Raw genomic sequence first — 72089 nt, 5'->3', positions numbered from 1 at the left:
CAATTATTTTGCAGGGGGGGTATGTTGAACCTCAGAATTACCCTCTCCTTGACAACTTTTCTCACTTCTTTCCCTTGCTTTTCCATAAAAATACAGATCCCCGTCAATGATAAATGCTAGATTTTGTCTTAAGGAGGACATTAAATGATTGACATGTTAAGCTTTTATGTTTTTGCAATTTGAATAATTTTTTTGCAAATGAGAACGCAGCCTATTCTGCAGCTAACTATGTGTTTCGTAGCTACTTCCATGGTTTGGCAGGTTCCAGGTGTCAAACAAATAAATCGGCCACATGGGCATCTCTAGAATCATCTCAACAAGGATTCTATCCTAGTCACTCAGCCCAAATCGATAAAAAAATCCAGCTCAAGACCATAGTCAAAGGTGGAGTCAGACATATGAAACTCGAAAGCAATAGGACTCTTTGTCTACCCTTTCGTGGTTAATTAATAAATCCAACGGTTCTGTTGCAACATTAACTCGGATCAGCCACCTGTGTTAACGGTTCTGTTGCAACATTAACTCGGATCAGCCACCTGTGTTAACGGTTCTGTGCAACCATCTTGCTAAAATTCAAGTCACTTGTAGCTGATCAAATATTTACGCAGTGCTATTGTGATACGTGTAGACCACCTATATCTAATTTTCCTCAAATGACAGTTATGAATATTTTCTTTTAAATACTAGTTGTACAAAACCGAGGGGGTGCGAAGTTTTTGATGTTTTATGTTTAGACTTTCAGCTCTGTAATTTTGGACTTTTGTTCCTGTTTATAATATAAAGCCATGTGTTGACCGATGATCATTTGAAGGAGCATTTTGAACTAGTTAGCAACTCAACCCAGTCAGTTGCAGAGGGCCCCTACACTGAAGGAGGTTTTCTTTTCATTTGTTTTTCTGTTCAGTTTTAATTTCATCATTTGCTTTTAGCAGTGTTTGTAACTTAGGTTGATTTCTTGTAGTTTGATTTCTTTTAGTTCTGATCAGTAGCATAATGTTAGAATTCAATTGTGCAGTCTTGTTTCTCCAATCCATTTCATAAAGGAAACGACTTTGTTTCTAAACAGAGTAAGGTTGAAAGTAATGAGGATGCATTGTTGATTAGTTTACTCATTGTTTTTGTTATTTATTTCCTAGTTCAGGTTGTCAATGCACTGTATTAATGAATGTTTTTTATCACCATTTCAAGCTGATACCCATCCTAAAATAAATGGTTAAACATTCACTTTACACAATGGTTGAAACCAATCAGTTACTTTCTGCATGTTTTTATTTAATTCTCTAGATCATGAAGTATAGAAAGTTGCTTGTATTCCATCTCAAGAAGGTTATCTTTCAAAATTGAAGGTTAGAGTAACTAGAAGTACTTCAGTTAATTTCATTCTCTGTATTTATTTCAACTTTCCTTACAACTTTGCCTTCTAATTTTAAGAATTAGATTCATGACTTAGAATTAATGACAAGATTGGATAGATGCTCTGTTTTTCCTTCTTTTAACTTAGATTTTGACTAGTTTTAAGCTCTTGGTTCACCTTTAGGAAGTTTAGATTCAGCTTCTCATAGTTCATATTGTACATCATTAGGAATCAAAGAGCAGAAACCCCCCAAAAACACTATAAAATACAAAACAATGAAGTAAAACGGGTTAACTAAGCACATACAGTGCACTACACTTCATCAGCTTACGAACCTCGGTTGATAATTTATGAAAGCAATTTAGGACACTAAATTGACTAAACACCAACCAACCAACAACCAACCCTTAGTGGATGGGGGGTATTTCATTTATAGGGAAGTAGAGGGAGGTGAGGAGCCATGAAAAAAGGGAGGAGTTCCACATCTCATGGGAGAGATCCATGGAAATAGGATCAAGGGACATGAATGTGAGGTCCCATGCCAATCTTCATTTACCTAAAACCACATCTTCATTCTCAATCTTTCTAGTAAGGGAAGCTTCTCCTTCATTTTGGGAAAAATTGCGTGAAGAGGATCATCGCGGTTTTGGTGCAAGACATTAGTTATAGGAAATGTGTTGGACTTGCAAACAAGTGATTTTTGAAAAGTTCTCAGAATTCTTCCAAGGAAAATTTTCTTCCTTTTCTTCAGGGATATTCTTTTGATTACCACAAAGATGTTTCATGGTGAATACATTGTTTGTGAAATCTTTTATCATTTTATGACACTGATGACACAAAATGCGACACTTCAGGATACGAGATTGGGAGTGTGAAAAAATATTATATAGCACTCAACATTAGTGGATTCTACATCCACTAGTCATCTGTCTCCTCTTCATGGTATGTGAACCTTGTCTCCCATGGTGATGCTCCAGGAAGTTAATCTTTATCAAATTCTCCCTCTTCCTCCTATACTCCAATATTTAATTCTAATGAAAACATCATGGAATCCATAACAACACCAAATTACCCATTGTATGATACTCATCATCGTTCATATTTCCTCCCATAGAAATCCCATGACCAATATGTTGTGGAGTCAAAAAACTTTATCCATGGTCAAGTATACTAGTTTAAAAAACTTATTCCTATGTCAGATGCTTTTGAAGAAGGTAACATTGCCAACATTTCACCTACCATTAAGATTAACTTATAAAACATCCTAGGAGTTGAAGAGAACATCACATTGGGGACACAATGCATCCTAGAAGAAATTGAATCTTACACTAAGTTGTTCAAGGAATTTCATGATATTTTCGCCTGGACTTACTTTGAGATGCCTAGACTTGATCCATCCGTTGCTGAACATCATATCAACACATGGCCAGATTCCATTCCCATCCTTTAGAAACAAATTCCAATCCATATATTGATGATGTCAGATGTCTCGCCAACACCTAGGGGATCTCCTCGATGTGAAGTCCCAGTTAGACCTCACACCGTTTGGGATAGGAGCCCCATCCAGTATGTGGGCCCAGGTACCACCATGAATGTTTCACTCTTGGCTGTTAATAGTGATAATGCTAGAGTGAGGACAAGAATGAAATGCCCAGAAAATGAGACAAAATCAACCCAAGGTTGATAAACTGCAAAAATAGGTACAAGAAATTCACAGCAACAATAAGAAGAAGTATGCCATGAGAAGGATCAACGAGACAAAACCATCTCAGACATACATGAAAAAGAACATGCAAGAGGTTAATTGAAAATTAGTCCACAATAGGTCACTGGCATGGGATGGAATAAGTAAGCATAGATTTCAAAGCAAACACACATGCAACAACTACAAACTAGTCCATAGCATATTTCCTATATGAAAGCAAACATACAAATACAGTGAAAATAATGGACAACCAATACAAACAATATGAGTAAGCATGGGAATTAATGTTGGAAATGAAGAACTTATTATTAATGTTGTTGCAAATACAAGTACATATCCTTCAATTCATTAAATCTCAATAGTGGAACATGGGTTGCTCATACCATTATTCAATGCAAAACCCTTGCCTCACCAAAGCTCACCCTACTAGCCGCTACGAGTTGAGTGCCTCTAGCTCTTCAAGCGTATAAAAAGTACAACTTCAAATGAGGCATGAGGATACTTATATAGGTGAGGTGATTTTTCACATACCATGACTTTCTGCCTACCCTCATGACTCTTGAGCTTCCTCACTGCTCTCTCTGATCTAGTGATTGTTACATGCTAAAATCAATCTCAACATAGTTGTTGGTATTATGATGAAAAAAATTTACATGTTAATAGAAGAGAAATTGTGAAGATAATAAAGAAGGTTGATGGAAACCCTAATTTTGTTGTGTAGTCATTATGATCTATTGAACATGGTTGCGATCCATTTGTTGTGTTGAATGTTTATTTTCCTACTACTACACCTACCGTTAAGGTTGGCACAATGCCTTGGGCCATTATATAGAGAATTTTTTCTTGTTTGTTGAAACCCTATTTGCACAATCCTTATTCCCTCATTTCACCTGCAAGAAAATCATAATGGTTACATTGTGTTTAAAGAATAAAATTAGAAATGTGAGAAATTCATGAAAGAAAACATCAATGTTGGACCCCTGTGTAGTCCTTTCTTGTGGAACAGTATCATCAAAGTATTGGTAGCCTGCAACATTATTAATGTTTTTGTAAACATCAATAGTGCCCCAAGGCTACTGCAAGGTCTTGCTACAAAAGATTATGTTTATTGTCCACATGAAGTACTAGGTTTTTTCCATTGGCCCTTCCACAAAAAAATGGGCTCTTACCATGATGCTTGACTTGTGACTTCCAATGTTTGCAGGTACATTTTGATTAGCCATAGTTTATTCAGTGTAACAAAACCAATGAAGTACATGATGCTTCAAATCCCTACAATTTAAACTATTGGAGGGATATATTAGTATTGAAATACAAAATCTTCAGGTTTTGTCTTAGAGTGAATAGATTTGCACGACCTCAGATAATATGCCATTGCCATGTCATAAACTCAACTAGGTCAATCAAACTTTTGTGGCTTCATTAATATCATGCACTAGAAAATTTATGATTGTTGTAACTTCCATATGTCACAAACGATCCATACACATTTCCCAAGTTACCATGTGAACCTTCATAACGGTCACCACTGTCGTTGCCCCCAATGCTCAATTTTATGAAGAGGGAGGTTTAAATTTTGGCCACAGTTGACACACAAGTGGAGGCCACTTGGGCCTATAATACAACCTAGAAGACAACTGACTTCACCCCTTATGACTTGGTCTATGGGAAGAAGGCTCTGCTCTCCATTGAGTTTGAGTACAACACTTTGAGAATGGAAGCACAGTTAGATTTGGATGTTACAAAGGCACAACAAGAGAGGTTGCTCCAACTTAATGGGTTAGATGAATTCAGAATGCAAGCCCTCTTATGCAAAGAAGTTACTCAAGTACAAAGAAAGTTTTGGCATGACAAAAACATCAAAGACAAAGATTTTCAAGAAGGTGATTGGTCTCTACTATATGACTCCAGGTTGAAGGACTTCAAAGGAAAATTGATGACCAAGTGGCTAGGCCCATATCTGATAGAAAAGTGTCATGACAATGGGGCTGTGGAAATAAGGACCATTGATGAAGAAGGTATCCCCTTGATTGTCAATGGATACGGATTGAAAGCCTATAAAAGACCTTTGTTAAGGGAAGATTTCAGTAGTACCATCAATAAGCAAGTGAATGTGCTTGGAAGTGTCTTAGCTTCCAGCTCACCAAATTCTTGAAGACTATTTTTGTTTTTCAAAAAAAGAAAAAAAAACAATAAGGGACCTAGTTGAAAACCTCTATGAGTCACCCGAGGCCAACTTTTAGGTTGAAAAGCTCCTTGAGGCAACCCAAGAGTGATAAAAAGAAAATCAAAATATCCCTGGGTGAAAACCTCCCTTGAGGCGCCTAAGGCAGCTAGAGAGGTTGAAAACATCCTTTGAGGCGACTTGTGTGTCTTTCAAAAAAAAAAACAAACAAACAAAATGACATGGAATGGACCTCAAACCTACCCACTAATAAAATTCTATGATTTTTGCAGGTTTTTAAAGGAAACAAAGGACTCAGATTTCAGAGGATAGAAATCTAAGCAACACCCCATTCTTCCTCCATTCACTTATGTATCCCATGCCTACTAGGTCACCATCATCCATCCTCACTTCCACCAATCAAAAACCAGTTTTTATGCAGTTTTTTGACTTCTACAAGGCTTCCTGTAGTTACTAGAGGAGTTTCCTACAGTACTATAGGTTGTCCTTAAACACTACAGGAATGAAATTACAATTGGAAAATGATGATGCAAGCCTCTTCTAGGTTAAAATAAGAGACCATACACCTCACCACCTCTCACCCAAAACCATCTCATGACCATACCAACCTCTGTGTCTGTCAAAAACCGCTCGGAAAAATAAAAATACAAATACAAAAAAGGAGAAAAAGAGAGCCCAGGGGCCATGCAATCATTGGCCTCACTCACCTACCACTCCATCTCCTCCATTTCCATCCTTCCACTCCTACATCACCAACCATTCCTCCTCCAAGTGAAAAAAAAAAAAGCAAAAAAATGATGAAAAAGGCAGCTACAGTATTTCCTGTAGTAACTACAAGAAACCCTGTAGTAGCCTGTGCTCCCATAGCAACAGTTTCTCCATGCATTCTCCTTCAACATATGTGCAAGAAAAAAACTCCATCACCCCTAAAGACACTATGACTCCCATCCAGTTCTCATCAACAATAGAAGAGACCAAGCATGTGCACAAAACAACAAAGAGGACAACCACATCAACAGGAAGAAATATATAGAAAAGTGACCAAGGAAATGCATGTACTTGAACAAAAAGAAGCACAACAGAGTCACCCTCGAGCATGCATCAACCAAACAAAGGAATGAATAGGTATGGCACCACATCCGAATTCTTCCCTAAGTACGATATCATAAAAGTGTAGAAATATAAAAAAGTTTGAATTTATAAGTTGGAAGTGGTCAGTTAACTTGGCTACCCTCAGCTCAAAAACAAAAAGTGAACTCCTAGCCAGCCTAGCACATGGAAACATCACATCAAAAATAATGAGTTGAAAAGGTGGTTTATTTAAGTTGTGTGAGAGTGGGTGATGATTATGAGGGCAAGCTGCATGATAACTAACAGTGGGCCAATGGTCCCAAAGACGAAATCTCATACATTGCCAACCAAAACAGCGCTCCAAGGAATCGAACATAAAAAGAAAACATTCCAAACACTCATGCACCATTTTTTGATTTCGATATTAGAGGGGACTGGGACCACCTTGGAGATCCATTGAGGAGGAAAACCTAATTCAGTCACCCTATAGGAAACATAACTACACAAACAACTACATGAAACACAGGGAGCTACAGGAAATAGTGGAAATTCGCGGAGAACACTAAAAGGGGGTGCATAGGGTCCATTTGCTCAGAAATTATCCTCACCCAAAGCATCATAGTGAAAGGTAGGTGGCACATATCTCTTATGCTTTGAATTGATAGCTAGGAACAGAAAAATCTGAGTTTTTAAGTGATTACAATGGGTCTGGGAGTTTTAAATGAATTGTGAATAGTTTAAAAATTGTGTGGAGATAGGGAGAAATTGCATCCATCCACCACTATTATCAAATCTCAGTCACCCTAAAAAAGGCTATCCTACCAAACTCCATAAAGTTAGCCAAAAAGAAAAGAGACATGAAAGGAGGGTTTAACAGAAGGGAACCCACAGAGACATACAGGATACACCTCCATCCCCTTGTGGTAGAAATATTTAGAAGGCAGAACTGGTTGGGATTCTTTGAGCTGCTCAGAGGGTATGATGATGATGTAGCTCAATAATTTGCCATGGCACTTAACCCTCAAGCTAGAATCAGGGCTACTATTGTGGTAAGAGGTCTGTCAATTACAATTACTCTTGATGCTATTAGCAGGATCATTACACTTCCTCAAGGGATGCCATGGGGAAAGGAGAATACGGCTGCAAGCACTTTTGCGAATAAAAACTTCTTCTTAAGGGATGAAGAGCCAATTGAGGACAAAAATGGGATAAGAAGGGAAAGCCTTCCCTACCCTTGGGATGAGGTAAGCTATCATATTCTCAAATATATCTCTTGTGAAGGGAGGCTCAGTATAGTCTATGGCTATCAATTTAGACTCCTCCATGAGTTGATATTTGGAGAGGAGATACCCATTAACAAAAGACTCAGTGTACCCTACTTCTTGCTACAATCAATAATAGACATGAGCCTAAAATTCCAAGAGGGAAAACATTAGCAATTGGCACACCATGGACTTATTAAGCTAATACTAGAGGATGCCTTGAGCCAGCTAAGAATCCCTATTCAATGGTCCACATTTAGAGACATGGACCAAGAGGCTGTGATTGAAATACAAACCCTTGAATATGATACAGACAATACCTCTAGTGGTGAAGAGGAGGCAGAAGAAGATGAAGAAGAACCTAAAGAGGAGGCAAAAGAAGATGAAGAAGAACCTGAAGAGGAAGAAGAAGAACTAGAGGAGGAAGAGGAGGCAGAAACAGAGAAAACAAAGGAAGAAGAAGCAAAAGAAGAAGGAGAAGAGGAGAAAAGTGAAGAGAAAGAATAGAAGGAAGAAGCAAGGCCTAATTAACACACCAAGGAAAGGGATGAATCTCCAAGGTTGTCTCCTGAACCCACTGAGAGGGAGGCAGCTGCTGCCTTGATTACCCTAACCACACCTATCAAGTCAAAAGGGAAAAGATAGAGGCAAACTCCCATCTATTTCAAAACAAGGAGGAGCACTAGGATCAAACAAGGGAAACCACAAACACCCACCAGGAATCCAATCATAATTGAGGACTCACCAAAAGAGAAAGAAAATCTAGTTTCCCTGCAAATAAAAGGTGAAAAGGGAACATCAAAAAAAATTCCCCAAAGTCTCCCATCACCTATGTTAGGAGGTCTGTCACCAAGTCATAATCAAAAAAGAAAAGAAAGACAAGGCACCTTTAACCCCATTTCATAATGGAAAAATCCTTCTACAGGATCCTCAAATAGTCCTACAGGAAACTATGTCAACACTACAGGAAACACAGAAAAAGCGGTAGGAAGGACAACAAAGACATAGGGAAGGCAAGTAAGAAGCAACACAAGTGCAGAGGGAGGAAACTTCTCCAAAGACATCTAAGGGAGAGTCCCAAGAGCTGTATGAACCTAGCCCAAAGCCCAATATGAGCTATTATTACAGATTCATTGAGGGAGGCAGAGTAATACCACAAAAATTTTCCATCCCTCTATTCTTTGAGCTTGAGAAAGAGAGAGGAAGGACACATCGCTGGATGAAAATTGCCAAATCAAAGAAGGTAGAGGATGTGGGCCATATGGAAGAGAAGCTACTAGATATGGGCAGAGATTTGAGTAGGAGAAGGGACAGGGAATGAATTATGAGATCTCAACAAGAGGCAGAAAACACATGGCTAGGGAGGCAGTTACAGGAAAAAGAGAGCCAATTGGCCACCATGGAAAGTCTCTCCATGGAGGCACTCTAGTGCAGGATGCCTCCAAAATCATATGCCTTGTACCTCAAAGATAAATTGCTGCATTTTCAAATAAAGACTCTAACATGTCTTTCCAATACTATAGGCAGATCATTGAACTATTTGACAAAAGCACACTAGAGAATAAGGCCAAGATATCTCAATTCTACTTACACAACTTGGCCTTAATAGAATTAACTATGTGGGACCCCAATGCAAAGTTGGGGGACTTACAACTAATGGCCCTTGCATCATGGATGAGTCATGAAGAGGCTAGGGCTGAGGAGGTGAAGACGGTGTTGGAAAGAGAAGAAGAAAAGCTCCTTTACATCACAGCAGAACAGATAAATTCAATGGTTGTCATTAGCACCCACAACATCATCGCCAATGATCCCTAGCTTGCACCAAGATACCTAGATACACAACAACAAGCAATCACACATTTTGAGTACACCTTGAGATTTCTAGGGAATGAAGGCCAGCAAGCATGCCAAAGGGAATGGGGCACCCTACCATACAGCCTAAGGATCAGGGAGTATCATTCTCCTGAAAGGATAAGAGAAGCATTAGAAATGAATCCACTGTATAAGAACACACTACAAAGACTCGAAATAAATTGGAATGGTTTAAAACTCAGTCCACCCTTGCTATTGGGTATGCTAGAAGATAGAAAGGAGAAAGATGAAAGAAATCAGTTGAAGGAAATAGAAAAACATGCAGGTTTTATCCACAAGAGGAACCTCCATCAACAGATACCTGGGATGTCAGAGAGTCCACAAGAGCTATGAAAGATATGGACATAGACTAAGTTTCTTAGAGGATGAGCAACACTTTCAGTAGGGGGTGATGATGAGGATCATCAATAGGTAAATTATATGGGCCTTAATGCCACTTTCCAGCTTACTAAAATACTCTTTTCTCACATTTCTTTACATATTTTATTATATTTTGCTTAGTGAGAAGGGTAAAGGTGAGATGTTATGTCATGCGGACTAATGTGCATTAATTGCAGAATTTGGACTAGTTTTGGGATAATTTAAGTGCACGAAATCGATGTAAACAAGCAAGAGGTATTTTAGGAGATTGGGTCTCCCTCCCTAACTCCTCAATCACTCAAAGATTCTTCCACCACATCTCATCAGCTCGGAGTTACAAGCAGCCAAGCCCACCGAGTTCATTGGTAGCCTGCAAGTCAATGATAGTTGAAGACAAGTCAATCTCGAGTTTGGGAGCCAAGCCTCCCTCATTTTAAGGAATTTGTTGGTAGCTTTAGTTGTATAAATAAGAAGGCCTACGACCTCATTAATATATGACTTTTTACTGTAGCCAAGAAGCAATTTCGAGATTAAGATATTATGACTATTATTCTCATGTTATTTTTGACGTTTTGGTGATAATGAAAAGGGTTTCTTTGATCCAGCACTAATTTGATTCAAAGGGCTAAAGCTCTTGGGTTAGGGCCCAACCCTAGCATCAGAGCTTCCTCTTCTTTTATACATGTATCCTTACATTATAATCATAGATTAGCTGTTGAAGGTATTTCTGTTTTGTTTAATTTACAAGTCTTTGAATGATTGGTTAGTTTTGCTTCCATTAGTTGGAGAAGTAGATCAATGTTATAGTAGTGAAATAAAATACTTCAAAAACACTTGTGACAGTGGCCTCATCCTCATCTCCCTCATGGGATCATGATTTGAGGGCCCCACTATCACAACCCCAAAAACAGAGTTATCATTTGGTTATTACATTACTTAGGATTTCTTGTTGAGTAGATCATTGTTGATGATTTCTTAGTGATCTGGAATTTATCCAGGACGAAGAATGAAAGGTATTACAGACTCATGTGCATGGATGTGCCTATGTTACTTATGCAATGGATCGATAAGATTGCTAGAATACATAGACACTGAGGCAATCAGAGAAAACATAACAATCAAACATGTAAACAAAACAAGTTTAATAAGGAGTTCACCCAATGCTCCTGGGCTATGTCTCCTGGTCCAGCCTTTCAGTGGTGGCCTCTCTATTATGTTTCCAAGTAGAGTTTTTACAACAGTGAGCTCGATTCGAGACTCACTAAACAAAATGAAGTCAGTAGGAATGGAGTGCACAGACTCTTCTTACTGAAACTCGACCTCTAAGGGTCACAATAGTATGACAAGCCTCTACCGAGGAGTTTGATTGAACCTCTCAAACCTTCAATGGAGTACACAGACTCTCTGACTCTCTCTGGCTCTTTCTGGCTTGATGCTGCCTTTAGGTGAGCTCGACTTCTACTCTCTGTTCTCTGCTATTAGCTTCTTGCGTCTCTGTGTGTTGCCCATTCTCTGCTTCTGTCAGTTCATGGCTTTAAAGCCAATATATTCTTTGACTGCTCATTTCCGCTTCCCGGCCTTCTGGTTTCCTTTCCTCTGTCTGTTCGAATTCCTCTGCTCTGCATCATCATCACTGGGTAACGCCTCACAGGGAGGTGGCCACCTATTTGCTAATGAACTGGGTGTCAGATTCCCTGAATCATACTCGAATGGTTGTTAAATCTGTTTGCTTCAATATCGCCCGCGAACATGAATCGTTTGCCAACTCATCATCCACGTTGGACTTCAAATCTCCTGTCATCTTGCTTTTTGACCTGTCAAATCTAGTTAGTCATCGGGACATATCTCCGCCGTCGATCTAGACCCCCCAGATCCTACGGTCATCCTTCATATCAGGCAGACAAGTCGCACGACGTTTACCCATCCGATGCGGGCAGTTTTCTCTCTCTTCCGTTGGACGCATGTCACTTGATTTGTGGCATCAGGTAGGGCTCAGTCAAAACTTCTTACTGCCTCAAAGCCTTCCGATATTCTATCGATTTTGGGGAATCCCGCGCTATGGAATCGAAACAGTTACTTTTCCAAATTTTATAGTGATTTCGGGTCCAGGCGCTTCGGGGCTTTCCTTCACTGAGGGGGATGCCCTTAGCACTAATCGCATATCAGAATCCACCTCTGTTCCTTGATCTGGCCTCCAGTTTTTCCAGTTTTGTGCCATTGCACTTTACCATGGGCCAATGGTCTGCATGCTCAACCGAGGGTCCTCGTTGCTCTGCTCTAGCCATAATTGCAATTGTTATGAGGATTCCTTTTGATAGCTTCGATCTTTTCTAAGACTTGAATCTTTTAGCATAGTTTGAAATAGTCATGAAAACTTAGAGAGTTTTAGGATCCAATTCGGATCATGGCCTTCCCACTAAAAAAGCTTTTGGACCACCAAAAGTTGGTTTTCTTTTAAGCATCAATCAAGTGAGGGTACTGCTTCCTCGCTTGCTCAATTTCTATCCATTTCACACTGCCTGGCTTTGAAACTTTGAGTCCGATCCTGAGGTACTCAACATCCCCTCTGCGTGTAGTTCTTACCTTCTTGTCCAGAACTATATCTTCCTGCAACTCATTAAGTATTCAAGTAACAGATCATCAATAGAAGGTAATTGACTCTGCTCTTCAGGATCTTCAATTAATGAAGGTTCAAATAGTCTCAAGCTATCTGTGTTAACAACTGAGTAGATGTGCATGTAAGCTGGTAGATCAAGGCGAAAAGCATTCTCACCAATTTTCTCAAATATCTTGAAAGGTCCATACCTTATTGGCTTTAGCTTCTTTCCTTCACCTTGCATTCTGTCTTTATTGATATACAGCCAGACTTGGTCACCAACTTGGAAACTATGCTCCATCCAATGCTTGTCATGCCTTGCCTTGTACTTGGCTTGGCTCTTTTCCAGCTGTTCCTGTACTGCCTAGTGAATCTCTTGGATTTGTTCAATGAACTTGGTTTCCTTGTCCACATCACTGTGTCCATCAACCACTATTTCTTTACCAAAGACAAAATCCAAGGGAGACCTTGGTGTGAAACGAAAACAGGTCTCGAAAGGAGATCTCTGTGTAGAATAATGTTTAGCTCGGTTGTAAGCATGCTGCACATAACATAAATGTTCATCCCAAAGTTTGGGATGCTTGCTGCAATAGCTTTTGAGCAACTGGATCACTGTCATGTTGACCACTTCTGTTTGGCCATCTGTTTGTAGATGAAAAGTTGTGCTCTTCTTTAGCCTGGTGTCCATCAATTCCCACAAACTTAACCAAAATTTCCCAACAAATCGGGTATCTCAATCAGATATTATGGAAGTGGGTAATCCAAAATGAACCCATACATGCTGAAAGAACAACTTTTCAGTTTGTTCAGTTGTAATCTATTTGTTACAAGGTATTAAAATACACATTTTGCTGAACCTATCCACAAAAACATATAAATAATCATGACCTTTCCTAGATTTAGGCAGTATTCTAACAAAGTCCATGGAAACACTTTCCCAAGGATGAGAAGGAACTGGTAGTGGAGTATACAAGCCTAGTTTTCTATTGCTGGGCTTACTTTTAGCACACATGGTACACCCTCTTACATATCTAGAAACTGTCTCATTCATTTTTTTCCAATAACAAAATCTTTTCAGCTGTGTAACCATTTTACTTACACCAAAGTGACCTGATATTAGAGTAGTGTGTGCTTCTCGAATTATATTTACTCTTTCAGTTTGTGGAATGCATAGCTTCCCACAATGATACAAGAGTTGGTCCTTAACATGATAATCCAATTCTTCTACTCGTTTGCCTTGACTTAACGTTGCATGTACATATTTAAAATCTATATCTTGAGCATATTGTTCAATGTAGCTCTCATGAAATACTGAATTATGCTTAAGTATATTAGATGCATTGATAATAGGTCTAGATAACATATCTGCAACTTTATTGTGTATGCCCTTTTTATATCTGATGACTAAATGAAACTGTTGTAGAAAACCCATCCATCTATAGTGTCTTGATTGCTACAACGTAGTTTGGGAGTGTAGATATTGAAGTGGTTGATGATCAGTATGTATAACTGTCTCTTTGCCCATTGAGTAATGTTTCCACTTTTTCAAACTTTGTACTAATGCATACAATTCTTTATCATATGTGGGATATTTAACTACTGCAGAATTAAATTTCTCGGAATGATAACATATGGGTTTATCGTGTTGCTTCAACATTGCTCCCACTGCATAGTCACTGGCATCTGTTTCAATCTCAAATGGTCTTTGAAGATCGGGCAGTGCTAGTACTGGTGCTTGTTATAGCTCCAAACCTCACTCTTGATGTTTATGACGCTGCACTCATGGCCTAGGGCAACCCCTCCTTCCAGACCTGGTCCAAATATTCAAAAAACAGTGTTTTACTCCCTATACGCGACATTGCCCTGAGATAAACACGTGTGTACGCGGGTATGTGTATACCAAACGCGTATATGTCTTAAAACACTTAAAAAAATTAAAACTCCTTAATTTTAGGCGAAGATCGCGGGTTTTGCCTGCCGATTACCTATTAGTGCCCGTGGCCCAACTATTCCCAATGAATTCCCAACTAAAAAACTACTTTGGGAGAAGTATAAAAAGGCTTCAATGGGAAGGCCTAAAGGAGGAGAGAATAGAGAGAAAGATCACTCTGCTGAGATTTTCCCTGACCAGGTCTGAAGATCCTTGTGCTTCCAGCACTTCCCCCATTTACAGGAAACCCTTGTTTCCTTGTGTGATGATGTCTTTCTACTTGAGAGATCATGGAGTAAGTCATGGAAGGAGTTTGTTGAAGGCTTGAGACTAGACGAATCCAGAGGATGGTTCCGCTTGGAGCCTGCGAAAGGACGAATCAGGTGAAATCATTCCTTTATGTACTTTAGTTATTTATAATAAAAGAAACACTTGTCTTGTTCCTGATATAAATCTTCTTCATGTTCATGATGTCAATGTTATAATTCATATGTGAATGGTTGTTTTTAATTATATAACTAACTACCTTTCCTTATGTTATGAAGATGATTTCTTTATGATGCTTGGTCAATATACTGCTGTACTTTCTGGAATTGTTTGTTTTGCAAGTTTAAGGACTAAAAGGAACTCAAAGAGGGTTTGGACCCTAACTGGATCTTCTCAAGCGAAGGACCCTCAGGTGCACCCCTTTTTTGTATAGTTTGTTTATATTAGCATCATGGTTGTATGGAATGTGTGTTTCTCTCTGTAAATAACATCTGATTTGCTAGGGTATCAACCCAAGACCCTACGGGAATTTATCCCTTAACAGTGCTCTACTAATCTTTTCTTTCAAGGTGTTGAAGGCTTTCTGCTGTTTGCCTCCCCACTAAAACACCTTGTTCAATCCTGTTAAAGCATGTAAGGGAGCTCCAATTAAGGAAAAGTTAGAAATACACTTTTTCCAATATTGTGCTACTCCTAAGAAGCTTCTAACCTCTATAGCAGATTTGGGTTTAGGCCAGTTTACAATGACTGCAACCTTAGAGGGATCTATCTTCAATTCACCACCCCCTACTATATGTCCCAAATAGTTCAAAGATGTTTTTCCAAATTCACATTTTGAGAGTTTAACATAAAGTTTTTCTCTTTTCAAAACATCTAGTGTCTGCTTAACATGCTTTAAATGTTCTTCCCACGTTTTGATAAATATAAGAATGTCATCCAGATATACAATACAAAAATCATCAATAAAATGTCTGAGTACATCATCCATTACTCTCATGAAAGTAGTAGGAGCATTAGTTAAGCCAAAAGGCATAACCAACCACTCATACAATCCTTGCTTTGTTTTGAAAGCAGTCTTCCATGCATCTTACTCTGCAACTCTGACCTGATGATAGCCACTATGCAAGTCTAACTTGGAAAAATAAACAGCTTCTTTCAACTGATCTAATAGATCATCTATGCGAAGAAGGGGATAACGATTTTTTATCATCATCTTATTCAGTGCTCGGTAATCAATGTACATTCTCCATGAGCCATCTTTCTTTTTCACCAAAAAAATTGGAGACCCACGTGGCGATGTGCTAGGTCTTATGAACCCCTTCTCGAGCAGCTCCTGTACCTGCTTCTTGATTTTTGCATTCTCTAAAGCGGACAACCTATACATTCCAATGTTAGGCAATGGAGCATCTTGCTGCAAATTAATATCATGCACTATTTCCTTTTTGAGTGGTAGACCCTTAGGTTCTTGAAACAATACATCATATTCTGAAACAACTTTTTCTAAATCAGCTTGCTGTTTAGCATCACAGCCCTCAAATACATTGGTTTTATCAGGTTTCTTTTCCTTTACAACCATCAGTAAAAATTGTTTGCATGAATTTACAATTCGTTTCATCTGCCCTGAGTTTATGAGAGTATAATTATTCTTGAGCTTATGAGCTCTTACAATATATTCGATTACATCTTTAACAAGTAGATACTTGTTCTCAGCTCTATAGAAAATATCTTTTCTATCATACAAGTAAGGACTTCCTAAAACAATTCCGCATATATCCAAAGGAACTATATCTAACTCAACCTCATCTACAAATGCTGACCCAAAAGAAAACTTAAGTTTACATTGTCTAGTAACTTGTAGCTTTGCTTTATCACAAAGCCAACCTAATGGATATGGCTTCTTGTGAGCTGTGGTTAGTAATCCCAACTTCTTTACAATTGCTTCAGAAATTAAATTTACTTGTGAGCCACTATCAAACAAAGTATCAATCTTTTAATGATTGGAAATAACTCGAATATGAAAAAGCTCATGTCTTTTTCTCTCATTTTCTCCATTATTAGTAGATCATGCAAAATTACTAGTAGATGCTTTAGAATTTTTACCTTTTATACCTATGGCTACGATTGTTGCTTCATCTCTTGAGTCTGACCCCAAATCCTTTTGAATAGTTGTAGCAGTCTTCTTCTTCTTTCCCTCGAACTTTTTAGGTTTCAACTCCAAATGCAGAATCCAGCAGTGTTCATCGTCATGCCCATCCTTCTTATAGTGAGTGCATGAGGACTTACTCTTCTATATAGTGTTTTTCTTCCTCTCTTTCCATTTCTATTTTCTTTTCTCCTTATTTTTGCTTGCAGTGGGTTGGGATGATCCACCAACTTCTGGGTTTCCATTCTTACCTCTAGCTTCTAGATGTGTAGCCTGAACGGATACCTCATATATGCTAGTGGGATAAAACATGAGAATAGTGTGCCTCATGTACCTGTGTAGACCACCTATATACTTCAACAGAGTCTCAGGTGAGTCTAAAGAAATTCCTAGAATCAAAGCTCTTTTCCTAAATTCTTGGGTGTAACCTTGTGCACTTTGCCCTTTTAGTTGTCGAAGAGTTTTTCCAGCTCATCATGGCTTGCTGCATGTAGGCTAGTGGATAGAATTTCTTTTTAATTGCAGAAAAAATTCACTCCAGACAGAAAGAATCTTACCATGTTTCTTCATGTCAGCTTGTGTCCTGCCTTCCCACCATACCAAGGCAGTGCCTCCAAGGCGTAGGCTGGCCAGCTGAATCTTACTCTTGTCTGAGTTAATGCTCTGCACTCTGTAATAAACATCAATCTGTTTGATCCAATTATCCAACTTCTCTACATTCAACTCTCCATCATATATTGGTAAATCAAATTTAACATCTAATTTAATCAAGGATGTCTTCTTTTTATTTACAGGGCTATTAGGAGGCGTGAGAAATTTTTCTTCCTTCCCTTTGCCTTTAGAGTGGTCATGGAGGAGAGATTCTTCTAATCCTTTATCTTGTTTGGAGCTTGATGAATCTTCATCTCTATGTTTCTTATAGTCCCTATACATTTCCTCCACCATGGATTTCAGGGTCATAAAACTATCCATGAATTGGGGGTCTGATTCCAAGGGATTTTCTTCTGACATTTTCCTCTTAGAATAGACTCTTCCAATTTCGGGGTTGGTTTCAGCCAATTCTCCTTCTCCTAATTTAAGCTTTGATCTAGTTAGCATTCAACAACAAAATCCAGCACAAGCTTGTCTAACCTTAACAACTCTAAGCTCTGATACCACTTGATCTGGAATTTATCTAGGACGAAGAATGAAATGTATTACAGACTCATGTGCATGGATGTGCCTATGTTACTTATGCAACGGATCAATAAGATTGCTAGAATACATAAACACTGAGGCAATCATAGAAAACATAACAGTCAAACATGTAAACAAAACAAGTTTAATAAGGAGTTCACCCAATGCTCCTGGGCTATGTCTCTTGGTCCAGCCTTTCAGTGGTGGCCTCTCTATTATGTTTCCAAGAAAAGTTTCTACAACAGTGAGCTCGATTCAAGACTACCTAAACAGAATGAAGTCAGTAGGAATGGAATGCACAGACTCTCCTTACTGAAACTCGACCTCTGAGGGTCACAGTAGTATGACAGGCCTCTGCCAAGGAGTTTGCTTGAACCTCTCAAGCCTTCAATGGAGTACACAGACTCTCTGTCTCTCTCTGGCTCGATGTTGCCTTCAGGTCAGCTCAGATTTTACTCTCTGTTCTCTGCTATTAGCTTCTTGTGTCTCTGTGTGTTGCCCGTTCTTTACTTATATCAGTTGATGGCTTTAAAGCCAGCCTGTTCTTTGACTGCTCTTTTCCACTTCCCGGCCATCTGGTTTCCTTTCCTCTGTCCGTTTGAATTCCTCTACTCTGCATCATCATCACTGGGTAATGCCTCGTAGGGAGGTAGCCACCTATTTGCTAACGAACTAGGTGTCAGATTCCCTGAATCATACTTGAATGGTAGCTAAATCTGTTTGCTTCAAGATCGCCCACGAATGTGAATCGTTTGCCAACTCATCATCTGCGTCGGACTTGAAATCTCCTGTCATCTTTCTTTTTGACCTGTCAAAACCAATCAGTCATCAGGACGTATCTCCGCTGTCGATCTGGACCCCCCAGATTCTACGGTCGTCCTTCATATCGGGCAGACAAGTTGCACGACATTTATCTGTCCCATGCGGGCGGTTTTTTCTCTCTTCCGCCTGACGCGTGTCACTCGATGTGTGGCATCAGGCAGGATTCAGTCAAAACTACTTACCACCTCAAAGCCTTCTAATATTCTGCCAGTTTTGGGGAATCTCGCACTATGGAACCGAACAGTGACTTTTCCGAATTCTATAGCGATTTCGGGTCCCGGCGCTTCGGGGCTTTCCTTCACTGAGGGGGATGCCCTTAGCGCTAATCGCGTATCAGAATCCACCTCTGTTCCTTGATCTGGCCTCCAGTTTTGCCAGTTTTGTGCCATTGCGCTTTACCATGGGCCAACGGTCTGCGTGCTCAACTGAGGGTCCTCGTTGCTTCGTTCTGGCCATAACTGCAATTGTTATGATGATTTCTTTTGATAGCTTCGATCTTTTCTAACACTTGAATATTTTAGCATAGTTTGAAACAGTCATGAAAACTTAGAGAGTTTTAGGATCCAATTCGGATAACTTAGAAGAACCTTCAATTATCATTTTGGTTCCTTAAGTTTATTGTAGATTATAAATCACTCCATTCCATAGATTTGATCCACTAGCCATCAATAAATCAGTTTCTCAAATTCTACTCACCTTTTCCAAATTTACATAAAGTTGTGCATAAATGAAGAAATGAATATGTGTTGTTGTAGGAGTTGTTTATTTGTAGGGAGGAACTCATTCCACTAGTCTCATCTAAGTCTTCTCCACCTCTTGCCAAACCCTATCAACCACCAATTCGGATTTCTGTTTTGTAGCCACCATGGACAACCACCTTGAGAAAATTTAACCATCCTGAAGAGTTGAGTTGATCCTTGGGTAGTGTGCACCTTCCCCATACCTTATTCCACCATCATTCACCTTCCCATCACTTCCTTTCACCTTCCATTCCTTACTACAGCCTTCAGCTAAGTTTCCTGTAGTAAACCAAGACATCTTGTAGTAACTACTAGAAATCCTGTAGCAACTGCAAGAAACCCTGTAGCAGCTTGTTTTAGACTGTTTTGGCTAGAAATAATGATCAGAACCTAGGGTAAGCCTTCAACTTGAGCTCCATACCCCTCAATTCTATTTTTGACCAGTTTTCCCATACCTTCCTCCCCTGCAAAAGATCAACTTGTTTAGCTTAACATTTACATTTCTAAATTGAAAACCAAAATACCATTTTCTGCAAAAATTAGCTAGTGAATGCATACATTAGTCTTAGAAATGTCAGGATAATTTCTATTCTTTCTTAGTCCAGATAACTAGATGATAGAATGCAAGGTTAAATTAGGTTTCTTCTGCAAGTAATGTGTGTTAATTCCTAGCTAGGTGATTTCATGTCATTTCATAGCACTTTCTATTAAGCACTTTCATTTCCCTAACATAGGAAAGCATTTTCTTTCTACATTAAAGATAGATTTACATTCACTATCAGTAGTGAGCCTCCTTCTAGTCAATAGAAGATTGGTTTGCAAAACCCTAGTGGTTTATCGCCCCAATTGAGAAGTGACAAGAGTAGATTGTTGCATCTACCATGCATATAGCATTGTCACCTCCAAGTTTGTATGAACCCTGGGTTGATAAAGTAAATTTGGTCGACCTAGGAGTTGCAGCATCCTTGCTGCAATACTGTGGCTCATCACCATGTACGAAACAAATTAAATGTGAATATTTTCTAATAATGACGGCTAGCTTATAGGTTGTCAACAATCACATCCACTACAATATCGATGTCGTTTTAGAGATAAAATAATTTATGCCCTTGATTATGTGTTGATTCATCCATTCGCCAAAAGGATATTGAAACAGTGATGTCATTATTTCTTCTACAAAAATGAGGAAACTGCACTCTACACAATGAAAGTGTTTTTTTTCTTCTTCTTTCTTTCGATTCTACATAACGTGATTTTGTAATTTTGCACCTTTTCCATTTGCAACGTGTACCTCCCGCATTGATTACAATTATGAGTAAAACTTCAGGCACAAACTTGAAACAAAGATAACCTTTCTCTGTATAATGAAACTTTGCATACAATTATAGTTCTCACCTTACTAGGTTAAAGCTTTCCTACATAATAACATTATTAATTGTTTTTTGCAATTGATAAAATTTATTATTAAATAATGTTGATTTCACCATCAATTTAAATTAATTTAATTTACTTTTATGATTCTTATCTTTATTGCTGTTTAATAAAATCCCTCATTGTGCAGAAGTAGCTTCCTACACAAAAAGTAAGCTTTAATATGAGCTTTGGGCAAGAAAAGCTCCACACAATGAAACACATTACTATATATAGCACGAGTTATTTAAATACTTTCTTTCACATATGCATTTATTCTCTGCATAACCTCGGAAAATGCACAGTCACCTCCGCACAACTTCGTCTGCACAACTACTTTTGTACTCAATAACGCTCTACAAATACTCATTTACAATTGACTATTGCAACTTTTATGACTTTTAGGTTTATAGTTTGTTTAATGAAAGATTTGATTGTGGGGAAGTAGCTTCCTACACACAATATAAGCTTTAATATGAGCTTGGGACAAGAAATGCTCCGCACAATAAAACAGGTTTCTATATCTAGCACGTCTTATTATTTAAATACTTATTTATTTTAAGAAAACAAATTGTATACATTTATGACTAAATTACTTACAAATATTGAGTTACAATTGACTATTGCAAAATGCAATATGGAGTTTTTCACAATGATTCGAATCCCATAGTTTAATGTATTAGTATTCTGCAAAATGAAAACTCTCATTCTAAGCCCCACACAATGAAAACTTAGTACAATGAAACACTAATGTGTGAAATTCTCACTTTTGTATATACATTGATAAATAAAGACAACTGGAACTGAATAATCAGTATTTCTAGTTGAGCAGTCTTCAACAGTAATCAACATAGTTATAGAAATTGTAATTGTATTCAGATTCAAATGTTATTCATAACAAATGAAATAGATATATAACAACTAAAACTTTTTCCAAGCATTCATTTCCATTATAAATAGAACTAGAACAAACTAATCAATCTTTGTGCTTCACAAGCCTTGAACAGTAATGAACACAATTACAACAACAATTGTATTCAGATTCAAATCCTAATCATTATATTTATCATTAAAATAAACATCACAAATGCAATATATATCTCTGAACCAAAAATCCTACTAAACGTTCATTTTCATTGCCATAAATTTTCACAACATAACATAGAATATAAAATATCAAAAGCATAGTCTCATGAACTTATGTTCAATCAATGATATTGAGGAACGCTAAAGAATCCAGAGTAATACAAGTTCACATGTAAAACATTATCTTAGAATTATTGATATAAATGGTAAACAGTTCCAGTATTAGGATAGAGTATATAGAAATCCACTTTAATTATCATTCATTACATAACATTATGTAATATATAAAATCTCAAAGAAAATACTGGAAAACATGTGTTTAATTAGTGTTTTCTACACAATGTTCCAGAACTTAGGTCCATACAACATCCCATGTGAAACGTTATCTCAAAATTGTTTACATAATTGGTAAACATACTAAGAAATAGAAAAGACAGTAATCAGAATTCAATAAAGCTATTATTATAGAGCTATGTTCTAGAAAATTATGTTTGTTGCATAAATCATTTATGAAAATGATAATACTTCAAACATAAAACTAAATGCATTCGTCTAACTGGGGACTGAGATTGAGACCTCGTTGACCATAATATCTAAAAGTCATATGTAACAAATAACAAGGACCTGCATTCAAGAATTAGATTATTCCATCATAACACACACAAAAAATTTCAATAGTTAAATGCTTTGAAAACAAAAACAAATGTTCCAATGTATTAAAAAAAATTCAGTATGCAAAATCACAACCTGATATTGTTTAGCTCTCAACTATCTCTTGGAATCAGAATTTTTGCGACAAATTCCTTCACTTTAGCTTCAATGAATTCTTTAATTTGAGTGACAGTAATGTCATGTTTAACATGTTCATTGAATATCTCCTTCTTAATGTCTCTATATTCTTATTGCAATTTCAAAGTTGAGGCAGAGTACTCGCTGTTAACACTAACAAAATTAATTAGCCATTCGATAATTTCCTATGTAGTAAAATCATTTATATAATCAACCTCTATTGCTTGTGATTATTTCATCTTCTCTAAAGCAGTCATCATCTTGTATTTCGCAAGTAATCGAGACTCATATGTAATACACGAGCCGTTTAAATCTCGAACAATCACTATCTCTTTGAGATACGCATCTGCTCTTCAATTTTCTATGTCTCTACACTCAGAAATAATGTCCTCCAATGTTCTGATTTTCTCAAACCATGCAACCTTGATTTGCCTCATTCGATCAACATCTGGCAGCCCTTGTTTATCTTTTTCTAGTTCGAACAGTAAATCAAGATTCTGACTAAAATTTAATAGGTCATTATCTATGAATTCTCTTTATCCCTTTAGCTCAGTTTTGAGAAACTCGATGGAATACTTAGTTCTCTTCCTTAAATGCCATGGATCAAAATAAAATTGCCATACAGATTCAATAATTCACAATATTTCAAATATATTAGTAATGTTATATGATTTCACTGCCTTAAGAATCTTAACAAGTTTCTCAAATCTATGAGATCCGCCAGGACTAGAAATCGCCAATGGCGATCCACATATTGCTAGTGGAGTCTTCAACAAAGGACCCGGGCTTAGAGTATCTTATAGCTCTTTTATTTTTTCCTTTAGCTTCATATTTTATGTTTGTCATCGAACGATATAATCTACAACTGCTTCACCACTATCTTGTTGCAATTTCATTAGCCTCGGCATTACAACCCGAGACAGATCAACATTCATTTATGCCCAATCAACAACCATTTTGTTGGAAAGTTGTACCCTTTCAATCTTCATTCTTTTACCGCCCTTCTCATAGTTTTCATATTGCAATGTGACAGAATAGTCATCAAAAGTAATGTCGCCTTCGGCAATTTCCTCCATTATTTTATGATTCTATTGCAAACAAGTACTAACCCTATCAGGTAGTACATTGTTATCAACTTCTATGTCCATGGCCTCTCAATTTTCCTTGTTTCAGGTGGACCCTTGGATCTAGATGATTTATCCGTGTGTGCTCTTTTTGGAGATGTTCTATAAGGAGGCTCTTCATCATCCCTGACACTTGATAGCCTATCGACAACCAACTTTTTGCTTCCAGTAGTTCTTTTCCTTTTTTGGCTAGCAAATGAAGTCGCACCATTACTACATGTGCAAGAATGAGCTTGTCCCATAGGATTTGTGTCTCTTTTCTTATATCTTCCTCTGGTCTCGATGATCTCTTTTTAAATAATCTATTCGACATCTACTAGTGTTTATTGATCTTTTTTTGATACGTTGTGACTTTCCTCTCTCTACTCTCTAGTTCTTGGAAACAAGTTCCCATATCTCATAGATACTAGGCATTCCATGAAAATTCTTCCTCTATCAAAGCCTCAAAATCTTCAACTTCACCTAATTTAAAATAATCTAAAGAGTTTGCAAGAACATTAGCATGATCTGCATTCTTCATAATGAATTTTCCAACAGAAAACTAAAAACAAATAAATTGTTTTTTATTTTTTGTTCAATTATAACTAGCCAATGATGATATTTCCCGCATACTTCAGCAAAAAATTACCTATCTAGAACAAACTTTGGCAACAACAATGGCCTACTTTTAAAACCATAAATTCGTATAACTGTATTTCTTTCTCTTTCCTCAAGTTCCCCTCTGCCAGATCAGAAAACCTCCACCTTTGCAGATATTCAAGGAGGCTCTTTTCTAGTTACCATGAAATGCATTTTCCTTACAAACACACCTTGAATTAAAAAAAAATTAAAGAATCTTCTTTCTTCCACAATATAGGATACCATAACTGCATTGGTTCCTCGCAAAAAACGAATTTAGGACTATAGGGTAAACCATCAAACACATGCCTTGAGAGGAGAGTTGTTACCAAATATGCCATCATAAAGAATCTATTATTCTTGGATAATCTATGTAGCTGAACAACTAATTCATTGGAAATGACATCATCCCAATTGAAAATACAATTATTTTTGTATGTCTTATAAAGCACATAGAAAATGCATTTTAGAATATTTATTGTACTTTCTTTCCCTAATACATGGGAAAAAATCCAACATAAATCCCTAAATGGTTGCCTAAACAAAGAAATATCTACAAGAGAAATATTGGAAGGAACCTCAGAATTTGGAGAAATGAATTCTCACACAATGTCAATCCCGCCTCCTTCTGGCTTCAAAAACTATTCGCAACGAGAAATTTTAAACACTTTGTTCAGTTGTAGTAACTTAAGTAACCATCTGAATGAATTGGGATTCAAAGGAACCTTTGTCAGTCCTATCTTAATTTTCCTCGTTCTTAAATAAAAACTATTTGTGTAGAAATAAACAATTTCTCTGAAATCAAAGACCTTTGGAACACACCCAACATTCTCTAATCCGATACTCCAAATCTCGTCGCTCATTTTCTCTTCTGCTGACAGATTTACATATCACTCATACATTGTCGACCAGTCAATTCTATCATTGATGTCAGCAAGTGAGTTAATTGTATCACTACAAATAGCCTATTTTATTTCCATGCTACCCATTTTCACTTTGCAGTAAAAAATTACTTTGTCAATGAATAATGTATTCAAATCTCATTTCACTTTACAATTCTTTGTTTTCTTCAAAAAAATTGGTTGTTACTATTACTCATCTGAAAAGTTTTACACATGGCACTCTAGATAAATATCAATTAAAGATACGAAAGCTAACTTTTACGGAAAGTAATAGGTAAAAATTCCAAAAATCCAAAAGTGTCTTGTTCATTTATTTCGCACTTTTCTCCTGCTTCAAGATCATTGATATATGTGTCATAAGAAAAAAAAACATATGATATAAATTAGTAGATATTGCCTATCGAAGCAGAAAAGTTTCCCACATGGCCAAAAAATCACCGTAATTTGACTTTTTTTGTTTTTTCAATAAAAAATCAGTAGCACGAGTGTTTGAATAATGTTTTTTTATAGTAGAAATAGATTCAACATCATCAAAAACCCCATCGGTAAATTTTCCCACACGGCCAAAAAAAACCGCAATCCATCATTTTTTTGTTTTTCAATAAAAATATGGCGACAATAGTGTTTGAATCATGTTTTTTTATACTGGAAATGGATTCAACATCATAAAAAACCTTATCGACGAATTATGAGCCTCTTGGAATTTCCATTGTTTTTTCAGTTAAATTTGAAGACTCGTAAAACCATCTATACTAGCTATAAATAGTAAAGTACACAAGGGCATTCACAAATAAATATTATGCCAACATGTATTCAACTACCTTCTTTGACGAATCAACTTTACATCTGGTCACCACTACTATGTAAAACCGAACCAAATTTGATTTATGAATGACTTGACACACCTATTTCTCGCAAAACTTGACACGCAGTTTCGGTGTAGTGGGAACCTTATTCAGCACAAACATATTTAGTTTTAAACTCTTCGATTTTTGTGAATGCGAAACTAGTTTAATCACTGAGAATGGTAACTTTAATTCATAATGTAACAGCCACAAATGCAAAAAGAATTTTGTAAACTAGAAATAACAAATATTTTTTCGATTAAATACTTATTACTATTATGCAATATTAGATTAAGTGACTTTTTAATGGATGCCAATAAGTATTGCTTTGTGGGAAAACGTATGTGCAGAAAAAATATGGGAAACATTGATACCTTGTTCACATCATTATATTGAATAAAGACGTGTGCACATACATATTTCGTAAATTGAATGTTGAAAGCACTAATATTTACTCGCATAGCTGTCTTTTGTTAAAAACAGAACAAACATCGGAATGATAAAAAATCCTGATGGAAGCTTTGTCTTCGATAATAATAAAAATATTTTGTAACATGTTTCAAAAGAAAAATAGTAGCGGGGGAGGTAGCAGCAGGAGGGATGATTTATAACCTCGATGGAATAATAGAAATAAGGCACACATGGGGATTGGGGAAGGCCGTGAATAATCTAGTTGAAGCCTTATCGCTCTGGCAAGGTCTGAAGATTGCTATATCCAAAGGTCGGCGGAAACATAGTATAATTGTTGACTCAATGATTGTTATCCAAAGGTGCACCATGATCATGCATTAAAAACACACCAAAATTTCTCCTATGTTCATAAGGATAAGGATCCTTCTAAGAAAATTAGAAGATTATAATTTTTTCCAAGTAAAATGAGAGAACAATCATGAGGCAGATAGCCAAGCCAATAAAGGTGTTGCCTTAGAGCAAGAAGTTATGATCATAGACCAATCACACCATCAAATATGTCACGTCCCATGATCGAACCTTTAAGAAATATCACTTCAGGTCACAATTGGAATAAATAGAGCATTAAAGGAGACACATCAAGCCCGTTCAAGTATCGCTCTGAGGCATGGGAGGATTCTCTCCAGTGGAAGAGTAAGAAGTTGGGATATATTAACTACAAATGGAGGCTCAAATAACTAAGTTCCATGACGATGGCGAAGAGAAACACAAATAGAATGTCATTAAATGTTGAGGTTGGAGAAGGCAAAAACAGTATACTTTTTCAGTTGTTTCGAGTGGAAGAAAATTAATTCAAATGCAAATTGGCAGTTGCAGGGATGGAGGATTGTGCCAAGTTTGATCAACATCCTGAGAATATCATTCAATGTGAGAGGATGTGTGCAGAAATCGATAGGAAACATGGCATCATATTAAGGAACTGGGTGAAGCAGTTAAACCATAGAATTATTCATGTGTAGGTAAGGATTGCTCTCAAAATGACCTCTACCAAACTCAACAAAACCGATGATAGTGTGGATGAGTATGGAACTTCATCCATGGGAGATATTGCAACCATGATAGAAACAACGGGGAAGTAGGTAGCTCAGGAGGTGCATGATCAAATTGCAATGGTGCTGACTAATCTCGTGGCTATCGGGAAGGATCTAGAGTTGTTGCAGAAGCACATAGAGCATTTGAACATGAAAATGATTAATTTAAACTTTAAGGCTGATAGTATGGAGGTTAAGGTGGAATAAGTGACAGTTGGAGTGATAAAGTAGGTCTTCTAGCTTGGAGAAATGTCCACATCCAAAACATAGGTAGCTGAGGAGGTAGGATAGGAGCGTCAAAGGTCCAGACTAAACATGGTTCTTGGACAAAGTGAAGAAGTGGCTCAGGAGGGTAAACAACAATAAGGAGAAATTTAGCATTGCGACTCTTTCCTTTGTATGAGCTTGCATTAAATTCTCATTCCCATGGAATCGTAAAGGAGGTTGTGATTGATATAGATAAAATACATGAATGGTTCGTTAAATACCCAGGAGCACCAGCAGTGGTCCCTAAGAAATATTGGATCATCATGCAAAATGCCAAGGTTCAGCTCTGCATCAAGATTCAATCAAAGGAAAAATTAACCAAGGATGTGGATAGGGTATTAGCTTCCTACAGACACCTGTTCAGCGAGCTAGAATCTATGATCCAACTTCATGGGGTTCCTTCTATCAGAGAAATTGGGCAAGTGAGGAGGCACAAGGATATCTCAAAGTAAGTACAGGTTTATATCCCCCCTAAAAATCCCTCCCACTTCTGGCATTAAGATCCCCCTTCAAAAATTGAAATGCCAGAAGAAAAAGAGGAGAATGCCCAATAAACAAAACCACAAAGAATTTTTTTATTAAAACGAAGAATAATTGTAAAAGTTACATTGTGGTGGACAAACTTTCCTTTTACAAAATGCGACTTGTTACTTATAGTACTTTTTGGTTACAATACCATGGGTAAATTCCATGGGTGAATGAATACCATGGGTGGATGTCACAATACCATAAGCAAAAACCATGGGTGGATGTCACTTACAATACCATGGGTAGATAAATACCATGGGTGGATGCCACTTACAATACCATGGGTAAATTCGATGGTGGATGAATAACATGGGTGGATGCATATCATGGGTTGATTCCATTTTCCATTTGGATCATTCCTCCCTCCTTAAGAATCAATGGTCCCCATTGCGTGAAGTTCGCTCCTGCAAAGCCTTTGTTGAATATGAAGAGCCACTGAAGAGAAGGGTTTTATGTGGTTAACCCATAACGATGATGAATGAATATCTGAGGATAGAGATACCTTGTAATGCTTGTGACCAACTGTGATATTGATATTGTACGGCCTAGCAAATGGACTTCGATGAAATGTGGGTTTGTGGATTACCCATAACCATGATGAATGAAGATCCGAGGATAGAGATACCCTATAATGCTTGTGACCAACTGTGATACTAACAGTGTGCGGCCTAGAAAATGGACTTCAATGAAGTGTGGGTTTGTGGATGACCCATAACCATAAAAAATGAAGATCCGAGGATAGAGATACCCTGTAATGCTTGTGACCAACTGAATAGTGTGCAACCTAGCAAATGGACTTCGATGATAAGGATTTTGTGCGGTTGACCTATAACTGTGATGTTGGTTGTTGTTGAAGTAGCAAGTGCCTACATAGCCTGGGCTGGGAGGGCACATCTCCGAAGAACCCAAGCCTGTTGGGTTTTGTTATATTCTTTCCACGACTAGCCCACATAGTTAACCGAGGGGTTAGAAGGGGGTCAAAGCCCCCCTTCATTGCACCGATTGCGTAGCAGGGGGGGGGTCACAGGGGGTTTGAGTGGTGCAGGTAACCCCACTCTATGGGGTCTGGGGCAGCGCCCCAGAAAATTTTGTTTTGGACCCTATATTATGTTGGGCGAACCTACCTATGGTTTTGTGCATGATTTTTCGCACATGGTTTTGGATGCGATGGTTTTCGGTCCATGGTATTGAATATGTATTGTAACATTGAAAGGAACATAATGAAAAATCAACCTGGTAGTCCCAGTTTTGTGATCCAGGGGAAAATATATGTGTATATGTGTTTTATGTGTTATGCTATCGCATTGTTTATTTTCTGTGTTTTAGAATTCGTATGCAGGTAATTTCTATACAGGGTTAAAACCCACATTTGGTATCAGAGTTGTTTTGGCTTAAAGGGGATGCCTTTATTGCTGATGGGTTTCGCTTGGGCCTGTGGTAGACCCTGTTCAGTGGGAGATCTATGGGATCGATTCTGGTGGTGAAAGAGGATGGAAAGCAGTGGAAAGATAGAGATCGAGAAATTTAATGGTCAGAGTTTTGAGTTATGGAAACTCAAGATGGAGGATCTATTGGTGGATAAAGATCAGTGGGTCGCGGTAGATCCAGGTACTAAACCAATGGGAGTGTCTGATGAAGAATGGAAGAAATTAGATCGGAAGGCTAAGAGCACAATACGATTGTGTGTCTCAAATTCAATATTGTTGAATGTATCAGGGGAAGCTACGGTGAAGGCTTTGTGGGACAAGTTAGGGACTTTGTACCAATCTAAGTCTCTGGTGAATAAATTGTTCTTACGGAAAAGGTTGTATAATCTGAGGATGAAATATGGAGACTCAGTGACAGAACATCGAAATGCATTTAATATTGTGATAAGTCAGTTATTATATGTTGATATTAAAATTTCAGATGAAGATAAGTGCATCAGTTTGTTGTGTTCTCTAACAGATTCATGGGATAGTCTGGTTATTGCAATAGGTAGCAATGCAACTGCCTTGTAGTTTGATCAAAAAGTCTCATCCTTGCTGATGGAGGAGATGAGACGGAAAAATATGGAGAGCTAGAATGGTGATGCCTTGTCTATATGAGGATAGTCCCAGAACATAAACAAAAATAAGTCATCGAGTGGGAGATCTAAATCTAGAGGGAGATATAAATCTCCAGGGAAACCTGTAAAGGTGGTGTGCTGGAAATGCGGAAAGAAAGGGCACTACAAAAGGGATTGTAAATCTAAAGCTCCTGAAAAAGGAAAGGGATTTGATGATGCTCCTTCTGCAGAGGCGAAAACCACCTCAGATGAAGGTGGGCATGTGTATTTGGCTTCTTCAAGTACACATGTAGATCATGAGGCATGGTTGATTGACTCAGGTGCATCCTTTCACTTCACTTCCTATAGAGAGTGGTTCTGCGAGTATGAGAAATATGATGGTGGTGATGTCTTCTTGGGGGATGATAGGAAGAATAGAATTGTTGGTCACATAAAAGTAAAGTTGAAGTTGCAAGGCCAAGGCGAAGGGATTAGAACACTTCTGGGCATTCTGCATATTCCTACATTGGCCAGAAATCTAATTTCTGTAAGCAAGCTGGATGATGCAGGTGTAAAAATAGTGTTTGAGAAGGATACCTGCAAAATGGTTCGGGGATCACTGGTATTGATGCAGGGAGTTCGGATTGGAACTATATACAAGCTTCAAGGTAGCACTATTATTGATGGGTGCAACAGTTCTATGGTTCCTGAAAGTGGAGCAGAAAATCTAGTGGTCTCTGGAGAGACGACCATGCTGTGGCATCAAAGGCTTGGACATATTGGAGAGAAGGGCCTTTGAATACTTCGTGGTAAAGGTATGAGTAATAGCTCTCTGGATTTTGATTTCTGTGAAAATTGTGTACATGGGAAGCAGAATCGAGTGAGTTTCCCCTCTGGTGGTAAGAGGGCGAAACATATATTAGAGCTTGTGCGCAATGATGTGTTTGGACCTGTGAAGGTTCCGTCACTGGGTAAGTCTGTGTACTATGTATCATTTATAGATGACTTCTCAAGGAATACATGGATATATTTCGTTAAGAAGAAATCTGAAGTCTATGACAGGTTTAAAGAGTTTAAGGCTCTCGTGGAAAACCAGATAGAGAAGAAGCTAAAGGTGCTGAGGACTAGGGAAAATTTTAAGAACCCCCCCAAATTTATAAGTATAATAAATGGGCGAATCTCCATGGTATATAGGAAAGATGGAAGGCGATTTTATTAATAATATAATATGTATATATAATTTTTTGGCGAATCTCTCACCAGGCATGGCGAATATTTTACTCAATTATAAAATCTTGTAAGATCTTGGTATTACCATGGGTCAATACCATGGGTTATCATAAACCTGGAGCTTAAAAATTACTATTAGTAATTTATAAAAATTAATAAAATTAATAGTTGATTTTTATTTTATTTTTTATTTTAACCAAGCTAAAATGTTTAACATACATTAAATTGCAACATCCATCTTTACTCTTGATCCACCAAGAATCAAATATTTTTTCACTCTATGCTAGTTTGCATATCACGATATTTGATACCTCTCAGGTTAGTAGATCTAGAGTAAAGATGGATCTATGCTGGTTTAATTCCCCCATTTAAATAGGCTACATTCCAGGTGAATATCGTGGGTCAATACCATGTGCCATTTTGGTGAATACCATGGGTCAATACCATGTGCCATTTTTATTTTTATTAATACTAATATTAGGGTTAATAATGTTTTTTTCATGGTATTAATAACAATCTAGTCCATGGTATTTGTCCCATAGTATTTTGCCCATAGGTTTCACCTAAATATAACGCATTTTTTGAGTGTTCGTAAATATAAGGTGACTTATGGAGTAAATATAAAAAAATGTTTTATTTGTTTACAATACCTCTTGTTTATTTATATTTTTATTAATTTACCATACCTCTTTTACAAATATGGTATTTGGCCCATAGGATTCACTTAAATAAAACCTCTTTCTTGAGCCTTCATAAATAGACGAGGGCTATGGACTAAATATAAAAAGAGGTTCTATTTATTTACCATATGTCTAGTTTATTTATATCTTTATTTATTTACCATACCTTGGGTTATGGACTAAATATAAAAAGAGGTTTTATTTATTTACCATATGTCTAGTTTCTTTATATTTTTATTTATTTACCATACCTTTATTTATTTACCATATGTCTAGTTTATTTATATTTTTATTTATTTACCATACATTTTGAGTAAGTATAAAAAGATATTTTATTTATTTACCATACCTCCACTTTACTTATATTCTTATTTGTTTACATCCTTGCATGTATCTAAGGTGATTTATGGAGTAAATATAAAAAATGTTTTATTTATTTACCATTCCTCTCATTTATTTATATTTTTATTAATTTACCATACCTCTTTTATAAATATGGTATTTGGCCCATAGGGTTCACTTAAATAAAACCTATTCCTGAAAATGGGCGAATGGATTCACTTAAATAAAACCTATTCTTGAAAATGGGCGAATGGAAGGTTGTAACTCCTAATTTCAAGGGCTAAATTTACCTTTTTTACCCTCTCCCTTAAAATAAGGTGGGCTATTTGAGGTGATTTGTAAAAATGTACTATGATACAAAAAATTCGCCCACTAAAAATTTAAAACCCCTTAATTTCGCCAAAGGGCGAACATTCGCCCCTAAAATTTTCTATGCTGAGGACAAATAACGGTGGAGAGATTTGCAGTAAGGAATTTGAAGAATTCTATAAGAAATGTGGTATAGAACGGTAAAAGACTACTCCATATACACCTCAGCAAAATGGAGTTGCAGAAAGAATGAACAAGACGTTGATGGAAAGGGCAAGAAGCATGCTCAGTGGTGCCGGGTTAGGACAAGAATTCTGGGCAAAGGCGGTGGAGACTGCATGTTACCTGGTCAACAGATCACCTTCATCAGCATTGGAAGATAAGACTCTACAAGAGGTATGGACTGGTAAGAAACCTTCTCTTTCACATCTGAGGGTATTTGGATGTGATGCATATGTACATGTTCCAAAGGAGAAAAGAACCAAGTTGGATAGTAAATCTGAAAGGTGCCTCTTTATTGGGTATAAGGATGGTTTAAAGGGTTAAAAGCTTTGGAACCCAGTAACAAGGAAGGTTGTGTACAGCTGAGATGTGGTGTTCAAAGAGGTGAAAGATGTTATTAAACATGAAGTCCAAACAAAGGAACCTGAGAAGATATAGTTTGAGCTAAAGGAGGAAGAATCGGACTCTACAATAGAGGAGGAATCAGAAGATGAAGAGCCACAAACTCCGGGTGTGAGAAGATCAGTTCAAGAAAGAAGGCAGCCAGAAAGGTATAGTCCATCTGGTTTCCATTCAAATTTTGCTTTATCTATTACTGATGATGATCCCAGAACTGTGAAGGAAGCAGTAGATTCAGAGGATGGAAAACTCTAGAAAGAGGCCATGGTTTATGAAATGGCATCTTTGCACAAAAATGAGGCTTGGGATCTGGTGGAGTTGTCGGCTGAAAGGAAACCCATTGGCAGCAAATGGGTGTTCAAGAAGAAGACAAATGCAGAAGGAAAGGTGGAGAAATACAAAGCTCGGTTGGTAGCAAAAGGTTATTCCCAGGTGCTGGGAATTGATTTTGGTGATATTTTTTCTCATGTTGCCAAGGTAACTTCTATTAGATTACTTTTATCTGTTGCTTCCGCTTTTGATTTTTAGGTAGAACAGATGGACGTGAAGATAAAATTTCTTCACAGGGACCTGGAAGAGTAGATCTACATGAAGCAACCTAAAGGTTTTGCGGTGAAGGGTAAGAAAGAAATGGTATGCAAGTTCAAGAAGTCTCTGTATGGGTTAAAACAGTCACCAAGGATGTGGTATCAGAAATTTGATACATTTATACAAGGACTTGGCTTCACCAAAAGCAAAGCAGATCACTGTGTGTATTATAAATTAATTGGTGACCGTGATATTTATCTGGTCTTGTATGTGGATGATATGTTGTTGGTTGGAAATGACAAAGAAATTATCCAGGATTTGAAGACCCAATTGTCCTCCAAATTCCACATGAAATATCTTGGTGCTGCAAGCTATATTTTGGGCATGGAAATTAAAAGAGATCGAACAAAGAGGAATCTCTAGTTAAACCAAAGGAAGTATGTCAAGACAATATTGCAAAGGTTTAATATGCAGGATAGTAAACGGGTGAAGGTTCCTATTCTTGTAGGTGTAAATTTCTCTGCTGAATAGTGTCCCAAGACACAAGAAGAGGAAGAGGACATGTCCTGTGTTCCATATGCAAGTGAATTTGGTAGCCTGATGTATGCGATGGTCTGTACTAGACCAGACATTGCACATGCAGTGGGAGTATTGAGCAGGTTTATGTCAAAACCAGGGAAGGTGCACTGGACAACAGTGAAGTAGGTTTTCAGGTATTTGCATGGCGCTATTGATTATGGTTTGTGCTACCAAGGAAGACCAAGATTGGACAAAGTGTTGGATATTCGTGGCTTTGTTGATGCAGATTGGGCTGGAGATCTGGATCAAAGAAGATCTACAAGTGGGTATGTGTTTAACCTATTTGGAGGTGCAATCAGTTGGATGAGTAAGAAACAATCTATAGTGGCACTATCAACTACAGAGGCAGAATACATGGCAGCCACTCATGCAAGCAAGGAAGTAGTTTGGTTGCAGAGATTGTGTTCAAGTATGGGGTTAGTACAGGGAGCTATAAGGATAGACTGTGACAACCAAAGTGCAATTTTCTTGGCAAAGAACCCTGCATATCATTCAAAGACAAAGCACATTGATGTTCAGTATCACTTTGTGAGGGATATGATAGAAGACAAAATGGTGTTGCTGGTAAAGGTTGACACTTTGAAGAATACTGCAGATGCATTGACAAAATTTGTGAGCTCTTATAAGTTCTCTTGGTGTAGAGAAACAATGGGCATTGCAGGGCTAGGTAAATGACTAAGCTCTCTTATGGCCCCCTTTGGAAAGAAAATAGCAAGTGAGAGAATGTTGGGTTGTGTTATATTCTCTCCATGACTAGCCCACGTAGTTAACTGGGGGGTTAGAAGGGGGGTGGAGCCCCCCCTTCGTTGCGCCGATTGCGTAGTGGGGGGGTCACTGGGGGTTTGAGGGGTGCAGGTAACCCCACTCTATGGGGTTCGGGGCAGCGCCCCGGAAAATTTTGTGTTTGGACCCTATATTAGGTTGGGCGGACCTACCTATGGTTTTGTGCATGATTTTTTGCACATGGTTTTGGATGCGACGGTTTTCAGACCATGGTTTTGGATGCGATGGTTTTCGGTCCATGGTATTGGATGCTTCAGGATGTATAAATATGTATTGTAACATTGAAAGGAACATAATGAAAAATCAAGTTGGTAGTCTCAGTTTTGGGATCCAGGGGAAAATCTCTATGTATATGTGTTTTATGTGTTATGCTCTCGCATTGTTTATTTTCTGTTTTTTAGAATTCGTATGCAGGTAATTTATGTAGGGGGTTAAAACCTACAAATTCAAATGTTGTTATGCTGAAACTGATGAATGTGAAGCAGTTGCCTTCTAAAGCGGGGTGGGAGGGAATCTATCCAAAGGGAACTCACTCTGAATGCTGCTCGAGAATTAAAATGGACATAACTCTGTAAATATCTCAAAATATTTATTATAACTTGTTTTTGGAAACATAAGGACCACTTTGCATCTTCCCATCTGTTGGAAATCCTTATTTGGACACTCTAGATCTCAGATTTGTGCTGCAACTTTTCCATCGTCACAAAAGTTCTAAAAAAATAGCTGATTTTAAATCAGAAATATCTCCCACATCTAAACTCTGATTCGCCCGATTTGTTTTTTGAACTTGGGTATTTTTTTCGCAAGGAATCTAGATCTGTTATTTGTTTTTGTAAATTTTGCACCAAAAATTTCATATCTGATCTGCAAACTCGCCACCCAAAAACATTCCTACAAAAAATTGAAGAAAGAAAAATTATTCCCGCTTGGCCAAAGAAAATGCTCTGTTGAGGATGTAGCACATGCCTAAAGTTTGTCGAATATTGCTGCAAAAAAATTGAAACTAAAATATTCATCAAACCCTCGTTCCCATGAAACCATAACCTACTTTGATACCACTGATCCAGATCTTGGGGGGAGGCTCCCAAGATCTAAGAGATTGAAATGATTTTGGGGGAGAGGCCCCCAAGATATGAAAAATTGAAATGGCAGAAGAAAAAGAGGATAATGCCCAATAAACAAAACCACAAAGAAATTTTTTATTAAAACATAGAATAACTGTAAAAGCTACATTGTGGTGGACAAACTGTCCTTTTACAAAATCCGACTTGCTACTTATTTTATTTTTCGGTTACAATACCACAGTTAAATTACATGGGTGGATGTCACTTACAATACCATGGGTGGATAAATACCATGGGTGGATGTCACTTACAATACCATGGGTGGATAAATAACATGGATTTATGAGTACCATGGGTTGATTCCATTTTCCATTCGAATAATTTCCTCCTGCATCTTTTCTTGTAGTTGTCTCTCCTTTTCCTTCTCTTCTTGTCACCTTCTCTTCTCAAGCTGGAATTGGTCACTAGAATCTTGAGACTGTTTGATCTCTTGCTCTCTTCACCTCTTAAGCTCCTACTTTTTTCTTACTAGGGTGACATTTCCTTGTTCCAGCGTTCCATTAATGTATTCCTCTTCGGGGTTGCTCAAAACATCTTTGACCTCTTTTCCCTTTTGCTTGTCGGATTCCTTGGTGCCGCTCTGTGTCTCCTGCTATTTTTTCTTGATGGTGGAGGCTCTTTCTTTAAGATTAAAATTTTCCTGGGAATCCTCGAGGAGCTCCTCATCTCTAGCTTCCTACTCACTCGAACTAAGTTCCCTCGTTGAGTTATACCAATTCTTCACCCCATCTTCATGCTCTTGTCTAGTGTGTGAATATGACTAGCTGAACTTTGCTTTATTGCAGTGGACAACCACAAATTTCTTGAGATCATATGTCTGATAGTTGAGACTTACAAAATGGCTCCCCTTTAATGCTTCAACCTCTTCTTCTACTTGTTTAAAATTCTCCACTACATATGCTCCAATGGTGAGAGGGAAGGAAGGCCATGGTTTCTTCTTGCCTTTGTTCAGTACCCTTGAAAATCCCTGTGTCATTTGGTAGCATACTTCTCGTAGGAGTGTTTTGTCTGTGACAAACCTGGGTAGGGAATGGGGGGCCTTATGGGTACTGAACACTCTAATGAATGTTCCCTCTTGGATGGGAAACCAATGTGCTACCTTGACCACTGTCTCCATAGCCCTCTTTGACATGCATGGTGGTTCCTCACCAAATAGAAGTTGGTATAGTAGGGTGATGAAAGATTTAGAAATCACATCAATCATACCTCTATAGGAAGTGTCCCAGAAAACCTTGTAGTGGCGGTGCATGGGGTTGGTTGCTGATGTATCCTAGTTATAGTTCTAGTGCTCAAATTGGCATATTATTCAGACAGCGTCTAGGAGGTATGAAGCCATATAGAATTCTGGAGGTTGTTCTGGCTATGGGCGCTTGGCTGCAGCTATGTTTGTTTTCAAAGATGATGCCAGAATGTTTTCCCAATTGAAAATAGTTCCTTAAGTGGCGACGGCATGCATGAGAGGAACCCAGGTGTTATAGAATACATCATAGTATTCCTTACCATATAAGAGACGCATCATAGTGGCAATTAGTTGAAATACCTTACGTAACCCCTTTGTCCTATACGCCTGATTTAATCTAACTTGGAACTTTAACAGGTCCTGCTACCATTCTCTCAAGATATCTTTAACTGAGATTACAAAACCAGAGACCCACCTGGTATTGAAATTCTCTTGTCTCTCCTAGATTTTACAGTAGGTAGCAATATCTGTAGGGGAGATCATAGCTAAGGGTTCTCCAGCATGGTCCCTGATCATCCATGAATCTGTATTTGTATTTTGAAAGATCCATTCCATAGTCTCTATGCACGAAAAGGCCAGGGAGCCTTGTGTAGCTTCGAACTCTTAACATTTAGGTATACTGGGAAATCCTCTTGGGTTTCCATTATGTCCGACTTTGAGAACTCCACGTAGATGTTATAGCAAGAGAGTTTCGTGGTTTTATTAATGTTGCACAATGTATCCCCGAAGATGGGTGACTCCTCGTCCTGATAGATCTCCCATGAACCACTTATCGACCCTCTCTGAGTAGTCTTAGTAGTTGGGGGTGCCATCTTGTCTTCGAAGGAGGAGATGGAGATGCACTCAAGGTCTACGTCACCTAAAATTTCTAAAATACAATCCCATGATGAGAGCGACGACATGAAAATAACAAAAAATTGCCTAAATAAAATTAACTTTAAAAGCTAGCAGGAGGTTTTTCTGGTAGGTCATAAAGGGAGATGGGTCGCATGGTCGCTAGTAAAAGATTCGACTTAGCGACTAAGAATATGAGTCGCATAGTCGTGGGGGTCACAGAGGTCATAGGTTCGCTAGGTCCCAGGGTCGCACAGTTGTTGGTCGCACAGTCACAGGGTCGCACAATCACTAGGTTGTGGGAAAAGTGGTATCGCGGCCATGTGCCATGCGAAATAGGTTTGGGGCAGGCCAAGGAGGAATATTGAGGCTTTGGGGAGGCCTGGAACTCTTCCTGGCAAGATGGTCAAGCTTACTGGTGAAAACAGGGATGATTAGGGTCAAGGAATGGTCATGAGAGGGTCAAGAAAGACTGATCAGGGATAAGGAAACTCTTATTTGGGTTTGAGGTGAAAAAACTAAGAAAAAGGGGATAAAATCCCCTTGGAATAGAATGTTGAAGATTAGGAAGGCATTGAATGGTACTTGGTTAAAAAACATGATTACCAGGAAGATGAAAGGTCGCTTACCTGGAGAAAAATGTGTGCGCGCCTAAGTCGCAAACCATCTTCATATTTCGTGCGACCAAAGGAGCCATTAAAAATGAATAGTGGCAACCTCCCCTTTTATAATTTTGGACACACGTGTGGAGGTAAAATGGGTCTAAAGTGTGACCTTGCGACCTGACTTGTTGGTCGCAATGAGTGTCAAGCACAACCTTGTGACCTATGCGACCTTGCGACCTATTGGTCGCGAGTTCCTAAGGTTCACATGGTCGCAACAAGTTCCAAGTGCGACCCACGTGACTTAGTGACTTGTGGGTCCATGGGTCGCAATAGTCACAAGGGTCACAAATGTTCAACATAGTCGCATTCCGAAGATGTGACTTGCTTGCTAAAACAGGATATTGCGACGTAGCATCACTTAGCAAGAAAAATTTAGGTTTTCACAAGGCTCTTCTGGTCTGGTGAGCTTTTGAATAGATCCCAAAGGTGTAGGAAATCTTACACGATACAAGGGCTCTGAAAATTTTAAGGATTTCAGAATTTTTGGAGGGGTTGTTGCAGCAGCTACAATAATTGGCAATTCACTAGGAGAACTCCAGGATCTCTGACGTGTTTTTGCCTAGGTTAAGGGGACCTGAATGAGTGTTTCTTTTATAGAGTTGTGAGTCCTGCTAATGGTACTCGGGCCTTTCCTTCAAACCGATCAGCTATCTCAATCTGTGAAAACAGACCTTTAACACACAAGATAGGATGCTACTTCCTGCTATCCTGGGAAGGAAGAGGTAAACTGAGGTAATGATATGAACTTAAAGTTTTTTTGGTATAATGGTCATGGTACTCTGGTGTTGCTCCGCTGCTAGTGAGCCTGAACAGTACCCCGACATAGCCACTACCTAGAAATCGCGAACATTCCTCCGCTGCTAGCGAGCCTGGTCAGTACCCCGACGGAGTTGTTGCCTTACCTCTTTGCATAGGAAGCCTTTCTCGGTCCTTTAGCCCTTATTATGAGTAATTGGATGTGCTCATTGGCACTTATTTGTCTGTTCTTATTTGCACTTATTCGATGGTGGCTTAAATCCTGGGCAGATGAGGGATCCTGACTTATTTGACTTGCAAAGAGGTTGTTTCTGGTTTTTCAGAGACCTTATTGTTTTCCCAAAATGTATGTATGCTCAAAAGGTTTCTTCAGCTTCCCCTTCATTCCCAAAACAACAGGTGAGCTAGAACAATTCAAACTCATCAGCTATGCAAGCAACTAGGATAGATCGACACGAGCACGACAAGAGGATGTGTGTGCCATTTGAGTTTCCCCCTACTGCCAATCTTTCACACTCTATCTTGGTCACGACTTAAGGTTCAGTCAGCAAATGGTTCCATAGAGCATCTACGGAACCAATCGTGTAGGGTCATTCTAACCTCTACATGTCATCCCAAACTTTTTTTCTAAAAATAAATGAACATCGACTATACTGAAAACAAAACGATGGCTAGCTAAGAAAATGAAAGGGAACTATGGTACAAGGTGGGACTAGCAACCTTTGGGCTGGTAGTTAAAATAGATCCTTAGGTCTTGGCCATTCACAGGAAGGGGTTCAACTCGCCCTCCCAAGTTTTGCAACTTATAAGTGTGTTGGTCAATTTTCTCTTTGATTTGTAAGGGACCAATCCACAAAGCTTGAAACTTGGTGTGTTTTCCCTTGTCTTCATGAGCCCGATCCCATTTAAGCACCAAATCCCCCACAATAAATTCACAGTTCCCTGCAAAATTCTTGTCAAACTAGCTTTTAATCTGGCTTTGGTGAACGGAAAATTTCTCTTTGGTCTTTACTCTCTCCTCTTCCATTTTCATGAGGGTGTCGATACGACTCTGAATAGAAGGGCAAGGGGAGCCTTGTAACTCTTGAGCTAATTTGAGGGGAGGGAGATACAAGTTAGGTGGATATATGGCTTCTTTCCCATAAACCAGGAAGTAGGGGGATGTGCCAATGGATGGTTTGGGGGTAAACTGGTCAGCCCATAGGGAAATGTTGAGTGCATTATGACAGTTCCTTTGGTGGGAAAGCAGGGTTTCCTTGGGGATGTGGATGAGGTTTTTATTGGTAGATTCTTCTAGGCCATTCCCCTGAGGGTAATAGTTGGTTGAATGTTTTAACACGATATTATTTTCCAAAGAAAAATCATACAATTTTAAAGATGAAAAATATGTAGCATTATCAAAGACAAGGGAGGTTGGGACACCAAACCTGGCTATGATGTACTGATTAATGAAATATATTACCTCATCATCATTGACTTTCTGTAACGGAATTGCCTCCACCCACCTGGTGAAATAGTCAGTGGCTGTGAGTATATACTTGTGTTGCTTTGATGAGTTCGGCATGATCTCACCGATGACATCCAACCCCCATTGCTGGAAAGGCTCTTCAACTGCTATGGGTTGGAGTGGAGCAGATGATCTAGCCTGCCTGCCTACGTGCTTCTGGCAGATGGGATATTTTTTAGCGTAGGCATGTGTGCCTTTGAAGAGTGTGGGCCAGTAAAAGCCTGTCCACATGATCTTGTGGGCAGTGGTGTCGCCCGCATAATGACCTCATGTGGGTCCCTCATGTAGGTCCTTCAGCACTTGTTGAGCCTCATCGTATTCCAAACATCTTATCAATACGCAAAGATGGTGCTTTTTGAAAAGATTTCCCTAAACCATTTGATATGAGGCAGCCTTGAGCCTGATGGCTCTTTTCTTCTTAGCAGACATGGTCTCGGGTAGAGATCCTAGCACTAGGTATTGCCTCAAGTTAGAGTACCACGAAGAGGATTCATGCGAGCCAAGTAGTTTGTTCTGGTCTAATCTCATGTTCCCAACCCTTTGCCTTCGACACCAGTTGATCTGCCTCTGAAACCTATTGATCTGTCGCCTCAGCGGTTAGCTTACAGATCCCGTGTCCTTTCACTGTGTGAGAGGGTTTGAAATCCAAATCATACTCTTGGAGGGAGGTCATCCAATTGGCTCTCCTCTCACCCAGCTCCTATTGGACAAAGAGTGACTTGACAGTAGGGTGTGGGACCATTATTGTGACGCAGTTTTTTAGAATGTATGGTCTAAAGTGTTTCACCACTTTATAGACTGCATATGTCTGCTTATCGATGTCCAGGTAATTTAGTTTTGCACCTTGTAGCCCTATGCTCATGAAGGATATAGGACGTTCATCGTGGTTGCAATCATTTTGTGTGAGGACCGCGGCCAAGGACGAGTCTAAGGAAAAAGTGTATAAGTTGAAGTCCTTAGTAAAATATAGCCTAAAAAGGAAAGGATCTTTAGCGATCATTGTTTTGATGTGATCAAAATATTCCTTTTCTCCTTGATTCCATTTGAACACTAAATCTTCCTTTATCATATTTTGCAAAGGTTTGACAATTTGTGCAAAATTTGAAATAAATTTGCGGAGAAAATTAATCTTACCAAGGAAAGATTGCATACCTTTTTTGGTGCTTGGCTGAGGAATCTATGATATGGCTCTCATGCAGTCGAGCTCCACAGTGATTCCTTCGAGAAGGTTGCCCTCAAAAACCATGAATATGCTATTTTTGGGGTTGAGAGAGATTCCATATTTTCGGCATCGTTCAAAAATATGTTTCAAATGGTGAAGGTGGTCAGCCCTTTTCTTCAAGAAAACAATGACATCATCCAGGTCGACCACAACACTCTAGACCATTAAACCTCACAATTCAATATCCATTTCTCTTTGGAACATTTCCCCAGCATTTATCAGTCTAAAGGTCATATGTCGAAATGCAAACGTTCCCCACTTTGTTCTGAAAGTTGTTTTGATCTGGTCTAGTTCAACTACTAGGACTTGATTGTAGCCAGAGAAACCATCTAACAAGGAGAAGACTTCCAATCTCGAGACGGTTTGGAGAATCTGCTCCATGGAGGGAATCAGGTAGTTGTCTTTATTTGATGCCCAATTGAGGTTCCTGAAATCGACACACAAACGGATTTCTCCAAATTTATTTCGCACTAAGACTAGATTGGATACCCAAGTAGAGTGTCTAACCTTGAAGATCATGTGAGCATCCAACACTTTCTTGTGCTCCTTCTGGATAAGGGGTTCTAATGTGGGATCCATCTTCCTCAATTTTTGCTGAAATGGTTTAGCCCCTTCTTTTGTAGGGATTACATGTTGGATAATTCACGTATCATATATTTTCAAGTCGTCATATGTCCAAGCAAAAATGTCGTGATAACTTTTGAATAGGCTGATGAATGTCTATATTTCTTCGGGGGAGCATCCCAACCCTATGTTGACACACTTGGGATCAGATTCGGTTCCAAGGTTGATCTGCTCGTGTGAGAGAGTGGAACTATGGGTCTTGGCCTTCAGTGGGCCTTGGAAATGGTTCTATAGATCAAAAAATTTCTCCAATGTAACCACCCCTTTAGGTATAAGGTTTCCTTTTCACGAGTCTACTTCTTGTTGTAGGGACCTCTCATGTTATTCTTCATCAATGGTTGTGTCTTTAAACACTTCCGCACTTGTCATGAACTCCAGAATCTGTAGATCATCATTGAAAATGTGTAAGTTAGTTATGTTATCAAGCACAACCAGTTTATACACAATTTCAATAGAAAATTCATTGTTGAAAAGTGTGCAACAAGAAATGCTAAATTTATAATGTGCTAAAAATAGAACTGCTAAAAATAGTAGTTCTAAAAATAGCAGTTTGGCCAATGATCATTTTGGCTACCTTGGGTGAGAGGTGAAACTGCTAAAAATAGAATCTTCTAAAAATAGCATTTCTGGGTCCCTTCTTATTTTTAGCAGTCCCTGGTCTAACTATAGGAAGTAAAAACAAATTTGGTCTTACCAGCAGTTTAAAATATTAATTAATTAATCTCCATGAGTTAATTAGTTAAGGAAAAGAATACTTGAAGGCGAGAACATGCAATTATTTCTCCATGCATTGGGGAATGTGTCCTTGATTTACTCCACTGATTGAGGAATTAAGGATGAGTTCTATATTGAGAGGATCAGTTTACTTAGTTTAACCTAGTCAAGTTCAGTTAGATTAATTTAGCAAGTTGTTAAATTAATGAGATATAGTTTGTTGATGCTTGCATGCATGTGACAATTATTATTTTCAAATAACTGTGTATTCACTCATGGATAACGGATGCATGTCAGTTCTGTCAAAGACCCAGTTGAGATCAGAGAAGGGACAGTGCACTATCAATTGGATGAATATTCTTCCTATAAAGGAAGCTCATCCATGATGAGGATTTATCTCCTTCAGGTTTGTGCAGTTAGATTAAAGGTTAGTGAGTGTGTGGAGAGGCCAATTCACACAGGTGGCAGCACTGAACCCCAAGGAAACTGTACAGGGAAATAGGAGGCTTGGAGGGTAGAGGAGAAGGTTTGTGAGAAGCCTTTGACTGTCTATGAGCAGCAGAGGGATTGTACTGAGAGCTGGATAGCTTCCGAGTTAAGGCTTTGTGTAATCTAGACTATATTTCCACTTGTATGAAAATACAGAGATGGGGTTTTAGGCAGGTGCTTTCCCGGGGTAAATTCTTATGTGTTATGTGTAATTGATTCCTTCTTATCAGTTATATGTGTTTTTATTGATGTTGCTCATGGTTGATGATGCTTTCGCTAAATTGTTTGTAGAAGTAGATCAAGTGTTTTGCTTTAGTACATTGCATTACCAGGTGATCTACAGGTGGGAAATTTCTACATGGTATCAGAGCTAGTTGATTTGTAGAAAAATTTATACATGGTATCAGAGCTAGTTGATTTGTAGAAAAATTCTAGAAAATTCTACATGGTATCAGAGCACAGGTGATCAAGGAGAGAACAATATACTGAGAGGAGATTTCAAAGTTTTGAGTTTTGGGCCGAGAGTTTACAAAGCAGATCTGAAAATTTCTATACAAAATTTTTAGAAATAAATAGCAGATTTGGATTCCTTCTGGAAAAATACCCAAAATCCAAAAAAAAATCGGCTGAATCGGAGTTCGGATGAGGGAGATATCGCTGATTTAAAATCAGTTCTTTTTCTAGAAAATTTCATGACGGTGGGAAAGTGGAAATAGATTGGTGTGCTAGCCAAGAACCTGTATGCACTTGAGGTACAAGATGCATGCAAAGCCTTGAGGAGCAAGGCAAAGGTTAGATACTTTGCGGTTGAGAGGGAGAGTAAATTACCTCTCAACATGCAGAGCCAGAAGAAGTCTTAGACAATTGTCGAGGAGCCACAATTGGTGCAGCAGTTTCAGAAGGTTGTGGAGCAACCACAACAGGGGAAGCTAAGAGGAGATCGAGTAGAGACATCTACTCATGCAGAGACCTCCAGTAGGGGGAAACTTAGAGCCAGGTGGCCAAAGGGATCATATGCATCCATACCTCCAGGTAGGAGGTGGGGCGATGTAGAGTGATCGTTCCAAGGAAGAGGGGCAGGATCCTTGAAGTACCCAACCTCTTGGATGAGACCTTGTTACGGGAGCTCCGATGTGGAGTAGCAGGAACTAGCTAATTGAGTAGAGACAGATGCAAATGGAGCAGCAGAGATAGCTACAGTGCAGGGAATCCCAGGACAACGCAGAGCATGCAGGCTGCAGCAATGAAAGAAGCATAAGTGTGTTGCACAGTGCAGGGTAGCATAGAGAAGGGTGCAACGGTGTGAGATGCATGGAGATGTTACAGTAGCGCAGAGGTCAGAGAGGGAGCACTTGTCAGTAGCAAGTAGAGCTTCAACATCAGAGTATGTTTCTAGCCCAATAGAGAGGTCAGTTGGGAGTTTTTTTGTTCTAAGTGTTGTTGGAGCAACCACACTTGGTAGATGTGTTGCATGCAGAACATTCCAGAGTTACAGGATTGAGTTTGAGAGGAAGCCTTTCTTGTTGAGAGGGAGTGTTGAAAAGTGTGCAACAAGAAATGCTAAATTTAGAATGTGCTAAAAATAGAACTGCTAAAAATAGCACTTCTAAAAATAGCAGTTTGGCCAATGAGCATTTTGGCCACCTTGGATGAGAGGTGAAATTACTAAAAATAAAATCTTCTAAAAATAGCATTTCTGGGTCCCTTCTTATTTTTAGCAGTCCCTGGTCTAACTATAGGAAGTAAAAACGAATTTGGTCTTACCAGCAGTTTAAAATATTAATTAATTAATCTCCATGAGTTAATTAGTTAAGGAAACGCAAACTTGAAGTCTTTGTGAGAACATGCAATTATTTCTCCATGCATTGGGGAATGTGTCCTTGATTTTCTCTACTGATTGAGGAATTAAGGATGAGTTCCATATTGAGAGGATCAATTGACTTAGTTTAACTTAGTCAAGTTCATTTAGATTAATTTAACAAGTTGTTAAATTAATGCGATGTAGTTTTTTGATTCTTGCATGCATGTGACAACTATTATTTTCAAATAACTGTGTATTCACTCATGGATAACTGATGCATGTCAATTCTGTCAGAGACCCAGTTGAGATCAGAGAAGGGACAGTGTACTATCAGTTGGATGAATAATTTCCTATAAAGGAAGCTCATCCATGATGAGGATTTATCTCCTTCAGGTTTGTGCAATAAGATCAGAGGCTAGTGAGTGTGTGAAGAGGCCAATTCACACAGGTGGTAGCACTGGACCCCAAGGAAACTGCACAAGGAAATAGGAGACTTGGAGGGCAGAGGAGAAGGTTTGTGAGAAGCCTTTGCCTGTCTATGAGTAGCAGAGGGATTGTACTGAGAGCTAGATAGCTTCCGAGTTAAGGCTTTGTGTAATTCGGACTATATTTCCACTTGTATGATAATACAGAGATGGGGTTTTAGTCAAGTTCTTTCCCCAGGTAAATTCTTCTGTGTTATGTGTGATTGATTCCTTCTTATCAGTTATATGTGTTCTTATTGATGTTGCTCATGGTTGATTAAGCTTCTGCTAAATTGTTTGTAGAAGTAGATCAAGTGTTTTGCTTTAGTACATTGCATTACCAGGTGATCTACAGGTGGCAAATTTCTACATGGTATCACAGCTATCTGATTTGTAGAAAAAGTTCTACATGGTATCAAAGCTAGCTGATTTGTAGAAAAAATCTTGAAAATTCTAGATTCATCCCTAAGGGACGTGACTCTAGCTATTGCATTAGCTAAAGTGTCGGTGGCGACATTATTAAATCTAGGAATGGAAATAATGTTGAAAGCTTTAAACGAGTTTATCAAATGCCATACCTCTTGCAAGTAATTCTTGAGTTGAGGGGACAAACAATAAATTGTGTTGCATACATGCCTTGTAATGATTTCAGAATCCCCGATTACCTTCAAACAATTCACTTTTAGATCGATGGCTTTTTTGAGGCTAAGGACCAATGCCTCATACTCTGCAGTGTTGTTGGTGCATTGGAACTCTAATCTGCAAGAAATCAAGAATCTTTTTCCTTTGGGGTCTACTAGGACACAACCTGCTCCAGCTCCGTCATGAGTCTTGGATCCATCATAGTACAATGTCCAGATTCCAACACTGAGGGAGGGTGGGTCCGAAGTGTGCAGGTTAAAAGCGCAGATTTCATTATTATGGCTTGGGGTTTGCATTGGAATTTATGACTAGGTATCTGGGGGAATAATCGATGTCTGATACTGATAGCAACTGAATAGTGTCTTGAGGAGACACACCCGCATCTCTTCTTAGGCATAGATGATTGGTTCGTTAAAGCCCTCAAGGTCGGTTACGATGTGCTTCATGCAAGGTTCACTATTGACCCTGATCTGGTTATTATTTCCCTTGTAGGGCAGCCATAAGTGGGACCAGTCTGTGGCGAAGTAGCCTTGAAGCTTGCAGGACCAATCTCTGCTAAGGAGTAAACCATAGGCTTCTGGGATGTCTACTACGATTATGTCAATGCACTGATGAACCCGAGAATTAGAAGACAACCGAATAATAACGTTATTCAACTCTCCCACAGCTGGAACTTGGGATCTATTGAGTTGGATGATTTTAGCGTCAGTTTTCTCTGGTTGGATGTTTATCTTTTTGCATACTAGCTAGGGCATGATGTTGACTAACGTACTAGAGTCAACTAGGCAATTTTGTACATTGTAGTTGAACAACTCAAAGGTCAAGAGGAAAGGAGGGGTCGAACCTCTTGAGTTTGCCTTTGTGGAATTTACTATGTCTTGAAGGTAAATCACGGCTAGGGATCAACATGAGGAGTCAACCCTGCCTGATGAGGAGGGTTTTGAACAGGCAGGAGAGGTGGAAAAGGTTTTGAGAGTCAACTCACATTGGTTGGTCAACTTGCATAACTCATACAATGAAATATTAGCTCGAGTTTTGTTCATTTCCTTGTTGATATTGTAATCCAAGTCAATGGATGAAGCCTCTTGCACCGAGCGTTGCGTTAACAAGGTAGTTTTAGCTATCACTCCTTTGGTCAAAATTTTGGGTGTGGATGAGTCCCCTCTCACACCAGTTGGGGAATCCTTAGAGCTTAGATCATTCGTCCCTTTGGGGGAAGGGGTGGATGGTTGGCTGGTATTGGCGGGTGGCAAAATCCTTCTTAACAAATCCCTTTTCTTATCTTCCAGCATAGCATCTGACATGGGACCTTTACTCCTAAGGTTGTATCTTTTTGGGGGTTTCGAGGGAGGAGTGTCTCCCATGATGGCCTCTTGAGCGATCAGTACCTCTCCCCCATGGATGACTTCGAATGTTAACACGACAGATGGAGCATCATCGCTGGGAGGGGAGTCATCCTCTTCAGGGTCATTAGTTTCTTCTTCACCCTCTCTCGTGGCCTGGTCTTCTAAAAGCTAGGTGACTATGGCGGTCATGTTATGGAGCCATTGGGGACAGGTTTTCTCAGAGTGAGAGGCTTGATGGAAAGTGCAAAAGTTATCCTTTCCTAGCTCTTCCACATTGAAGTTCGAACTGGATGCATGTGACGCTCTAGGGAGGGGATTGTTAGTTTTCCAGAAAAAAATTTAGCGGGCTTTCCTCCTCCGAAGTGCCACTGGTATTTCTCTTTAATTCAGACAATTCGTTAGTCAATTGCTTTAGGGATTTGGCCAGTTCTTCAAAATTGAAGGAATCTTTGTCTTTATCTACAGTTTTACTTGATGAGGCTTGATTTTTCTTACCGGAGGGTTTTGCCTCCTCTTGGGACTCATGCTCTACGGCGCCAATAGAAAGAAGATTCTTTTCAACCTTGAGTGATGTAGCAAAGTTCTCTACCAGGGTGGGTTTTTCTTCACGTTTAATGAACACAACAATATCCCATGGCAGGTCCCTAGTGTAATAATCAATCGTGATGGAATCATCAAGAGCCACGTCCATTAGGAACTTATTCAAAATGGTGGTGAATCATTGGTTAAAATCTTTCACCTTCTCCTTCTTGTGGCACTTCAACATGTTAAGCTCGGTGAGGAGTATAGATGGTGTCTTTTATTTTGAAAACTTATTGAGAAATATTTTCCCGCATTCATCCCAAGTTCGGATGGAGGCAACAGGCAGTGACCAATACCAGGTGGTTACCTTATTCTCAAGGGTGTGAGCGAATAATCAGCAAGCCACGTCATCGTATTGTACCTTCATCATTGGCAATGCTAGGTATAAATTGCTAATATGGTCGACTGTTGGCGGCAGTTGCCTCTAGGTTGTTGAAACAGGAGGCGGCAATCATTTCCCTCTAATTCACTACCGGTTCCTGATCCCCCACTGGTGTGAGGAGGCCACCTTCCTTCCCCTCAAGGCACTCTAAGGTGTCCTAGATCCCTAGTGTTTCACACATTCCTAGTATTCATCAAGTTCCTTAGGAGCCACTAAGTATTGTAAAAGTTTACACAATCTCTAAGGTATTCCCCACCCTAGGGTCCCCTTAGTATTTCTCCTTAGAGGTTGATTGTTGACTGGGGTATCCTCCGTGAGGTGTCAATCATTTCCCTATGTCAATCCTCATTGTGAATGGTTTTTTTTTCCGGTGAAGGTATTCTTAGGATCACCCACCTCATCTTCGGGAGGACTGTCCAACCCTTTGATGGAGAGCCTTTCAACAGCATTCGCATAGTCATCAAGCGCTAGGCCGATTAACTGCGATATGGAGTTAATGAGGATACCTTGATGCGTGTGATAAGGTGTGGAGGTGCGTGGTTTGGATAGGGAGTTAGTTGCAGGAATGCATTTCAAACCCCTGGAAAACTATCGAGTAATAGGGAACATGGCCCTGAGCTGTTCGTTGGTGACTTCGAACAGGGGAAGTTCCTCTCCTCCCATGGGATTATTCAAGAGGGAGAAGTTGGGACTCTTCTTCATGCGGCCTCGTGAAAGCCAGACCATTAGGGGAAATGTATGGTATCTCAGGAGGTGTGCGAGGACAAGTTTGGCTACTAGCTTGATAAGAAGTTTTAGTGTGAGGGCGTGGATTAGTACTTGCCATCGCCCTCATTCTAGCACCAAAATATGTTGACGGGTTGGAATTCTCCGCCAACTGCAAAGCTAATCTCCCCAGTGTAGGTTCCCAAGTAGAGCCTACACTATTTGCTTTAGGGATCCCTTCTGGTATGTAGGCCCAGCTACCATTCAAGTGTGTTGAGCTTGCTTCAGACAAAGGTGGAATGTGGGCTCAATTGAAAGCATGAACTTCAATAAACACAAGGAAATAATTGACAAATATCTTATAACGTGCATACCATGAATATCCAAACTATTAACAACATAAACCTTACGTAAAGTAACTGTCAGCAAACTTCAAATAAGACTCATGTTTTACAAGATAAGGCGTTTAACAACTGTAAAGTAGTTCACAATAATCAAACATCTATGAGCATAAGTAAATGTACAATCAAGAATAGATTATACCAATACCAATGAAACAGTTCATCAACACAAGCATAGAGTTAGCGAATCATATACCATCCATGTGAAGCAACACAAAGTTTGTAGTATGAGACAGCACATGAAAAGACCACACATCAAAGAACTCTCAAGAACATCTGATCCATCAAGTGAAGAAAATACTCATGGCATTACAACATAAAATATTTGAGAAATCCAATAGTGGAATATTACAATCACTCCTTGCATCAATTAGAAGAGCATAAGTTCTCCTAAGAAATATATCTCAAAATGTCCTTAGCAAAAAGGTCTTTACAAATGTGTCATGAGGGTGTATTTATAGAGTGAGGGTGACTCATGGCCTACCCTTGACTCTTGAACTTCCTCATGAATCTTCATCTACCCAATGACCCTTGGTCTTCCTCATGACCTTTCGTATTCCAAAATGTCTTATTCTACCAAAGTACATACATCACAAAAATAAGCTACTAATCTAATTCATCAATTTAACAATAGAAAGTTTTGGGATGTCCAAATTGAGTTGTTATGTCAAATAGGTGTGCCATAGGTTGTATTCAACTGCAATGGGAGTGATCTGTGGCTGATCTTCATTATGTTTGTGCAGGCACTGGAGTGCATTTGGGATGAGAGTGGTCCGTTTAGAATTCACCTAGTTATTCAAAGTCAATAGTTTGGTGTAAATCCTTACTAGTTCTACCACATAACATGTGATATTTTCTTTGGTGACCGGCATGTCCTCTGCATGGGCTTCTTGTTTATATGTATCAACAAAAACCTATACTTCCTTTGAGATATCCTCCTGCCTCCTCACTTTCCCGACTTCTCCAATAGAAGGAACCCCATGAAGTTGGATCATAGATTCTAGCCCGCTGAAAAGGTGTCTGTAGGAAGCTAATACCCTATCCACATCCTTGGTTAATTTGTCCTTTGATTGAATCTTGATGTGGAGCTAAACCTTGGTGTTCTGCATGGTGATCCAATCTTTCTTAGGGACCACCGCTAGTGCTCCTGGGTATTTAACGGACCATTCATGTATTTTATCTAGAGCAATTACAGCCTCCTTTAGCATTGTGACTCTTTCCTTTGTGTGAGCTTGTATTGCCAATATTGGGGCCACTATGTGATGTAGCTTAGACATCTCTTCGTAGACCATCGCCATGGCTTCCCCAAGGGTCTCAACCTCTCCTTTGATCACTGCCTGAAATTCTGTTGTGCTTGAGTGAACTAAACGGAGGGTTGCATTCTCTTCCTCTACTCTCTTTCTCTCTTGCTCTGCATTGGCAGCCCTTTTCTTAGACGTGTAAAGCCTATTCTGAATTTCTATGATCTGTTTGCTCAACCCGGCCAGATTGTGTTCCGTGGTGGCAACAAAAATTTTCCCGACTGAGGCAATCATTTCCAAGTTCACTGTGATGTTGGTCACAATCTCCTTGGTTGTGGTGACTAATAACAGCTCAGCTGGATTCATGGCACACTACTTTTTCCTTTCTTGCACAATTTTGAGGCTGACTTTGTTGAAGGTGAGCCTTGTGAGGTCTAGGACTTCCTCTTCTTGTCCTTCTGAGAAACCCAGTTCTTACAAGGGAAGGTGCCCACCAGTGAGGGGAGTAGAAGGAGGCACATCCAATGGGGGTAGCTCACTTTGTTCTATATCTAGCTCGGTTATTTTACTAGTCTCTCCTTGCTCGATTCCCCTAGTTTCCTTTTCTTTGCTCCTCCTTAGTTCTTCCTCCTGTTGCTTTCTTTCTTTCTCTACGAGCGCTTGTTGCCTCTTGAGCTCATCTTCCTGCCTTTTGTTCTGTATCTCTTCCTAAGCTCTTATTTCCTCCTGCATATTTTCTTCTTTATTTTTTAGCACCTGTTGCATTCTCCTCTTCTTCCTTAGCCTTATGCTCCTCCTCCTGTATTTCTTCTCCGCCTCTTCCTAAGCCCTTATTTCAATAGTCTCTATGCATGGGAAGACTGGGGGGTGTGATGCTACCTTGTGTAGCTTCTGTTAGATCCTAGATCGACCTCAGGCTGAAGGGGGGCAATCCTAGGATAACCACAAACCACGCTTAACCTGGTAGATAGCCCTACCAAGTCAGGAGAGGGCTCCCTCCTTGTCAATCTCAGTTGAGATGATTGAATTGAATATGGATTTTAGGCTAGGTATAGTAACTCTAGGATTTTTGGTTGATTTTGAAGGTTTTGTTGCTAGATCAAATGGAGCAGGTAGCTTTGGATCCAGGAAATGAAGTCAGGAATGCAGGGTATTCTATGGGACGAGGTAGGTAGGTGTTTATGCACTTGTAATTGAGTAAGATGGTAGGAATAAGACTAGTGAGGAGCTGAGGAGGGCATGCAAGGATCATGAATCCTCTTCAAACTATGGAAAACATCAAAAACTAAATGTATTCCCAAGGCAGAGCACTGTTACCAATGTATTCTACCTATCAATCTTGATTTCATTTAGTTTAGAAGAATGAATTAGATTTTGGCACACATAACACATGAGAAAAACTAATGACAGAAGGAGAAACAATGAAAAAACACATTACCACAAGAATCCCACAAAAATAGCTGCAAATCCTGGTTTATTTCCTTGCCAAACTGCTGTAGAGATGTACAATGTAGCTCAGAGCATCCAAGAGGGTCCAACCTTTACAAATGACTAAGAAAGTACATAATATAGGCATCAAACCACCTATGCTAGCCATCAGGGGTCGAATCCATGAAAAGAGGGGTGGTTTCAACCATATCTAAACTAAGAACAGGAATATAGGTAGTGGGACAGCTTGCCTCTAAAACCATGGAAACTGATTCATTCAACCCCAAACCACCTCAAAATGATGAATCTACCCTCAAGATTCATTTTGCAATTACATTTACATACCATAGCATCATTTACATTCATAGATTCATCCAAAATGATATTAAAAGTCAATTTGTGAAATAACTAGGCGAAAACTGGATTTTTGAGCAAAACTGGCAAAATTCATCCTATGCGCATCGCCACTGTTCCTATGCGTAGTACCGCTTCAAACCTAGTTTTGGAGGCCTTCCCCTTGACCACATTAAGCCCAAGATGGCTCGTTGGAAAGGTCTTCTTGTATGGTTTATGGAAAATTTTGAATTTTTGCATTTGGAGGTCATTTGCCCCCTCAAAGGTGGAATCTCCCAAGACTGCTTCTTGTGTGTCCAAAAAGTGGCAGAGAGGTCATTTTTTCATGGTTTTTTGACCTTTAGGCGACCAAGATCTTTTCCAAGTTTTTTGAAAATTTCAGGGATTGATGTTCTCATCATGTTGAATCTGAATATGTAAGCCATTTCTCCAAAAAGTGTCACAGTCAAAAGTGCAACGCCACCGAATTTCCTATGTTGCAAAATTTCAAAATTGGAAAATGATCAAAACTCACCAAAATTTGCCCAGATTTGGCACAAGGCATTCTCGTTAAGTGCTTTTACGAGATAGTGAGGCCTCAGCTAAGATTTTTAGCTTGTCATTCTCATTTTTGCTCCTTAAGGCCTTTTTCAACTTAGCCTTAAGCCTCTTCATCCTTGTGTTACATATTTTGTTACGGGTCAAATAGTGATAGGCCAAGTGGTGAAGCATCCTCTTGTCTCTATCGGCCTTCTCAAGCATCTTTTCAAGGTCTATATTGACCTTTTCAAGCCAATATTCCTGGTCATTCTCAATCTCTTGCTCAATGGAAGTCATCTTGACCTTTGCCTTCTTTGCCTTTTGCTGGTTTTCCTTGATCATTTGCATCTCCATGAGGGCCTGCTTGTTGGTCAATTGTTTGTTTTCTTGATCAAGATAATTAATGATAATGTATTTGGCCCTTGCAAACTTGTCATTTAACATCTGAATATGTTCCTATGGCTGTGAACACTTGTGGTTGTATGGACAATGGTGAAGTGAAAACAGAGTGGAGGAATGGAGTGTATGGAGGGGTATGTGAATGTATGATATGTAAACAAAGTTTAGGGAATGTGAATGGGATTTAGGAGAGAGGGTATGATTTTAGGGAAGTAAGTAGGGTTTGTAGGGGAGTAGGTAGGGTTTTTAGGGTTTGGGGGAAGTGTAAGTAGGAGTGGGGGAATTTATGAGGGGAATGGAATTAGGGAAAAATATATGTAGGAGTGGAGTTTAGGGAGAGAGTGAGTGGAGTGTAATAGGATAGAGGGTATGAGGGTTTACTATCTATAATGAGTGATAGCACTAAGAAAACTAGGTTTTAGAACAACAAATTTAGGGTTTTAATTTAAAAGAGGAAAGACCAAGCAAAATCTTCATGAAAGCACCCTAAACAACAATAAGATGATAGTACTTACCTTCAAGAGGAAATTTGGATGTGATTTGGTAAGTTTGGAGGAAGTTTAGGCTTGGCTGGATAGGTGCACAGCGCCTTCTCTTAGGTGTGCATTGCCTTTTCTATGTGCAATGCCAGTGTAATTTTACACTGTCAAACTTTGCTAGGTGCGTAGTGCCTTTTCTATGCGCGGTGCCACTGATCCTATGCGCAATGCCTTTTGCAGACCACTTTTGGAGACCTTCCAGGTGTCCAAATTGGGCATGTGATAGCTCATTGGATAGCTTATCGAGTCTACTTTCCCAAAAATCTTGAATTTTTCCAATTTGGAGTTCATTTTCCCTGTCAAAAGTCCAATCTCCCAAGACGGGTCAAAAAGTGCAGAATGAGGCTGCCTAAATGAAGAGTGTTGTTTCAGTCAACTTTTGAAGGTCTTCCTCAACTCCAAATTGATCTCATGATAGCACATTGGAAATATGTTTGTGTCTAGTTATCATTTGACTCATCAAAAAAGTCATTTGGCCAACCAGGCTAGGAGAAATCTTTATTTTCGCAAGGTCACTCCAGAGGTGCATTAACTCTCCTGAGGCAACTTGTACTTTTGAGATTTCTCTCAAACCATGAAACCTATGTAAAAAATGAAAAAGGTTTTTCTTCTTGAGTCAGTGATGGACAAAACCCATTCTCACTTTTGTCAAATTCATCTTTTATTGCTCAAAAACACAGTTTGAAGAAAAATCGACCCTTATGTATGATGAATGGCTTGTTCCTTGGAATGACTTCTCGACAAATGATGGACAGTTGATGTTTGATGATATGAAATGGGCTCATTCATTCTAATATCTCTCATGCCTCCTTTTCTTAGATATATCTGCTCCCATAGCCAACCCTAGCTCAGTGGGAGAGGAAATTAGGGTTTGTTCTCTTTTGCTTTTGCAGGCAGATTGGTGCTCAAGATGACTTGATTTTTGCAGTGGCAGGTGCTTGGCAATATCACCGGGTGACCAGGAGTAGCATGGAACCATTTATTACATATGAGAATGATAAAATTACATTAAATTTAACTATGAAATCCAAATGCTTTGTTTTCACCTCAAAACTAGTTTTGAGGTGAGCCCTTCATTAAGCTTACAAATTAACAAATTTTGACTTTTATGATCGTTATTAACCTCCTCATGTCTTTGCTGACCATTATTAGCAATAATCACTAAAATCTGACCATGGAGGAAACCCTAGACCTAATGAGACCAAAACCCTATCTAATTAATGAAATAGACTGACAATGAGCATAAACCATTGACTGAAAGGTATGAAAGGAGGTTAGCAAGTACATATCATGAGGGAAAAACTGAAATGAACCCTACCATCAGTAGATCCATGACCTAATGGAATGAAACCTCATCAGAATGGGACTCTTAGTATGAAATGCAAAAGAGTAATTTTGATCACTGATCGTAGTGGCGAAGACACTGACACTAACAGCTTCGACCTCTTAGCATTTAGGTATACAAGGAAATCCTCTTGGGTTTCCAGTATGTATGTCTTTGAGAACTCTTCGTAGATGTTATACCAGGAGGGTTTCATGGTTCTATTAATGTTGCACATTGTATCCTTAAATATGAGTGGATCCTCGTCCTGGTAGATCTCCCATGAACCGCTTCTCGAGCCTTTGCGAGTAGCCTTAGTAGTTGGGGGTGCCATATCATCTTCGAAGGAGGAGATGGAGATGCACTCGAGGTCTACATCACCTAGCATGTCGAAAATACAATCCCATGATGAGAGCAATGGCATGAAAATCAAGCAAAAAACTTCCTAAATAAAATTAACGTTAAAAGCTGGCAGGAGGTCTTTCTGGCAGGTCACAAAGGGAGATGGGTCGCATGGTCGCAAGTCAAAGAGTGCGACTTAGTGACTTATCATATGAGTCGTAGGTCACAGAGTTGCGAGGGTCACAAGGTCGCACAGTCGTAGGGTCGCATAGTCGCTAGGTTGCGGGAAAAGTGGTATCGCGGCTATGGGGTCGTGCGAGCTAGGTTTTGGGTGGGCCAAGGAGGAATATTTGAGGCTTTGGGGAGGTCTAGAACTCTTCCTGGCAAGATGGTTAGGCTTACTGGTGAAAACAAGGATGATTAGGGTCGAGGAATGGTCATGAGAGGGTAAATAAAGACTGATCAGGGCTAAGGCAATCGCTTATTTGGGTTTAAGGTGAAAAACCTAAGCAAAAGGGGATAAAAACCCCTTGGAATAGAATGTGGAAGGTCAGGGGGTAGGGAATGACACTTGATTAAAAAACATGATTACCGAGAAGTTGAAAGGTTGCCTACCTGGAGAAAAGTGCATGTGCGCCTATGTCGAAAACCCTCTTCATCTTTTGCGCGACCAAAGGAGCCGTTACAAATGAATAGGGGCGACCTACCCTTTTATAATTTTGGACGCACGTGTGGAGGTCGCATGGGTCTAAAGTGTGACCTTGTGACCCATGCAACCGTAAGACTTGTTGGTTGCAAGGGTCTCATGGTCACAATGAGTGTCAAGAGAGACCTTGCGACCTATATGACCTTGTTACATGTTGATCGTGAGGTCACAAGGGTCACATGGTCGCAATTATTTCCAAGGGCGACTGTTATTAGTGCAACCCCTTATTGTTATTAGTGCAACCCCCTTATTATATTTTTGTGCCCATGTAGTCCCGATATTGTTATTGTTGTGCCCAATATAAGCCCACTATTATTATTGTTGTTCCCTTACATTATTATTTTTATGTCGGCTCTGATTATATTATAACCCCATAGACTCCTATATATAGAAAGGATGCCTTGTCATTTGTATCATCCAAGAATTGTTCATTTGTGTAATGTAAAAGGAGGTTTCCCCCTTGAAGAGGCTAATTTTTAAGTCATTGATCTATCTTTTCTATCTTTTTTTGAGATGGTTTCATAGCATTTGGTATCAGAGCTTTGGATTCTAGGGTTTCGCTGCTCCAAACTGGTCATTGTGGAATTTTCTCTATAATGTTTTCACTACAAAGTTTCAGAACCTAAACAAAGAAACCCATTTGAGCCAAAATCGTTCTGAACCTCACGTCTGAATTTCAGATATTGTCTCGCAATATTTTTGGAGATATGATCCAAGGAAGTTAGGGTTTTTGCAAGATCCAAAATTCCATCTAAAACAAGTCATCGTAGAATTTTTGCTATAATATTGTTTCTATGAAGTTTCAGACTCTAAAATTAAAACCCATTTGAGCCGAAATCGTGGTGAAGCTCGGACCCAAATTTCAGATCTTTTTGGCTACTTTTTCGGAGATACAGTCTAAGACATTTACGATTTCTGCAGGCTCCCGAATTAAATCCCAAACAGGCAACCTGGGGAAATTGTCGTAACTTTCTCTCTAAGCATCAGATTGAAATTTCGTAAGAAGCTACAAAAACAGAACCAACTACATTTTTCTGTGTATTGTTCTCAGGTCCGAAGGTCGAAACAGTAACACGCGGCACTTCATACAAGTTCTCTCTACTGAAAAAGTATATAAGAAGGTCATCTTGGGAGCTTGGGCATAACTCTTCCTTGGAGAATCCAATATTGATCAGATTGGTAGGGTTAGAATGAGGACTCAGATTTCTACCACAAGAATAAATTTCAGAAATTGGAGATCCAAAATTACAGAGTTACAGTCGTTTCAAGATTGAGCTCCTAAAATCAAGAAAAAGCGATATGAGGAAGTTTGATGGCAAGGATCTGGTAAATTGGATACTATAGATGGAGCAATATTTTGATCTACATGGTGTACAACTATTGCAAAAGGTACATATTTATCTTTATATTTAGAACCAAATTAATTTTTATTGTACAAAGGGCTTTTTTCTCGTAAACTACTTGTCAGTTGGTTAATTTTCACAGAGGAAATGATAGCACATTATGAGGATACAAAGAGAAACACCTTCTTTATCCAATTGATAAATATCAAACAAAAGGGTTCAATGGTAGAGCACATTGAGGACTTCCAAGAATTGAATATAGGGTAAATGATATTCCAGAGAAGAAAAGGATTTATGTCTTCATAGGTACCTTAAAGGATAACATTCAACAAGAGGTTTGTCTTTTGGAACTTGATTCATTGGAGAAGGCATTCGGGTTGGCAAGAAAAATGGAAAACAAAATTATGGAACCAAGGAAGCCTACCACTCACAACTATAAATATGGAAGTGTTGTTTCTCCTAGCCTTCCACAACCTATAAGGTTGACACCACAACAATTGGAAGAAAAAAGAGCAAAAGGGCTTTGTTATAGTTGTGATAGAAAATACACTAAAGGTCATAAGTGTGCTAAGAAGAAATTATATTACATAGATTGTGAAGAGTAAGAAATAAAGGAACAAAAAATGTCAAAAGAAGAGGATATACACTAGGAACCAATCCCAGAGAAAGAAGAAATGAATCTGACCATATCTTGTAATGCATTGATAGGAATTACCACTCCTCAAACTCTCAAGATATAAGGGCATATCAAGAAGAAAAAGGTAACAGTGTTGATTGATTCAGGTAGTACCCATAATTTTATTCATTGTAAGATAGCCAAGGAATTGAATTGCTTCCCATATCCAGCGCCAGAGTGTCAAGTAATGGTTGCAAATGGAGGAACCATAAATTGCTCTGGAAAGTGTCATAATATCAAGTTATACATGGGACAATATGTCTTGAATAATCCAATTCTTTCCATTCCAATGGGTGGTATGGATGTTGTACTAGGAGTTCAATGGCTACAATATTTGGGTACGATATCTTTTAATTTTCAAGAAATTTTCTTCAAATTTTTTGGGAAGGAAAGAAGGTTGAATTAAGGGGTATCGTAGGGAAACTGGGAAAGATAATCATCTCTAACAGGATGACAAAGCTTCTAAAGAAATAACAACAGGGCGAAATTTCACAATTATGTTCACTAGAGGTACCCACATCGAAATCATCTATTTCTCCAGATCTCCAAAAAGTTTTGGACAATCATTCCAAGGTATTTGAGACTCCCAAAGGCCTCCCACCTATTCGTGATCATGATCATGCTATTCATTTGATTCCAGGAAGTGTTCCCCCAAACATCAGGCCTTACAGATATCCATATTCCCAAAAGAGTGAAATTGAACGTATGGTTGCAAAAATGCTAGAGGTTGGTATAATTCAACCTAGTCAAAGTTCTTTCTCTGCTCTAATGGTATTGGTACACAAGAAGGATGGATCATGGCGCATGTGTCTGGATTATAGGGAGCTCAACAAGATTACAATTAAAGATAAATTTTCCATTCTTGTCATTGATGAATTATTGGATGAATTACATAGATAAATTTACTTCACCAAGTTGGATCTTTGTTCAGGATATCATCAAATCAGAATGAAGATTGAATACATTTCAAAAACAACATTTAGAACTCATGAGGGTCATTATGAATTTTTTGTCATGCCTTTTGGCCTTACCAATGCACCTTCTACATTTCAAGGTTTGATGAATTCCATTTTCAAACCCTTACTTAGAAAATTTATGTTAGTATTTTTTGATAATATACTAATCTACATCAAGTCTTGGAAGGATCATGTTCAACATGTTGACAGGGTGCTCAAACTATTGGAGGAGAAATAATTATATGCAAAAAGCTCCAATTGTTTCTTTGGAGTACAAGAGGTGGAATATTTGGGTACTTAGTTAGCTCATAGCTCATCTTATCATCCTGAATCTGATGGGAAAACTGTGATAGTGAACAAATGTTTGGAAGGATATCTTCATTTCTTTGTATCTAATAAATAGGCACAATGGGTCAAGTGGTTTCCCATAGATGAATGGTGGTATAACACTTCCTTCCATACTGCAGAAAAAAATGACCCCATTAATGGCACTTTATGGATATCATCCACCGTCCATCACATCATCTTTAAAAGAAAATTCTAAGGTTCACCTAGTGGAGGATCACATTGAGCATCAACAACAAGTTCTAAAACTCTTAAAGGATAACCTCACTTTGGCACAGAATAGAATGAAACAACATGTAGATCAACATTACAGTGAAATAATTTTGATGTAGGTGACTAGATATTTCTATGACTACAACCATACAAACAAATTTCCCTTAAGCAACCTAAGAAGGATAATAAATTATCGCCAAATTATTATGGTTCGTACAAGGTGTTACAAAAGATTGGTACTATGGCATACAAATTGGAGCTTCATGCATCTTCCCGAGTGCACCCAATTTTCCATGTTTCATGCCTAAAGAAGGTTATAAGTGAGAAGCTCCCAGTTTAAACAATATTGTCGGAACTTGACGAGGAAGGAAAAATCATATTGGAACCTGAAGCAACCACAAAAACAAGAACCCGACAGCTACAAAATCGATCAATTTCAGAGTATCTTATCAAGTGGAAGAACTTACCCGCTAAAGATTCCACATGGGAGGATGATAATTTTATACAGAAGCATTCAGAACTACTCAAGCGTTGAGGACAACACTTTTTTAAGGAGAGGGGCATGTTAGGTCCCTTTACTACTAGTGTAACCCCTTATTGTTATTAGTGCAACCCCCTTATTATATTTTTGTCCCCATGTAGTCCCCATATTGTTATTATTGTTCCCCATATAAGCCCACTATTATCATTGTTGTGCCCTTACATTATTATTGTTATGTCGGCTCTAATTATATTATGACCCATTAGACTCCTATATATAGAAAGGATTTCTTGTCATTTGTATCATCCAAGGATTGTTCATTTGTGTAATGTAAAAGGAGGTTCCCCCCTCGAAGAGGCTGATTTTTAAGTCATTGATCTATCTTTTCTATCTTTTTGTGAGCTGGTTTCATAACAGCAAACCACGCGACCTTTTTGACTTGGCGACTTATGCGTCATAATAGTCGCAAGGGTCAAAAATGTTCGACATAATCACGTTCGAAGATGCGATTGGCTTGCTAAAACAGGATCTTGCGACTTAGCCTCACTTAGCAGGAAAACTTTAGGTTTTCACAAGGCTCTTCTAGTCTGGCGAACTTTTGAACAAATCCCAAAGGTGCATGAAATCTTGCACGATACAAGGGCTCCAAAAATTTTAAGGATTTCAGAATTTTTGGAGGGGTTGTTGCAGCAGCTACAACAAACACATAGAATGATGTATTCATGACCTTGGTGAAACAAGTGTATGACTTTGTGAAGGGTCAATAGCAATGCATGAAAGGTTATAACACGACAAATTGAAAGTGAGTGACCCCCTTAGAATCATGTAATAGTATGCATCTTGAAAGGAACACACGAGCATAAAAGGCATCACAAGTTAGCCTGCAAAATAGTTCACAAGCTAACTATGATAGAAATATACAACAGCATGCATTCAACAAGATTCATACTAATGCAATCAAAATAGTTTATAAGTGTTCGCGTAAATGAATAACATATACTACAAACATAACAAGAATAGTCCTACTATATTAACAACATATTCATGAAAACGTGTCGGCTCTAAGCTTTTATTAAAGTGAAAGTCCCAAGCATACATATACCATTGACTGGCCACTAGTCCCAATAGTGGAACATTAAGCCAACACTGTCTCCTCCAAAGAAAGATACTCCCTCTATTCTACGAAGAAGCCAAGGCTCAAAACTCCCAAGCTTCTGATCCTAAGCCAAAATCCTGTTACATGACCAATGAGGGTATATTTATAACAAAAGGGGTGATTATTCATCTCACTTTGTGACTCTTTGACTTCCCTCATGATTGTTTGACTTCCTACAACCATGACCTTTGGAATTCATTACAAAATGACTCTTCACATTCCAAAATTCAAACTTGGAATTTCACTTAGAATTAATTACAAAAGAATATTACAATATCGCTTCTACCCATGTAAGATAAAATTGGGTAGAGTCAACTATACAGCCTAATAATACAAAACAATTTCAGATTGATTTTGGGGAAACTTTGGCTCAACCACTTCAACTTGTACATATAGTGGTGCCAAGATTTGTATTGTGTGATGAATTCCCAAAACTATGCAACAGGATCAGGCTGGAAGTGGACTCTAGCCTCCATCGCATCTGGGTAAACTGATTTGGAATTGGTTTGAATTTCCTTCCTCTATTGGAGAAACACAGTGTTGATCTACATAGGGCCACCAATGTATTTCTACATATTATTCATGTTCACCTCTAGATCTCCCTTGGTCACAATCTGCTTGAGTTGGTCCAAGTATTCTTTGACCTCCTGCCTAACTTGATTCATCTGCTTGGCTTTGGTGAGCGAGCCCACTGAAGGGATCTCGTGTGATTTTTCTATGAAATCAATGTTATTCTATAATCATGCATATAAGGCATGAATTTTGGTGATGAAAGAGGTGATTTGTTTGTTACTCTTAATGATCATCTAAACTTGTGCTTTCTCCCACTCTGCCTATTGCCTTGTTTTCTTTACCAATTCAAACAATGCCCCTTTTTATTGCATTGACCACTCACGCATGGCAGTGATGGCTATATGGATAACCTTGAGATCTTTAGCATTATCCTTTCACTTATGCTTCATGTCATGCAAGTGGACAATATATTTATGAATGGTGACAAGCTCCTCATAAATATCGTGCATGGTATCTCCCAATGTCAATAATTCACCAAGTATGGTTTCCTTGAGCTCTTCTTGATATACCTGCGCAAAAGCTGCTTTCTGGACTTCTGCTTGGAGATGCTCAATTTGAGGCCTTGCATCCTATAAGATTTTTTCCATTTGTTTGTTCTCGTCCATCAAATAATATGTGTTTGACATGGTAGCACCTGCAAAGGCCAAGTTCGTTGCAACTATGTCGTTTGGATTTCTCCTTGTGTCTTCACAATTACCCTTTCTCTAATGAATGCAGGAGATGTAAGATCGTTTGGAAAGTGTTTCCTCTTCGCTTGTACAATATTATTTTGAAGCTCATCATAAGTTATATTGTACGAATCCATGACCGACCCATCATCAAGAGGAACAATTTCCTCTTCTTCGATTGGAGCTTGCTCTGATGTCGGCGGAGGGGGAGACTAAATGGTGACATGTTGAGTACTCAGCATAAGATCAACATATTGGTTTCGTGGCTCTAGTTCTACCTTCATCTCTTGAATCACAATGATATCTTCAATTTCCTGAGCAATTTCCTTCTCCTGCAACTATTTACTCTCCTCCTCTAGTAGTCGATTTTTCTCTTGTTCCTTGGTATTTTTCCATGCTTCTTATTTTTCTTCTATTATCTTCCTTTCTTCCTCTTCTTGTTTCTACCTTTCTTCCTCCAATCACCTATGATCTTGTTCTTCTCTCTACTTCATCTCTTCTTCCTGCTCTTGGCACTCTATAATTTTCATGCCAACTCATGAGCGTATTGAGCTCATTTCATGGCATTCCCAAATTTAAGGATTTCATAGCTCATACTATTTTATTAGCAACATTTTTTGGGTAAGGTTGCAATGTACAGGTTTTGGGTAAGGTTGCAATTGAACCAAAATTCTTGTCATGAAAATCAAGATCATTGTCTTCGTGGTGACAAAATGGAGAATTACTTGAAAATAGAGGAGGCAAAGGTTGAAAACATATCTAAACTGTTGTTGATTTTAGTACCAAAGTTATTTTGAATAGTGAAGGTGGTGAAAGACTTCCCCGAGTAGTAGAAGGACTTCTTTTCCTGTACCTAACAAAGAAATTCCAATACAGGAATTAATCCTCATAAAACATATCACAACTCTTGATATTGGGACAGTGCAAACACCAGGTGAATGATCCGGATTTAAATAGGAACGCAATAAAATATAGAGATAACCATAAAGACAGATATGCAGCGGAAATAATACTTCATTTCATTAATGGAAAATACTAAAATATGCTTACAAATAGAAATAGAAATAACCCGGCTAGGGCGATCGTAGCTTATCTCTGAGAAGAGATGTGTCGGCTACATGCCTCTGAACTGTTCCCAACCGTGTTTACAATGAGGCTCGAAGGCCTATTTATTATTGAGAAACAATGGAAAACCCTTCACATTCCAAAACCTAACCCTAGAAGATGAAACGCCAAATTGTGGGCCCCGTTTTGGGGTGAGTTGGACAACCAACTTCCCGGGGTCGCGAATTGGTCGTATTATCTCCGTTTGACGTGCATGATAGCCCGTTGGAAAGATCTCTCCAAGGACTACGACAAAAAAGACGATTTTTTATCAAAAACATCGTTGGCGGTAGATTTCCCAAAAAACATCGTTTAGGGCCTCAAAACGGCTCCGGAAGTTCAGGACCCGAAAAACTGCTAAAAATAGTAAGTTGTGCTACAATTAAGGAAACTGAAAATGCTAAGAGAAACAATGGTGGGGGTCCAGGTGGACTTGGCAAGTGGCCACCAAGATCCACCTGGATCAGTGAATCTAAGCTTAACTTTAATATTGTTGATGGTGAATCTGAGTCTGCTTATGTTAATATGGTGGTGGTGCACTCATCATTGATGATGGAAAAAATAGAATAGTTTCAGACAACTTATAGGCTATAATAAAGCACAATGTAAAACATTTCTTATTCTCTCATATGGCACTGGATTGGATGAAAGTCACAGGAAAATCTACCTCAATTGGAGGCAACACTCATCGAACATCCTTTGAATTTGTTCTTCATTCTTATTTGTACATTATTTTGCATGCATTGGCAGTTGCTCTAGCTTCCTGGGTGTTTGGGGTAGAACAAAATATTTTGGGTGCTCATCTATTCTATGCTCAAGGTATTGCGTGGGGTTTTCTAAACCTTCTTGAACCATGAGATGGATGTCACAACTGAAAACAGGGGATTTACTGGACATTTTCACCCTTCTACCTAGTTAACTTCCGAGACAGTTTTTGGGTAAACGGGGATTATTTATAAAAATCTGAGAGAGGTTATGGTCAATCACAGATTAAGTAACATTAACCATTTTCATTTTTCCCACAAGTGTTACATATTTGGAGAATCGAATGCATATTTGAGCCCTAGTTTTTGGGATTCAAAATTTTCCTATTTAACACATATTTGTAAAATGCAGATCTCGGGTAAATAGAGACAAATATCAAAACATTGAGAGAGGTTTTTTCTCATAAAAATCTCATCTACAAACACCTCCTCCAAAGGTTAAAAATATGTCATGATTTAGGAGATACGAGCTCCTGAAGTGACCCCTAGTTTTCAGCAGTCTGGTCCATTTTTCATGGCAGACAGTTCCAAACTTCAATGTAACTGCTGCTATCTTTGGAAATTTGGTTAGATTCGACCTCCTGAGCCTGGGGGAGAATTATTTCCTATATATTATTGTAATTTTAATGTGTAAAGGGTTGGATTTGGGTGAATTGTAGCACTGTTCTGAGCTCCTAGTAATCCTTTTCCTGAAATTCAATAAAATTGGGTTTTGCAAGCTTGGATTCAATCTGCAAAGATTCTTGTGATGTATTGGCTGGTGTTTGTCTTCTTTGTGTATGTATTTATTTATTTTCTAGGTCTTTCATATCTATTTAGATGTTTATATTGAGAAATGTGTCAGAATTCATTCTCACAATGCTCTGATTTCTGCCTTCTAACATCTGTCTGTAAAGTCTTCTGCATGGTTTCAAGGTATTCTACAACTGAGACCTTGATGCCCCACTCTGTTGACGAATTCCAGAGTGGATTTCCCATATTTGTTTTCATTTCAGACCTCTTGACTCTATGCCCAATGGATCTCTTGGCTTGTGTTGCAAGGAACCAGATTCAATCATTTTACTTTTTAATCCCTAATCTAGCCCCCTGAGTCAAATAGAGGTTAGATCTAGTATTTGATCTGGAGAGAGACGTCTCTTAGGTTGGAAGTGGCTAGTTACCAATCTAGAAGCGGTTTGAAATGGTTACCTCTGTGGTTCCTCTCCTCAACCTAGAGGAAATTACAGAGTGTTAACACCTGCTTCCACTACTTCCTCCTCTTTTCTGTTGTTATGGCTACTTTTAGGATGATTAGACAGCGTTCATCTTGCAGCTCTGTTCTTCTACTGGACTATGTGAAACTTTCCTCTTACCCTTTTCACGCACTGGGTTGCGACTTTCTACTAGTTCTACCTCCAAAGTGACTACCTTCTAAGGAGTAATATGTGATGTTCTTGCGAATCGGAATGGTTCATGGGGCCTAGACACATTGTAACAATTCTTCATCTCTTCCTCTTGAGGCCCCTAAAATATCACGCTTGGCCATTGAAAATGAATCCTTACACAATGGTATTTACAAACATTCCTAGGCTTGTATGGATTGAAGTCCAAATGGCTGAATGTGAATTTGTCTATCTCCTTGCCTTCGTTGTTTGCAACTTTCAAATTCTTGATCTCGTACAATCTGATTTGCCAAGGAAGAATCGGCCAAGATGCCTTCTCCTTCCTATGCAAAATTGTTGATAACCCTATGGAAAGATGATAAGAGAATTCCTACATGACCATCTTATCGGTGGCATACCTCGGTAGAAGATGTGGAGACTTTTTTCCAGCAAACACTCTGAGGAATGTGTCATTCAGTGAGGTAAACCAATATGTTAACTCTAAAAATTCTTCCATTGCCTCTCGAGACATGCAAGGTGGGTCTTCCCCAAATATTAACTTATAAAATTGATCCGGATTTAAACAAGAATGCAACAAATTACAGATATAACCATAAATAAAAATATGCAGTAGAAATCACACTTCATTTCATTAATATCAAACACTAAAATATGCTTTAAAACAGAATGGAAATAAGACTAGCTCAGTCGATGGTAGCTTATCTCTGAGAAGAGATGTGGCGGCTACATGCCTCTGAATTGTGTTACAATGAGGCTCAAAGGCCTATTTATTATTGAGAAGCAATGGAAAACCCTAAACATCCAAAAACCTAACCCTAGGAGATGAAGCACCAAACTATGGGCCCCGTTTGTGTAATTTGGTACATCAACTTCCCGGGGTCATAACTTTTGGCATTCAATCTTCGTTTGACATGCACAATGCCTCGTTAGAAATATCTATTTGAGAAATACAACTTTTGAATGAACAAGATTGTACTATGACCCATGTTGGTCCCAGTTTTCCTAAAAACATCGTTTAGGGCCTCAAAACGGCTCCAAAAGTTCAGGACCCAAAAGACTCCCAAAATTAGTAAATTGTGCTACAAATAAGGAAATTGGAAAACTGAAAGAAACAATGGTGGGGGTCTAAGTGGAATAGGCAGGTGGCCACCAATATCCACCTTGATAATTCCTCCCCGCTTAGGAAGCAATGGTCCTCATTGCATTGAGTTCCTCCATGAGATGAGGAAACTTCTGATGAACTTGGTCCTTGGTGAGCCACTTGCCCTGGTGAAGGAGTTGGCCTGCTTTGACAACTTGATATAGTTGGATCCTTTGCTGTCAAGTGTTATTGATCTACATGTACATGATCCGATCAATTGTGGCTTGTTCAATGCAATCTAGATTTAACTCTGTAGGTGTGAGTTGTTCTACAATGTCTAATGTGTCTAGCAATTGTGGGAAGTATGGTCGAATGTGGTCCACATTGAAAACTGGGTGCAGGCCAAGGAATGGGGGAATGTTGAGCTCAAATGCATTGTCTCCCACAACCTTGGTAATGGTGTAAGGACCATATCAGAGTGGTCTAAGTTTCTGATAGGCTCCGTTAAGGCGTTCCTTTTGCAAATGCAACCATACTTTGTTGCCCACCTGAAACTTGTGTGGCACCCGATGTTGATCATGTCGCTTCTTGTACTTGCCATTTTATTTCTCCAGAATGTCATGGACCATTGGCGGATATGTTGGATGTGCTCAATGAAGTTGTTTGCCTTATCGGCTTCGGACTAGACATGAGCCGAATTTTCCTGAGTAGCTGCAAATGGTATGGCCACATTAATGGGACATAGTGGCTGGAATCCCAAGCCCACCTGAAAAGGGTTGTGGCCAATCAAGCTGTGGAGAGCCCAGTTATAGTTAAGCTAGACATAGGGGAGGATCTCATCCCATGTGCATGGATGCTTTGAGTTGTACATGTGCAGAATGTGTACGATCATCCTGTTGACGACCTTTGTCTGGCCATTAGTTTGGGGATGGAAAGTTATGGACTTAGTGATCTTGATGTCTAGCATCGACCAAAGACTAGACAAAAATGTACTGATGAACTTGTTTTCCTGATCTAAGATGATAGACTGCGGGATCCCGAAGTGTACTTACATTCGTTCAAAGAAGAGTTTAGTAGTGGCTTCTGCTGTGATATTCTTCTTGTAGACCACCATAATGGCCATCTTTGAGAAACTACCGACGACCAAAAAAACACAGTCATTTCCATGCTTAGTAGAAGGAAGGACCGACATGTAATCCATGGAGATGGATTCCCAAGGTCAACTAGGGGTAGGACGTTGAGTATAGAGGCCTTGCTTCCTGATGGTCAGTTTGGCAATGGCATGGGCAGTGTAGGATCTGATGTACTTCCAGACATACTGTCGAAGATTCGGCCAATAGAAATACTTCTGCAGTATTGTCACCATTTTCTCGACCCCAAAATGCCCAGCGGCACGACTATAGTACGCTTCCCAAATCATCTTGGCACGCTCGCTTGAAGGAACACAAAGGTGTCCTAGGTGGCATAACAAGGCATCCTAAAGGTGAAAATTTGGAACTTGTTGACCCTCCAAGAGCGCCTTGAATGTGTGGCCAAATTCTGGGTCACTTTGGTAGAGAAGTGGCCAATCAAAAGTCTCATGCCCACAAGAGTTGAGCACGGTGGTTAACACCATGATCAGTGGTCAACTGAGGCAGTCTGCAACATTATTGGTGTTGACCTTCTTATACTTGATATTAAAATGGAACTGTTGTAGGTATGTGGACCACTTCTGATGGTGATCATTCTGCAACTTCCCTTGTGTCTGTATGAACTGCGGGGGTCGGTAGTTTGTGTGGATGACTATTTCCTTCCCCAAAATGTAATGCTTCCATTGTCGGCAGGCCTGCATAATGGAATACATCTCTTTGTCATAAGTGGGATACTTCAAAACTGTGTCTGAAAGTGTATCACTGTGATATGCCACTGGATTCCCCTGTTGATTAAGGACTACCCCATTAGCATATTCAGAGGCATTTGTCTCGATCTCTAATGGTTGTTGCAAGTCTGGTAATGTGAGCATTGGTGCAGAGTAGAGGTGATGTTTCAACTCTATGAATTCCTTCTGTTGAGATTCATGCCAAAAGAATTTTTCTTTTGCTCCTCCCTTGGTGACTTGACTCAAGGGCCAAGTGATATGAGAGAATCCCAACATGAACCTGCGGTAGAAATTGGCAAGACCCAAAAAGCTTCGGAGCTCTGTCAAAGTGGTTGGGTCTGGCCAATCACGAATGACTTGGATCTTAGCTGGATCCATATGCACCCCATGTTCATCAATAATGTATCCCAGATACTGAACCTGGGTCATGCAAAAAGTGCATTTCTCCAAATTGGCACATAGCTTATGTTGCCGCAGTGTTTGGAGAACCTGTCAGATGTGGTGGAGGTCCTATTCCCAACTCTAGCTGAAGATTAGAATGCCATCCAAGGATACCACTACAAATGAGTTTGTGAATGGCTACAAGATGTCATCCTTCAGCCTCATGAAGGTTGCAGGAGCATTCATCAACCCGAAAGGCATAACCAATCATTCGAAAAGGCCCTCCTTGGCTTTGAAGGCAATCTTCCACACATTGGAGGGTTCGATTGGTACCTGGTAATATCCAGACTTCAAGTCGATCTTGCTAAAATATTTTTCCCCCTTGATTTGGTCTAGAAGATCATCAATCTGTGGGATCGGGTACCTATTCCAGATGATGATCTTGTTCAGTGCTTGATAGTCAATACAGAGTCACCAAGTCCCATCCTTCTTCTATACCAACATGATCGGGCTCCCACAGGGCGATGAACTCGGCCGGATGTGACCTTTCTGCAACAGCTCCTGAATCTGCCTCTTGATTTCGTCGTTCTCCAAAACGAAGCATCGATATATTGGTCCATTGGGAAATGATGCACCTGGGGTCAGATCGATGGAGTGCTTGACTTGACAGTGCAGAGCCACCCCTACGGGGGAGGTGAAGATGTCATCGTACTCCTCCACAACCTTGTCCATCTGTTGTTTTTGTGCATAGGGGCCCTATATGGAGGTCATGGCCACCGTCTTCTTCTTTCCCTGAGGGGTTATCATCATGAAAAAAAAAATTCCCGGTTTTGGAAATTAGCTTACTTCATTGTTTTGTAGTAACCAAAGAGATGGTGGTAGGTGGTGCTACCTCTAGTATCCTGTACAACTTATTTCCCAAAGTAACAATAATAGCACGAGGCCTTGACTCATACATAGCATGTCACTTCCACAAGTATGGTTGGCCTAATAATACATCACAAACATCAAGGGGAGCAATGTCACATAATACCTCATCCGTGAAGGGCTTGATGTTGTATGGAAGGCGGCACTACTGGCTCACGCGAAGATCCCATCCTTGGTGAAGC

Source organism: Pinus tabuliformis, chromosome J (genome assembly GCF_031772625.1).
Source record: "Pinus tabuliformis cultivar Carrire ecotype Pingquan chromosome J, CPIR1, whole genome shotgun sequence".
NCBI lineage: Eukaryota > Viridiplantae > Streptophyta > Pinopsida > Pinales > Pinaceae > Pinus > Pinus tabuliformis.
This window is presented reverse-complemented; position numbering follows the sequence as displayed.